General features: G+C 43.5%; 1 protein-coding gene across 2 annotated transcripts; it reads right to left on the bottom strand.

Annotated features, from left to right (window-relative positions):
- Positions 1–19,440: 19,440 nt before the first annotated feature.
- LOC147444684 (uncharacterized) lies at positions 19,441–57,413 on the bottom strand. Of its 2 annotated transcripts, XM_086527222.1 has the most exons (9): positions 57,181–57,413; positions 54,919–55,049; positions 54,763–54,840; positions 54,257–54,301; positions 54,129–54,173; positions 54,007–54,058; positions 53,832–53,928; positions 20,811–20,976; positions 19,568–19,823 (listed from the first exon to the last, which is right to left on the bottom strand). In XM_086527222.1, the coding sequence occupies exons 1-9, from the start codon at positions 57,290–57,292 to the stop codon at positions 19,812–19,814; spliced, it is 738 nt and encodes a 245-aa protein (XP_086383348.1). In that variant the 5' UTR covers positions 57,293–57,413; the 3' UTR covers positions 19,568–19,811. The 2 variants fall into 2 exon arrangements, with proteins under 2 accessions (XP_086383349.1, XP_086383348.1); XM_086527223.1 differs by lacking the exon at positions 20,811–20,976 and having other exon boundaries at positions 19,441–19,834; positions 57,181–57,408.
- Between the last annotated feature and the right edge of the window lie 14,676 nt (positions 57,414–72,089).

Genomic DNA, 72,089 nt, shown 5'->3' with positions numbered 1-72,089 from the left:
TCAAACTACCTTCTCCTGTGCCAGGGGAAGGCCCTTTCTTTCTTGCATGCATATGGTGTCAATGTGGGATGTGTCATGGACCTTGCTCTCCCATATTTCTTGCGATGTTGATCTCTCCTACGTTAACTGAATCTCCTTAGTGCATTTAGTCATGTGCACTTTCATTCGCGCATGTGTAGTTGGTTCCATGGTAGTCTCCTTGTGTGCACACTTGATAGTGTGAAAATGTTGTAATAGATAGCTCAATGGTCGATGGTGTGGCGGGCAGATAGATAGATAGATAGATAGAGAGAGAGAGAGAGAGAGAGAGATATTATGCTATGGTCGTGGAGAGTCATCCATTCAGGGATTTGTAGACAATGATTATGCAGGCTATGTTGACAGTCATAAATCAACAACATGTTGGATTTACACATTTGTTGGTTCTGCTATTTCTCCAAGCGTGGTTCTCTTCCATTCTTATGGTCTCTCACATTGGCCATCAAGTGGGAGAAATGTTAGGTTTAATGGCCATGTGGCCGACCGCCCATCACTAACTGTTACTAACCCTAAGTGTATAGCTATACACTTGTGTGAGCCACTAACACAAAGTAGAGTGTGTATTGTGCCTAAGTGCATAAGATAGAGAAGAAAGAAAGGGGGCACACAGTGTGTGTTGGCTCTACCCCTCCAACCTATGTGTGTGGCTATGGTGGTGGGTGTGTGTGAGTGTGTGTGCATATTCATCTTCCTCTTTCGTTGTGCTCCCCTCTCCTCTCCTTCAACTTACATGATCGGTTCAAGGACTAAGAGAATCAGCTACGAACACCAAATATTAGGGGTCGATGCCAGAGGCACAGGAAGCAAAGAGAAAGAGAAAGTCATAGGAGATACCGTACTGTGAAGTAGACACGACGTGAAGTAGCAAGAGGAATCCCCATGCTTGAAGATTATGCGTATTAAACCACCTATAGGAGGCTAAGGTGATAGAGTAGGGGAGAGGGAAAGAGGGGAAAGAGGGTTTCACTTACTGTAAGCATTAGTCCAGTGGGTCATCGCCCAGTGTGCCTCAGGAAGAGAGTATTAATAAAGTCTATGTACCACACCGTGGCAAGGTATTCAACCCTTTAAAAAATTTAAAATTTTGTTCGCACTTAGCTTAGAGGTGGGTTCCACTAAGGGTGATACCAGTCGAGGTTTTAACAAAGCCACCTGGAGAGTAATAGCTTTAGTAATTTATTAAAAAGTTTTGTTCCCACTTAGCTTAGAGGTGGGTTCCAAGAGCTTTTGTGCCAAAGCAAGGGTGGTAACAGTCAAGGGTTTAATTGATTTCAACCCAACAGTATAATCCAAGGTTTAGTCCCCATAGGAGATGTTTGACAACCTCATTACCATTTACAAGTTTAAATGGTGCAAAGAGGGAGGTCTCCTCAGAGGGGGTTACAGTGTCTCGGCCATCAGTCCCCACTATTAATGTTTAATGGCAGACCATCCACAACGAGGTGCAAAACAGGTTGTCACCTCAAAGGGGGTTAGTATTTTAGGTCATTATGATAGGTTTATTAATGCATAGGTTTAGGTTTAGATAAAATATAGCTAATCTCATTGAGATAGATATTTCAAAGTGTAAGATAGGTCAATAGTTTGTAACATACTGACAGCGATGTGTGTGTGTGTGTGTGTGTGTGTGTGTGTGTGTGTGTGTGTGTGTGTGTGTGTGTGTGTGTGTGTGTGTGCAACATTTGGGGAAAAAAAGGATGGTGTGCTTGTTTCTCTCAACAAAGACAATGTGGAAATGAACTATGAGAACCAAACTGCTCATCTCGTCTACTTGTCAGATAGCTCTTTCATATTTTGTGTGCAAGGTAGCTTACTAAGACAGAAGAGCAACCAAGATCATAGGCAACTAAATCAATGAACTTGCATACAAAAAAGTCCAATGTGTGTGTGTGTGTGTGTGTGTGTGTGTGTGTGTGTGTGTGTGTGTGTGTGTGTGTGTGTGTGTGTGTGTGTGTGTGTGTGTAGCTACTTTAGTTAAATACATAAGCACAAAAGAACCATAAAGTTCAAAATAAAGCTAGCTTTAGACAAGTGACCAAGGGCAGCACAAAAACAACTCAGTCTTAGAATTATTTTTGTACACTGCACTAAGAATGAGGTCTCTTTCTAGTAAAAGAGTAAAAAGGAATGGTTGTATTGTTTGCTTCAAAAAGTGGATTAGTTTGATATATGAAGGATGGACGACAGCAAAGCCAAAGAGATTCCAAGAAAGGATAGATTCCTCACCTACATCCATTCAAACAAGACAACAATTTTGTTAGCCTTGAATGCGTATTACACGTGTCAATGGACTACATTAGTTGTTATCCATGTCCAACTTACAACCTTTTTAACCTAGACCATCGTCCAAAGTACTCAATTTTGCTAAAAAGGTGTTTTTTTGTTCTTTTTAAGTTAATTTTATGGCAAGTCATCCAAAGGTCATCACTCCTTTAGGATAACATCGAATTAATGTAGTTTTAATAGATATAGTTTTTATATAACCCAATTTTATATAGCATATTAACATACATATCATTCTGATTGGAAGGCCACTACCTCTTTCAATCCAAGTGTTTTAATCCCAAAATCAGGCCCAAATTTTAGGTCCTTCCCTATTGCAAGATCTTTCAAACAAATAGCCCAAGAATGTATTAATCTCGTCAAATGATTGTGATTTCCTTATAACCTCCTTTCTTGAACAAAAAACTTTAATAAGACTCACTTATGCATGTATGAAAAAAATATACAATATCCATCACATTCCACACCAAAAAATAGCCAGAGGTGTTAAAAAGCAAACCTCACGGGCTTCAAAGCCCCTTCCTCTCTCTCTCTCTCTCTCTCTCTCTCTCTCTCTCTCTCTCTCTCTCTCTCTCTCTCTCTCTCTCTCTCTCTCTCTCTCTCTCTCTCTCTCTCTCTCTCTCTCTCTCTAAAAACGACAGCTCTTAGCGGTAACAAAAACAAAAATGTTAAATGTGTAGCCTAGTTAGGATAGCAACATCGTTAGTAAACAACACATCAAAAAACATTTCAATGCAACTAGAGCCCCTTTTGGGTAGAGCATACAATGTTCTTAATTGAAAAAAAACGTGCAAGTTTTCCATTGCCTTGCCTAACATCATACGGGACCCATAAACACGATCCATATCTTTTCGAGAAAAGACCAGTATCAAGATAACTATGACAAAGCCCAAAGTAATCCAAACACATATTGGTTATCAATATAAATTCACTAGCGGCCAGTAATCTGCAAGGCCAAGCACGAGCAATAGATGTCAAGACACAAGCCATTATTTGGAGTAAAACCAATGCAGTATACCATATGCGGGGCAAAATAAATAGTATGCGCAAACAAGGGCCACCTTTACCTTGTTATGAAGGGAAATCGGTAAAAAAGACCAAGGTGTGTTATCACAGGGCTTGTGAGCCATAAAAACAACATTGAATTATGCAAAGCCCATTTTACCCGTTAGACTCAGAGTAAAAACAGAGTATGATGCAGTAAACAAACACAAAAAACAAATAACTAGAGCAAAAAATACCATTTTTCATGCAGCAAAACAGTCAGCTCGGCCTCATGTTACACATCATGTGTAGAAGAAACTTTTATTTTATGCAGTAAAAAAACCAGAATTAAATCGTAACCAGAGCCCAACAGGCAAGTAAATGCTTTTGTAAAAAATTATTTTCATTGTAGAGTGTACAAAAAGACATAGGCAGATTATGCAAAGTATGGACCTGTGAAGCTCCTTTATGTTCCACTAACTCCATAGTCCTACAATGAGAGATCGACCAGAGAAAGCCCTCAAATAGGCTCACACACACAATCAAGGCTAAGTGAGGGGTATGAAGGATCCCTCCCCTTGTTTATATACTGATAAGTCATCATCTAATGCAATGAGTAGAGCCAGCAAGGCAAATCACGTTCAGATCCACTTATCACCAAGGCATACAGTTGCTAGTGGTGGCTGCCATGGAATCAATGTAGAGGAGAGGGTGATGGTAGAGAGTAGACAGTGTGAAGACTACTCAAAACTCCTAGTGCATAGAGGAAAAACATTCAAGCGTGATGAGTTAACGCTTGAATATGGGCCATAATATCGTGGGTTAGGGAGCCAAAATATCAAATCACGGTCAGAGTTATATTAACTTGATCCGAGAGGCTAAGAAAGTGTAATGTCACATGCAAGATGGGGGCCCTATGCTTGTTAACCCTCACAGCTCACGCACACCCTATCACTTACGACAGACGTTGTATTATTTACTTGGTAGAGTCAGGTACCAGGCTTGTCGGTCCAATAGGAAAAGGGTAAGAGTGATCGCCGATGAGAGGCGCACTCTAACTGGGACATTCAAGGGACTAGTTGGCTAAGCATGGGCGCCCAAGTGTGAATGGAGCAAGCTCATATAAAAGTCAACTAAACCTAAAATTCACTCATTCTCTCATTTGTGCAATTGAAGAGTGCTCTTGCTCCATCTCCATCTTCTTCTTCATCATCTCCTTGTGTGTGTGTGTGTGTGTGTGTGTGTGTGTGTGTGTATATGCGTAAGAGAGAGAGAGAGAGTGTGTGTGTGTGTGTGTGCGCGTGATCGAGCATTGCGGCGGCACGACGGCGGCAAGGCAGTTGAGCGCGACGTAGCGGCATCTCCCTCTTCTTCGCTGCGAGGAATCCTCCACGACAGAAAGCGTAGAGCGGGTGACACACCATCACCATCGTTGAGCTTACTAGTTTAGACGTGTTGTGTGCTTGGAGCCATTTGTGGCTTGCACACAGTGTATCGGCAAGTTCCTTGCATTGACACATGCGACAGACGCGCACATTTTTGGCGCCGTTGCCGGGGAATGCCATACACTAAGCTTGAATGGCACTCTGTGCTTCTTTTGTGGTGCAATTTCAATTGTAGGAAAGGTAGGGAAGGAAGGTGTGTGTGTTGAGAAGAAGGATTTTGTGTTGCTACTGTGTATTTCTTTGTTAATGAAGTTTTCAAAGGTACTGTGTTTTCTCTCTGTGATAAGGTCTTAGTATTAAGGTTTTTAGTTCTTTGTAATGCAAAGTACAGTAAGTAGGAAGTAGATCTATGAGAGCTAATGAAGTGTGTTAGTGTGTAACAGTAGGTGTATTAGTTGTAAGTAGGTAGGTAGGCTGTGTGTGTGTGTGTGTGTGTGTGTGCTCGCGCGCAGGCCGCGGCGATCTTATCCCAAAAATAAAAAAAATAAAAAAAATTAAAGGTATGACCGGGATCGAGAATATCTCCCATACCCAAGCCCAAGCTCACGCTCAGGCTCATGCCTCAGTCGCCCTTTAAAAGACATATTTTAGCTTCACATGTAGCTAAAAATCGACTTTTTTGAGGACCAACAGAGCTTCAGGTGACCGAACATTGTGCTGTAAAGCACACCACGATCCTCTGAGTGGTACACTCGTTTTGAGCTATCTCACACTTTAATAAAAAAAACCGATTATTAAGAAACATTAAAAAAACGTAAAAAGACGAGTGAAAACGGACGCCTAAAAAAGTAAGCAGTTAACCTTCGAGGTTATTCGCGACGCTTGTAGGGTGACAAAGGCACATGCATCTGTGCTTTGGTCGTGTGCTAGAGATGGAGAAACTAGAGAGAATTTTGACTTACGCGAGTTCTCATTATCCACCTACCTTAGGTTCCGGGCCCTCGGCGGGAACCCAAAGTAGTACAAACCAAGACCCGAACATAGCGGCTAGTGACTCTTCCTCTGACTATGACGTCATGGAGGGTTTCCCAATGCCTAATCCCGATAGCTTAAGCCAAGACAGGCATGCCATGGGCCCACGGTCCGGGCCGAGCGTGCTTAGCCGCTTGAAGGAAACCTTTAGTAGAGCCACTCGCTCCGAACATGGAGCTAATGATGTAAATGAGGGGAGTGGGGAAGTAAATTCTCCATTCATGACCAACGTAGACCCTATGTCCTTAGAGAATGTGCACGTGAATACTCCATTCACTGCACCTCCTGACTCTTTAGAGCTATTCCCCTCCGAGGTCATATTACCCGATGGTAGAAGCCTTGCCGAAGTGCAAGAGGTTGAGTGATATATCCTTGCAGCAAGGGAAAAGGAAATCGAGAGCTTACGCAAGGCGGAGCAACAAAGAGAGTTAAAAGCGAAAGCCCCTATGTCAATATCTTTGCTAGGAGAGTGATCGAGTGCTCTTGACCTAGCAATCGCTAAGGGCCAACCCCTAGAAAGCAACATTGCATCTAGCTCAAAGGACACCCCTAGAACCTCAATTCTAGATAAGCGTTCTTAAATAAGAACTGGGAGTACAAACTACAAACGAAAACTCGGACCGACCTATACACAGGTCACACCTATCACGTGGGTTGGTTAGATGTCCTACAATCCACAATGGGTGCTACTAGTGTGGAGGATCAACAACAAAGAGTTTGTGAGGTCATCCATAGGGTGATCAAGTTAGAGAGACAGAACAAGGGGATCAACATGCCTTCAACGGGTCTCATGAGATTCTTGGATACAAGAAAGGCTAAATAACCGACCTTATCGCAAATGGAGACTCCCTCGGTAAGTCCGATGGATCCCCCATATGTTGTTTCGCTAGGGGTCTCGGTGCAATATGAGCCCACAAGTGATAGCTTTACCTTTCCAAGTCTAGCTCATCTTTCTCTTGAGGACACCATGGCTACCATGCCTACCCCAATGATGGGCATGCCAAGAAACACGTCATGGACCTCATTTGTTAGTAAAGCACCACTACATGGTAGCTCAATGCCTGCAACAGTACCTACAAGTGTGTACCAATCGTATGCACTTATGGGTCATCGCACTCATGTAGTTCCTACCCCTCCCATTGTTTCAACTACCTATGCTCCACAACCACAACACCCAAGCTCTTACTTCCATGGGACTATACCGGCTAGCATTAGCATGTCACATACGACGTCTGCTATGCCTAGGGCCACACATATGAACTTTGGGCCACCACATGGCACAACATCGTACCCAATGTGGAATCCAAGGGCTTCCTATACGCCAAGCCCAATGCCAATACCTACTCCACATGTAGTCTCTGGAGCACCTTCACCCACGGTGCCTGCTCACTTAGGTGACTTGGCAACATTTGCTCAAGCTATTGGTCGATCTATTGCTGAGAATATGCGTAACACGCTTGATAGAGAGCCTTGAAGTAAGGCAGTACAAATAGCCAAGCTCACACAAAAATTTAGTGGAGACGGGGATGTGAGAAAGCATGTCGAAGTGTTTGAACAAATATGTGATTCTCTAGGAGAACACAATGACCTGCATAAGAGTAATGCTTTAAGCCTAACCTTAAGTGGGAAGGCAGGGGATTGGTATAGAACCCTAAGGGTGGAAGAAAACGATTTACCCTACTCTTAGGAGACTGTTCTTGAGAGGGAGTGCTTTGGGGTGTAGCCTCTCAACTCCAGAAAGCCCAACGAGAGGAAGGAGAGTCGGTGAGAGACATTATTAGTCGCTTAAAGCATTTGAATTCTCGTTGTAGTCCAAATGAGCGCTTCAACAATAACCAATTGCTTGATAGCTTCATTAGGGGATTACGACATGAAGATATCTACAATGGCCTAGTCATTAGAGGTATCACCACTTGGGACGCAGTCACCACCAATGCGATCCAATTGGAGGATAATTTAATGATTCAAGGAGAAAGAGTGTCTGTTGAGCCTAAATCTATTAGCTCGCAAGCATCAGGGCATCAGCCAATGACCCTAAAGCCTATTGCTAAGGAGCCAAATATATTTGAGATGACTTTAGCAGATCTCACCAAGGCTATTCAAGAGAGTCTTAGAGACAATCGTGCTCCGCAAAACAATCATATGTATCCAAGAAGGGAGCAACAATGGTGCTCACTATGCTATGGACCGCATAGTACCAATGAATGCCCTACTTTTAGAGTAAAATTCAATGGGAACTGCAATGCCTGTGGGAGGTATGGTCATCAAGCTAAGTATTGCACAGTATTTAAGCACACGATGGCCAATAGACCAACCTTAGCATGGACCGACACACCTCGAGTGCCTGCATTGATGCCGGCCCCACCCCTTGAACAAACAGCACAGCACATGGTCCCTAGGTCCCAAAATGTTGTTCAAACAACACTCTTTCCACCTCCAGTGCTAGGACCGCAACCACCACATCCGAGAATCACTTCTGTGAATCAAGTGGGTTGTGAGTCATCTATTGCTTGTTTGGAAGGATGTGAGGAAGATATAGACCCTAGTATTGCCTATGGGATGGATGTGCTTGAAGAAAGTCCACAATACTACATGGAGGACTATTGGGGACAAGTCAAACCTGTATATCAAGTAGCTACTCTTATGGCAAGAGGCCAAAATATCAATTGCACTGCTAAGAGACCACCTCTTCAATGCTATGAGTGTGGAGGTCCACATCGTGTAGCCGAGTGTCCTATTAGGCTACAAAATAACACCACACTAATGCAAACCAATCAAGCGAGCACGTCTACAATGCCGATACTCATGTGTAATCGATGTGGCATAGATCATTTGATTGCCCAATGTCCAAATAATCCAAATGCACCGAAGATCACGCCATTAAACTTGATTGAAGTTACCGAGGAGCCATCACAAAGTACACCTGTGGTACCTGTAAACGTACTCACACGATCGATGCTCCAAAACCAAATTATATTCTTGAGGAAAGAGACACGGCATCAATTGCCCAATCTCAGAAAAAGAAGAAAACACGAAGGAAGAGATCGCAAAAAGCAGCGAAGTCAGACCCCAGTTCGAAGACCAACATAGGGACTGTTGACGACCCCGTATATATGAACGATGCTGAAGAGGATTCTAATTCAGGTGAAACCATGGAGACCAAAACGACCACTAAGATAGAAACGAACAAGGAAGGTCTTCATGAGCCACAATGGCCAGGATCCAAGAAGAAGGTAGGAACTTATCCAAACCCTACAAAGGAGATTGAGCGAGTCAAGCAATTAAGGAGTTTGGTAGAAGATACCCAAAGGGATCTAGAACCAGCACCTAAGCAGATCTAGATTACAGACACCGTGTTCCCTACGCAACAACAACCTCACCAAGTCCATAGACCCTTAGCAATACCTAGTGTCATCCAAGAAGAAACTGACTTAAAGTCATGGGAAAGTGGGCGTACTCACTTCTTGATGGAAATAATGTTTACAGAGGGACTACCTGATCCTATCGAAGAAATGGAGATCCCATCTTCCCCACGTCAAGGGACTCAAGTCCAAAAGGTGTCGTTAAACATTGCCAAATTGATGGATTTCATGTCTTCAGAAGTTAGAACCACCATCATGTCCAAACTATATAAAGACCCTGAGCTAGTCTCAGATCTTCGAGCCTTCCTCAATGGAGAACTAAAGTTTGGGCTACCACAATTTGCATAGATCGATGGAGCTAGGGAGATGTCAATAGAGGAGGAACACTTAGATCCACAACCCAACCTAAATGAGAACCTTGTTATAGAAATACATGTTAACAAGTTGGGACAATACTTTGAGGGTGATGAATCCAATGCGACCATACCAATCACTATTAAGGGATTAACTGTGAAGGGAATCCTTGATGGTGGTGCTGGGGTAGCATTGTGACTAAAAATTGATGGGAAACTATGGAAAGACCTCACCTTGCAACCACAACCGTAGTAGTGAAGATGGCCAATGGGTCTATTGTTAAACCTATTGGGATGCTAGAAGATCTCAAGATCAAGGTCTTTCGACATAAAATAAGGATTACCTTTGTTGTTATGGATTTCTCCAAACACACTATGGCATCGGAGATGATCTTAGGACGTCCTTTCATGAGGGAAGCAAAAATGGTGCATGACTAGTCTAAAAACCATGTCTACTTGCAGTTCCAAGATTCTGTCATTCGAGTGGATCTTGTAACTGGTCGAGCACATCCTCTAGGAAACACGTTTATAATTGATCATAGACCTGACACCACATTTCACTCGGCCCCATTGCAGTATTGTTACACGTGTAAAGCGGACACTGATGTTGGGGAAGATCCTCATGATATGGATGTACTACCTGGGATGACTGAGTCGGACAATGTGGATTGGTTCCACCTAGCAGCAACCATAGACACTTGGGGAAATAGGGGACGACCTGGGTAACACCTGCGGGGGATGAAATGCTCGTACCCTTAAATATGCTACAAACAATGCACGTAGCTTCTGACAAGACTCATCCTCATATAACAAAGAAAACATACAAGTGGGTCTCTAAATCTTCTTTAGCGACCATGGATGATGCTAAAAAACAGAAGCCTTGTAAGAAACGTACCACTCGCTCCAAGAAAAGTAAGAAAACGTGCGTTGGATTCCTAAACAACTATTGGAAGCCCAAGGCTACTATCAAGGAAATGATCAAATCTGGGTGCCAAAACGTAAATTGTACTCTTACCTGTCACCTGGCCCATGTAAGCCCAATCCTGCTCCAAAACGAATTAAAAATCGCGGAAACAAAAAAATCACAGAATGCTACACACCCGCTACAGAGCTAGTTTGGGTACCAAAGAAAGAACAATTTGTTGCACCTAACTCAGGAAGGGGGGAGTCCCATGAAGCTTCTAGCTCCTCATGTAATGCATCCATAGAGGTAAAAGCTTCTCCACAACCTCCACCTACAATAGTGGACCTCCATAAAGCTACAAAGGAATCCACACCTCCCAGTGTTCAAGAATCACCTGATGAACCACTTCAAGTTCGATCCTGGGAGAGTACCTTACCACCCTTGCAACTCGATGAGGCACCTAAGGTAATAGAAAACTAGTGGCAAAAATCCTCACCTATTACCAACTGGAACAATTGGTTTCAAAGGGTGACGAGCACATTTCAAACGATATCATCTACCCAAGGAAGGGAGAGTGTTTGCTGACAGTCATCATTCACTCACTCCCCTCTCAACCTTCCTCCCTGACCTCTCAATCTTATGATCTTAGGGAATGTATATATTAAAGCCTTATACTCACAAAAAACAAAAATAATAAAGAGCAAGAGCAATTAGCAAACGAGTATGCACAATAAAAGTCAAAACATTGACCCAAACCTACACATTCACATCCGGTACACTAAAACAGAAACCTATGTCATCAAACACCTTTGATCCTCATCACTCGAGTGATGGAGGGTAGGTAGGATTAGTACGATAGGAGTGTTTTTGTTTTAGAGTTTAGTGATTAGCAAAGTTCTTTCTTCCCACTGATGTGCCTCCTAGAGGTATTCTTTGTGTTTCCTCGTGTGTACAGGAACGTGTTGCTGTGGTTAGGATTTGGACCTTCATGGAATCTTTATCTCATCCACTTTTCAAATCAAGCGTAACCATCAACACAGACAAGTGTTTCTTGTCCATTAGCATTGCCTCTTATCTTTTTGCATCCATGTTTGTCTGCTTTAATTGTGATTGATAGCCTAATATCCAACACATTTTCTTAGTATCAAACATTTAATTCAATGTAATTTTTTGTCATAATCACTTGTTTAGGTTTAAAAATCAAGCAGTCCGACTAAGCTAGTTTGACCAAGCTACGTGTTAGAGATCTTCTCTTAATACCATGGGGAATGCCTTCCTAATAATCAATGGTTACTTAGGTTCTTAATCCGATTTAGGCAGCATTGTGTGAAATGTACTAGGGCTTTCTAGTGGGCTTAGTCCCTATTGACCTTTAGCTTAAGTATTATAAAGGGAGTTTACTAGTGTGATGAGCCTGGGGAGGGTAACAATATTATATGACCCCCCAAAGTTACAAAATTAAAATGTTGAAAACGAAGAAACAAAAAATCAAAGTGCCACAATGTAAAATCTTAAGCTGGAAGAGAAACCTCAGCTTGATTCGGTACTCCACTCACATGTATAGCCTATGGTACTAGAGCCCTAGAGGTTCCCAGTGTGGGCACTTTTCCTTGAAAAGCAAAAAACCCAAGGCATACAAAATCAGCACGCACATCAAAATTGAATCACTGTGAAAAGACTTTGGGGGGTCAAAGAAAAGGTAATCAGTCAGGCGATGATTTCATGAGAAATTCCTTTTATTGTAGCTTAACTACAAGGTCTTCTAGGTATAGCCTCTAGTCAACCCTCGAACATGAAATACTTGGCTCTCGCGATTAATCAACTTAATTGACCAGAGAAAATTAAGAAGCTTACCCATGGTATTAATAGTCGATCTTTAGTGCCTTTCGACCGTTGAATTAGCGACCCCGAACTTGTTTAGTTTTTTACCTTCCCAACTGTTTATGCGTTTAATTATATTGCAATTTAATGTTTATTGCTGACAAATGGTATAGAATTATGCTACCAATCAATTTGTCTGTCTAAAACTGCATATGCTTTTTAATTGTATATGAGAATGCAATTACTATGCCAATGTTGTTTAATTTTGCAGTGACTGAAGAAGGCTAAGGACATTCATCTCAAATGCTCTTCCCCCTCGACGAACGAGCTTCAATTTAATAGCTTCCGAGGACGGAATCTACATCAAGAAGGGGGGCATGTTAACCCTCACGACTCACGGACACCCTATCACCTACGACAGACGTTGCATTATTTACTTGGTAGAGTCAGGTACCGGGCTTGTCGGTCCAATAGGAAAAGGGTAAGAGTGATCGCCGATGAGAGGCGCACTCTAACTAGAACATTCAAGGGATTAGTTGGCTAAGCATGGGTGCCCAAGTGTGAATGGGGCAAGCTCATATAAGTCAACTAAACCTAAAATTCACTCATTCTCTCATTTGTGCAATTGAAGAGTGCTCTTGCTCCATCTCCATCTTCTTCTTCTTCATCTCCTTGTGTGTGTGTATGCGTGAGAGAGAGAGAGAGAGAGAGAGAGAGAGTGTGTGTGTGTGTGTGTGCATGTGCGTGCGATCGAGCATTGCGGCGGCACGACGGCGGCGAGGCCGTTGAGCGCGGCGTAGCGGCGTCTCCCTCTTCTTCGCGGTGAGGAATCCTCCACGACAGCAAGCGTAGAGCGGTGAGTGACACACCATCGCCATCTTTGAGCTTACTAGTTTAGACTTGGTGTGTGCTTGGAGCCATTTGTGGCTCGCACACAGTGTATCGGCAAGTTCCTTGCATTGACACGTGCGACAGATGCGCACAATGCTAGTGTAGTGTTTATAACTGGAAAAACCTTTCGACTAGGTAGGTGTTTAATTTGTCACAAAGGTGCCCACCGTGGGTGAAAAAAAAAAGTAAAAACTTGTGTGTGTGTGTGTGTGTGTGTGTGTGTGTGTGTGTGTGTGTGTGTAGTTGTTTTTACTTAAATAATAAGACATAATTGAACTTTAACATTCAAAAGACAGCTTGGAGGCAATGATAAGTACAAAAACAGCTCAGTCTTAGAATTATCTTTGTACATGGCTTATGAGAATGAAGCCTCATTCCATTATAAACTGATAGTAGAAGTACTTCCCAAGCAGTAGGAGCAAGTGTAATCATGGACAGACGTTTGCTTTAAGCCAAAAAATTTCCAACAAAGGAGAGAGTCCTCACCTGCATCCATCCAAACAAGAAAACACATAAGTTAGCCTTGGATGTGTTTTATAGGTGTCAATGGACTATATCAGTTGTTATCCACGTCCAACTTACAACTTTTTAAACTTAAAACCAATGTCCAAAGTTATTCCAGATTGTTTGTAAAAAAGGTTTATTTAACCCAAAAATTATATTATAAGTATGGTCCCCATCTTTTATTTGTACCATAAATAGATAATAGCAATCATACTATTTTTTATCAGAAGGCTACCAACCCTTCCTAATCAAGTGTCTTAGTTTCTATAGCATCTTATTAGTCAATGCCCGATTTTGCCAGATTTGTCAGGCACTAATTCCTCTTTTTTTTTAAATGTACTATGAAGCTATAAAGTAACCAAAAAGAACCTTTAAATACCTCTTATCAACACAAACTTCTATTTGTCAGTAAAAGGTAAGCGACTCGGCCATGTTTATCAAACTCAACCAAAATATATAAGTCCACTTGGGCTAACTGAATCAGTCTACTTTATTTTGTATGTCCCAAGTCATTTTGTATATTTATACCAATCTTTCCACCAAGTATATTGCATCAAACTAGTGAACGAGGTGTGAAACCTTCCAAAAAACAAAAACCAGCGCAGTAACCCATCCTTCTATGTCAGAAAAGAGCAATAACTACGATGTTAATGCATCACAAAAATCCTTTTACAGCTTGTTTAACAAAATTCAACAAATAACCATACTTGTTTACAGTCTTGACAGCGTATATTTCAGATGTCATGCCACGTAATACAGTAAGCGAGATGTTTGGTAAGTGTAACTTTCCCAAAATGGCACCAAGGAAGCAAACCCATTAGATTACGCGATAACACGCAGATTTTTCTACCCGTCAAATACATAGTCCAGAGAATACATAGAAAGCACGACACTAGTGTTTTTTAGTCCCAAAAGGCAGGAGGTCCTACTAGTTACCAAGTACCATAGTTGTGTACAGTACTGCTAGAGTCCAAAGAAATATGAAGAGGTCTCATCTATAGTACGGATAGATCATGGCAGAATATACCAGTCAAGAGTAGTGAAACGCTCCCCCTCCATGTGTGGTTCCTTCATTAGGGTAAGAAGGGTGCCAATTATAACTTAGAATATGCATTGAATTTGATTTATGCAGGGCTCAATACCAAGCTATTGTGCAATACATACCAAAGTGCATAATAATGTCAAAAAGCGGGGTTGGAAAAGATAATCAACCACTCCAAGTGTTATCATACATATACAGAACCAAAGATAGCCATCACAAGACTGTGCCATACACATTCTTAGCTAATATGTGGGCCATACCAAGCCTACTTTACCAAACTGTCAAGCAATTACCACAAATGTTCCATCAATGTGTCTTATCGAGGTACGAGTAGAGGTGCTTACATCACCTTAGAACCACCATTTCATGGAGAGATTACCATATTATAGTATAAAAATGAATTTAAGTAAGGTACAAACCTGCGTGGGCTGCACTGTGAGCTCCATACCACCACAGCAAACAACGATGCCCACAGTCCTCTCTTTCAAACTCTCACCCTATCAAACACACTCAAGGCTAAGTGAGAGGCAAAATGCACCCTCACATGTTTAAATAGAAGCAGGTCGAGCTTGAATAATCATGGCATGTAGTGAGCAATATCCTCCATCATTCTAAGCTTGATTTGACAGGGTGCCACTCTCATCGAGGAACCAAATGTGGCCACCTCCAATGGGGGTAGGTCATGGTGTACAGAGCCGCCTACGCACCATTAACATGGTAGGGAGGAGAGATTGAGGCTAAGAGACGGGGAGTGAAGCTGGTCTCATTACACGAGAGAGTTTATGCCCACGTTTAGGCTTATTAAATTTCTTCCTTAGGGGTACCATCCCACGGTGGGAGTATCCAAGGGTAGCCAAGAGGGAAATAGGCAAAATAACCTCGCCTATCCTGATTAGCTAGTTGTCCACATGTAGGATGTTACTAACCCCAGTTTTAGCATGGGTAGGTGCCCATAGAGGGAAAAATAGGATTTATTTTTGGGGTGTTTTATAATGCCAAGCCATATGTGAGTAAGCCTAGGGTTTTTTTTTTTTGAAAACATAGTTGATAGGTATCAGAGAAAAATGTTAGCTAAATAAGTACCCATGTGTGTGTGCGCGCGTGCAAGTGTGCGTGTGCATGTGCGTGTGCGTGTGCGTGTGCGTGTGTGTGTGCGTGTGCGTGTGCGTGTGCGTGTGCGTGTGCGTGTGCGTGTGTGTGTATTAAACTCAAAAGACAACCGGCCTTAGATAATTGGACAGAGATTTGTACAAAAACGACTCACTCTTAGATTCAATTTTGTTTAACATAATAAGAATGAGGCATCATTCCAATGGTCCTATACAAAATAAATAGAGATGTGGAGGTCAATCACGTTGAATCAGCAGGGATCTTCAAAGCCGTATAGCACCTAAGTCAAAATATTTTTAAGTAAAGATAACATTCTCACCTGCATCCATATAAACAAGACAACAAATTTGTTAGCTTTGAATACGTATTACAAGTGTCAAAGAACCTATCAGTTGTTATCCTTGTCCTATTTTTTAAAAAATTAACTTTAACTACTATCCAAAATTCAAAGTTCCTAATAGTGTAAGGTATCAGAAGGCCACCCCTTCTGATATAAGTGATTCATTAATTGAACTCTATTATTTATTCCCGGTGAGGTATTTTTCAAAAGAAATCAGAAGGCCATGACCCCTTCTGATTCAAGTGTCCTTAGTAGCTTGTTTTTTTTATTATCAAAATTTTTGTTTTTTTATAATCCAATCAAATCATATAGTTAATTTAAAAGCTTTTGTTGTATGTATCAAGCTCTTGTCTAATTCATATGATTTGAAAGCCTATAGTGATTTTTGTATTATCGAAAGAGCAGTATGCCTTTTTTCCTCCATAACCATCCCATATCACGACATACCGCAAGAAGTTGGCATATCATTTTTTTTTAGGGCTAAGCAACCATCACAACTTTATCAAAATCTTGTGCAAGCTTAAGATTAGAATTCGCCAACTTACCAATGTACTATCAAATTAAAGTCATGTTTTGATGTAAACTTTTTAGCTCAAGAGCTAGGTAAATCATCTTAAGATATCAACCGATTATAATTTCAAATTTATCAACAAAATTATGAGCTGCTACAAATTTTCTGTTCAAGAGCCAGGTAATTCATAGAGAAATATCTACATGGCACACTTTTAAGTTTTAACTTTTTACAAGGTATAATTTTTGGTACAAGGCATAAAGTAGTTTTTCCATTATATCTTGACAGGTCACCAACAATTCTTTTAAAAATACATATCACAACGATGGAACCTGTCTGATCACGGCTACAATAGCCAACCAATGAGACAGTAATAAACAAGGAATATCAGCCATCATTTCCAGGGGGTAAAGCCATTATATGCAGATTATACCACCCAGAACTTATGGTTCAAAATACCAAAAAATATGATTGTAAATTCCACTATACCAGCATAAATATACTCACAATAGTAAATCAAGCAGTAGTAGAATGCTAATTAAACTTGCCCAGAAGCAAGAGGCCATTGGAGGGGTCCTATCCCCACGCACAAAGTAGAGCGACTATCTAGACGTTGCACATATTACTATTATACGGTGATATCCTTCAAGAAGAAATTGATACAGCGTGGGAGATCTTGTATGAGAGAAGGAAAGGGTTGGGTCCCAATGTTCTAGAGCTAATTATACTTCCAATTTATAGTGCCCTTCCTCATGAAATGCAGACAAGAAACTTTGATCCAGCACAACCAAGAACAAGGACATCAACACAAAAAACTTGAGCTATTCTATGTCTATTGAGGTAGCGCTTCACTTGTCATGGATCATGGTTGCTTTGTGTAGCTTGCACTCTTTCATAAGCAAAAGGAAGGGATGTGCAAGTGTCACAAATTAATACGAAAGATGTTGTGAAGAGAGATCAAGAGGTATGGGTTAAGGTTATGGCGCTGAGCTTCCCAAGTGCTTCGTCAAAAGTTTGCTCATCAGCATTCATATTGTGCTTCCCCCTAAAAGCAAGACTCTAGACAAGGAGAAATACAAGCTTTTTGTCCCTGATGATAGAGGATGAATCAAAGATCTGCAAAAGGATCTTGAGCATGAGCTAAGTTGAAAGAAAAGGAGTGGTGAGGGTAGACATGATAGCAGAAGTGAATGCCACAGTTGACATGAGGACAAAAGTGATAGAAGACATGATGATTGACATTACAAATTGCCACACATATGATTGCTAATACAAAAGATATTGTGAACAGAGATCAAGAGGTATGGGTTAAGGTTGTTTTCATAACTCGGAATAAAATAAGCCTTTCCAAAAGAGATGTGATCAGAAGGCAAGGCGAGATCTTCTACCGATGAAATTAAAATGATCACAAAATAAGGAATCTAATCTCTCTAGTATGAATCGACCTTCAACGAGTTGCAAAGGGCTTTCTAGGGTTATCATCACAAAGAAGGCTCTTCTTGTCGACCACTAAAATGAATGAGTTCACTTGAGAGATGGAAAGCTAAGTAGATAACAGCGTTAAGAGTCTTGGATATGAGGGATTAGCCCAATTACGATATTGACTTTTGTATCAAAACATGGTATATGAAGAGGAGCTTGAAATTAAGCTCAATGATGATGAACCAGGCAGTTTATTGAGACATTGCTTGTAAAATGTAAGATATCCAGATGGTTCATTTCACACAACTTCATTGACACAATTTGCTTTGGCCAAAGGGAGGAAAAAGGATGCATATGGTAAGGCACCCACATTTGGCCAATGGTCAAAGCTATAACAAAAAGAGCAAAGACAGAGTTCTTACTACACTTTTACACTTTCTAAAATGTAGTTTCTCAGAACATGTTGATTGTAGGATATGCCCACCATGGCTATGGCAAGGACTAGAATACAAAATTACAAGAGAGAAATTAATGTGGCCATGGTATGGACTTGATAATCAAACAATTGGAAAGAATTTAAGGTTTAATATATTGTACTTGGATACCATGACTATTTAGTAAGAAATGGACTACAAAGCAAAGCACGGCTTCCATTTCTTACAAATTTTGAAGAGACATTGTATCGACTCTCCACCATACTTATGTATGGCACTCAGTAGATCATGCTCTATCTATTTTTTTGATATTTTTAAAACATTTCTTAGTGCAAAAAGTTTAACTTGTGTTTTGCTTTTTCTTTTGTCGCCCCTCAAAGGCAAGTTGTGCATGTGTTAGGAGTTCTTAGTACAAAAAGTTTAACTTGTGTTTTGCTTTTTCTTTCGTCGATCCTTGAAGGCAAGTTTTGCTTGTGTTTCTTAGTACAAAAAGTTTGTGTTTTGCTTTTTCTTTCATCGCTCCTCAAAGGCAAGTTTGTTGCCTTGCAAACTTCAAGTGAAGACATTTCTCCATAAAGTTAGTGCCATGTCTTGATGAAGAGATTGCTTGCGTGCTTTACAAAAAGATAGAATTTTGATTACACTTTTACGAAATCTTCTATACTTTCTTTGATTTGTCTGTTTTGTTTAGAAAAAACTTTATTGAGCAGTTACCATGGAATCCCATTTACACCAATTCACACATTAACTACTATGACAAGGCCAACCAAGCAAGACTAGTTTTGGAGGGGCATCGGGGAGGGCTTTTGAGTCTCCCACGCTCACATATGGTGTAGGAACGCCTCATTGGACAACAAACTTGCAGGTGAAAGGAAAATTGAGGCAATAACAAAATCAGCAAAATAATCACTCTGAACATATCAAGAAATGCCCTACATGTTTCCTGCACATTCGGGCTATATTTAGCTTCGGCAGACAATCCATCAATTTTCAGCATTGAATTGCAGGTGTACAAGATGCATAAAATAGTAAAAAATAATCACTATGAACATATCAAGAAATGCCCTACATGTTTCCTGCACAACCGGGCTATATTTAGCTTCGGCAGACAATCCATCAATTTTCAGCATTCAATTGCAGTTGTACAGGATGCATAAAATATTATTCTATGTTTACTTGTAAAATTCACTTGTCAATTAACAACTGCTGGCCATTATAGGCAGTAATAAAAATCAACTATAAATGATGAAACAGTTAGCCTCCATAGCGCTCTTTGAGTAATGGTGATGGTTCCTCTTGCATTATCTGAGGGTGCATCTCCAAGTATTGCCGAATGGTTGTTATCCGGTCACCCAAGTAAGTGTGGTCCAGGAAGTTGTCAAGAACTTCAGTCCCTAGATTTTTGGCTGCTAGGACACTGCATATTTGATTAAAAAAAACACAAATACTCTCTCTCTCTCTCTCTCTCTCTCTCTCTCTCTGACAACAGAGTTCCGCGAACAGAGACTTCAAGAAGGAAACGAACCATGGTGGGCTTCCCTCACCATGGTGCACCACCGAGGACACTCTCGAAGAAGCGATTACAAAGCTCAACGACGTCCTTCAACCAATCAACATCAACCCAGAAACGGTTTCTTGGATCAATGACACACATAGGCAAATGCCGCTCGAGCATTGTCTTCTCACTTTCAAGGACAGAGAGGATAAGCTGCAGCTGCTACGACAATCTCGACTCCTCAAAGGGACAAAAGTTTGGATTAGCGAGGAGCTGACAACAAGTCAGTTGAAGATAAAAAAGAATGAGCTCAAAAAGGTACACGAAGCCAGGAAGCAAGGTAAATGGGCAGTATATCGGGGTGGTAAACCCATCATCCAAGAGTTCCGAGCCCCTAAAAAGGCTCTACCCAACCCTCCTTAGATTTTGTTCCTTATTTTTACCTTGACGATTGGACCCTCAGTCCTTAACTGATATGTATCTGATGGCTTCACTTAGAAGTAATGAGCCGATGTAATGCTTTTGTGATGGTCCCATAGGTCATATCTGACCTCCGTGGACGATAAAAATCTCTCTCTCTCTCTCTCTCTCTCTCTCTCTCTCTCTCTCCATCCACACACACCATCATGGTTGTATTCCCCTGCTCATATAGTTTCAAATCCATTAGAGGTAGAGCTCCATCTCCCTCATCCCTCATAGACATATAGACACCCCCACGTATATTTTATTTTGTAACATGCTTATTTTTAGCACTGTCCTTTTTTTGGATAGGTAGAATACAGGAAATAGGTAGCAACAGAGGGTTGCAGTTGAAAAAAACGTGTCAACTGAGGTAAAATACATCCGAAGAATCTCATAAGGATTCTAGAAATCTTCACTTGCCGCATAAGGTGCATACCGCTCCATAGGTAATAGCCGTCTGCAATTCTCGAACAGGATCCACCAAATATTCTCTCAAAGCCAGTAGGGTTCTCAAAAACAAGAGGGTTCTCTGAAGTCCCATAGTCGCCTCTACCAAAGTCAAAGTTGGACTCAGATTTGCCCTCATAAAAAAGGATTTATACCTATGAGAACAAGAACAAGGCTAAGCTGTGATACCATTGTAATCAGTCGTCAACCGTAAAACTAAAATGTAAAGACTCGAACAGAACTGAAAAGATCACACTTTAACTTTGTAGACACAACGAGAGTGCCAGAGAGTATTGGCCCTTGTTAGAGTTTTACATTCACCTTCCAGATGCTCACTCTTGCTTATAGATTTTCTCTCGTGCACTTAGGCCCTTGTTTGTGGGTTAACCGCCCTTTCACCCTCCTGGTAAGGATTCTAAACATATATAGGGTTAGCACCAAGCATTTTGCCCATTTTATATTTTTACCCGTGTTGGGTATTTTCAGAGGTTTAGCTCACCCAGAGTTGGCTCACTAAAGCAATGACGCCCTAGTCCACTCTTTGATCATCTTGTATCATTCTATTGCTGGAGTTATTGAATTGCTAGTTTCACCTCTCTCTCTCTCTCTCTCTCTCTCTCTCTCTCTCTCTCTCTCTCTCCCCGCTGCCCCGCGTCCCTACTCTACCTGCTCGCCCTGCTGCTCTACCAGCTCGCGCCCCGCTGCTCCACCCCCTCGCGTTGCTGCTCCCGCGTGCGTTCTCTCTGTCGCCCTGCTCTCGCTCTCTCCCGCTCTGTGCTGCGCCCTTCACCCGCTCCCGCTCTGCCTGCTCGCGCCCGGTGACCCCAGAAGACAGTAGATTCCCAACGTTAGCAGATTTCCACCGTAGGAAGCAGAATTTAGCCTAGCGTTTTTGGATTGCAGTTCAGCCCTTAGCGTTTTGCAGTTCCATCGCGACAAGATCAACAAGTAGACCAGCGTTTTCAGTTTTCAGCAGTCAAGCATCGCAGTAGAACCCTCAAACCTCGCAGATCTCACCTTCCCGCAGCAGATCCTCGCCGCACGGTCAGACCCAGCATAGTTTGCAGATTCAGCCCGGAAAACGCAGATTTCAGCATCTGCGTATATCCCCCACAAGAAGATTCGATAGATCCCGAAGAAGCGATCTTGGCTCTTGTTGCTAAATTGGCTTTATCTTACAGAAAAATAATTCTAAATGAATTATTGGATTTATAAGTGAGAGGGTTTTCTCGCTTGGAACACCAAGGAAAAATAATTCTAAATGAATTATTGGAATTTTAAGTGAGAGGGCTTTTCTCACTAGAGACATCGGAGTACAGAGTATTCCTAGTGCGTCATTTAAAGTAATGACGGGAACACTGAGAACAGGAATATCTGTAAGGCCACCAGGAACGGGTACTTCTGATGCGTCACATCGGATGGGTGACAGGGAGCATCGAAAAGAAGTATTGTAATAAAGATACTACTACGGGGGGGGACCAGCCCATCTTCTGGTCCCCAGTACTGTGTCGATCCTCTCACTCTCTATCTCTCTCTCTATTTATTTCTCTCTATATCCTCTGGCTTCAGTAATAAGTGATAAATCCTATTTATCCGATGTATTTTATATTGTTATGCGCTCCCGTGCTGTGACAATGATATCAGAGCATGGTCTCCTCTCTTTCTCTGTAAAGGAGGACGACTCTGGGAAGATACGGGAAGAAGCCATGACAAGCCAAGAGAGAAGTAAGCAGGCGGAACCCTTAGTCCTACAAGGAAAAGCTCGCAGAGTTGGAAATTTTTTTTCTCTCTGCAAGAAGTCGACACAAGGCTTGGGATTCTCAGAGAAGGCGACAAGAGCATGATGCTCAAGAACCTAGAGAATCCAAGGAGCGGAATGCTTGAGATTCTTCAGAATCCAGAAAATATCCATGAACGTCAATCCAGAACTATAGCCATGAAATCCCGTCATTTCGGGAAGGATATGAAGAAGGTCTCTAGACCTAGGAACACTCCAGTGACCAGTCAAGTTTGATACTTTTGACGGAAGGGAAGATGTCCTGAAAGCTACTGCTTTCATTCGACAGTTTGAAGTTGCCTTTGCAAACGGCAATTTCTGAGAAGCGTCGAAGGTGAGGCATGTGACCAAACACCTCAAGGGGATTGCAAGTACTTGGTGGTATACCAAAGCTCTGCAAGGAACTTACAACAAGACTTGGATTCAATTCAAGGCTGAATTTTCGGACAAAATTTTTTTCCTCTACACTTTGAGGAAGGCATCTAAGAAGATTGGGATCGGTTTGCCCAATAGGAACACGAGCGAGTCAAAGCAAGCAGTGGTTCACTCTTGCCAAGGTAGCTCCATTCTTGATCCTCTCTAAGGAAGGAAAGATGAACAAATTTAACGAGACTTTTGCCCAAATTTTGTAAACCCATCTGCAAAATACTTTGCAGTAGATGGTGGAGATAGCAATACAAGCTGAAAGTGTACACCTCAGTGTACATAGAATTTAATCCCCACAGTGGGACGGGAACCATTGAACACAGAAACAATGAATTTTTGTTACCTCTCCTCGAAGGATACGTTGCTATCCGGAGAAAGTTTGGAGTAAGGGAATTCAATCTAACTCGTGAGTTTTTTGAATAGAAGCCCCTCAAACTTCAAGTGAAAGGGCAAGTCTGATCAAAGTTACCTCTTTGAGGAAGTTACAAAGCGCGTTTTCTTTTTCGCACGAGGATTGCATAAGTCTAGCCAAGACTGATCACTCTTGAGTGCTTATGAGAGTAGGGTCGAGTCAGAACATTGTTTTATACGATGAACTACTTTGCTTAACCATCCGGAAGGTCCATAATTGATCTGGTATCCGATAATTCTCGAACAGATTACCTACTACTGCGGGTAGGAAATTATGAAGGAACCGTTCTGAGCTTTCAAGCAAAGAAAAGCTTTCATGAAGCTTGAGTACTCTTTAAGCCCACACCCCCTACACGGTAAGGGAAGATATGGTAGTGCTTTTTGCACAAGTGAATGAACACTCTCTTTAGGAGGGAAGGAACAAGCGACGACTGCGGCCTGTGCTTGAGGAATCCAAGGATTAAAATCCTAGATTATTTGATGAGCGGGTTTTGCTCTAAGATCGAGCCAAGTGATCATCAAGTTGAGCGTCTTCGCTCTAAAGATCTTACGAAGGGAAGGTAATTTCCCAAGTTCACCGAAACTTTAACACAGCTTAAGAATTATGTACACTTTTGAGTACATGGATAACACACGAAGATGCAGACCTATGCCAAGGAACTAGACGAGAGTTTGTTATACTCTCTTGAGCACCTTTTTGCGCACAAGAATATTCCGACACGAGAATCTCTATTTGAGATGCGTTTGGTAGAAGAAATTTGAGTTTCTCTACGGAGAAGAGGTTTTCCGATGGTCGTTGATCATTGAGTACGCTATGTGCCTTTACCATTACAGTAGCAACTTTTGGTTGCGGTATATGTTTCTCCATGAGCAGGTCAAGTAGCATTTACACGCTACTGGAATAAATTCGAACTATTATGTTCGTAAGAATATAGTTCGCCAGCCGTTTCAAAATGGTAAGAATTACATATAGGAGAACATCCCTGAGATTCAAAGAGGGTTCGCTCTATTGTGAACCGGGTTTGAACGTACATTCTGAAAATGCTATGGCTAGAATCCTATCTGCCTGAGATTTTGCAAATCGTCATTGCTCCTCGCAAGGTGAATCATTTTTTATGATTTTGTAAGGAAGAGACGCTAATGGGCGTCGGGAAATCACTGCTGGTGGTAATAACTCGCAGGAGGAAACGATTGGAAGGAAGTGCTGTCGTGCACAAGGAATCTTCGGACTGGAACCGTCCGCCTACGTTGAGCGACGGCCTGGAACAAGAACCTTCTTTAAGGTGATCGCAAATTGTGGAAGAAAGACATCGAACTTAATGCTCTATGACTTGCGCATTCCCTGTGTGGAAGGACACAAGAGGTTTAATACCCTCTGGACTAACAGCATAGGATTATGCGCAAGGACAAATACCTAGATTGATTTCTAGGAAGATTATTCTTCTCGAATTTGAGAAGACAGACAGAGTCTTAGATAAGGAAACTTTGGATCAAAACAATTGGCCTACCCAAAGCAAAGGCGCGGAATAAGAACTTGCCATAGGAAGATTCACATGAGCTTAATGCTCTCGACATGCCCTATACGGGAGGACACAAGAGGTTTAATATCCTCAGGACTAATAGCGCAAGGTTATGCGCAAGGACATAGACCTAGATTGATTTCTAGGAGGTTTATTCTTCTCGGAATTGAGAAGGTGGAATTGAGTTAGCAAATTCTCGGATGAGGAAACTTCCAATCTGTTGGAAAGACGCAAATGACGAGTTCTTACATGGCTCGTAACTTTAATGAAAGGTGAAGGATATCCTCGAGGTCCTAGAGGAAAGACATGAACCGGTAAGGTAAGTATTGAATTATTGAATTTTTGTTTAATTTAATTTTTAAGTTCTCTTTTAAGAAAGGACTAGCTCAACTCACCATTGAGCAAGATTTGGAATCTTTCCGGTTTCTCCCTAGCAATTCAGTTGGACCTCTACAGTTGAGGACGACTGTTTATAAGTGAGACGGATGTTGCTAAATTGGCTTTATCTTACAGAAAAATAATTCTAAATGAATTATTGGATTTATAAGTGAGAGGGTTTTCTCGCTTGGAACACCAAGGAAAAATAATTTTCTAAATGAATTATTGGAATTTTAAGTGAGAGGGCTTTTCTCACTGGAGACATCGGAGTACAGAGTATTCCTAGTGCGTCATTTAAAGTAATGACGGGAACACTGAGAACGGGAATATCTGTAAGGCCACCAAGAACGCGTACTTCTGATGCGTCACATCGGATGGGTGACAGGGAGCATCGAAAAGAGTATCCGACCATCCGGGAACGGGCATCTCTGATGCGTCATAGGATGGGTGACATAGAGCATCGTGAAGGAGAATGTACCGTAAGTTCGGTAGGAAAGGTCACCTGATGCATCACAAGGTGGGTGACGCGTGCATCGGAAAGGGAATATCCATAGTCGGGAGGAAATTCCGAACTGTGTTAGAATTGTGCACAAGGAAAAAGCAAGCACTTGAATGAAGATGGGTTCAAAGGAAACTTTGAGGAAAAACAGATGCTTTCTGAGAAAGCGGGATTGCTTTTCGGAAAAGCAGATGCTTTCCCGCGAGGAAGTCTATGTCTACATTGCAACTGTGCATGTGATTACATCCAGGGACGCCAGGGAAGTGCTGTGAAAGCATTGTTTTTAACTTATAAGGTTTTACTGAGTTTTTGGGCAGGTTCAGACTATTTTTAAAATATGCCGGCCGCCCACTTAATAAGTGGGCAGCCATCTGATAAATAAGGCAATAGATCAGCCAGCGTTTTCTCTCTCTCTATTTATTTCTCTCTATATCCTCTGGCTTCAGTAATAAGTGATAAATCCTATTTATCCCAATGTATTTTATATTGTTATGCGCTCCCGTTTGTGATAGCTCTTGAGCCTTGGTCCAAAGAACCATCACAGGAAGTATTATGTGTTCGCATGATTGATACGCCCGCATTGTTCGAGGGTTTCATTCGTGATGGTTTCCTGTATTTTAGTCAGCATCGGTATGTGATCCCTTTTATTAGGCATGACATATTGTATGCTGAGCACGTTTCTCTCATGGATGAGCACGGATGTATGTGGATTGTTCATGAAAAGTTGAAAAGTTTGTATGTCAGGAAGTCACATTCCATGTCCCTTCCTTGGCATGACACAGTGTTCGAACAAGCACATGATAGTATGAGCACCAAGCATGGGCATTTCCATTGTGATTTGCCATAGTTGATTGATTTAGATCAAACACAAAAGATTCGATCGCATTGTTTGCATGTGTTTGATGAACGGTTTGTCACTCCGTCTCTATGTTCATCTACATTGCATACACAGTCTTTAGAGAAGACAAGATTTTTTTCCTTCACTTTACATGGAATGGGTATGTTCATGGTTGTGTGTTGGAGATGGTTTCAGGAATTTTCAGCCATGGAGATTCTTGAAGACCAAAGAAGCAAGACTCTAGATGAAGTTGAAGCATCGAAGGAGATTCAGAAGACTTTGTGTCGCTTTCGGCGCAGCCCAAAGAAGCAAGCGTTGCAGACCTTTATGAAGTTCAAATACCGCACGACCCACACATCAGAGTGGGCCGGCGAAGAGTCCCTTCCAAGATTCCGGATGCTATTGGCGATCTCCCTCGACGCCATACAGTTCCGTATCAATACCTCACTTTGAAAAGGAGGGGATGTCACGTGACACATCCCAACCCTATGTGTCCGTGGACAAGCTACACCACAACAGGGTTCAGTCAGTCAAGTCAAGTCTAGATTAGCAGTGATCTGGCACTTTTGTGAGTCTATTCGTAGACCGTGCATGCCCAGTCACTTAGCATAGATGCATATCCTCCGGTTGCACACAGCATGATCATCGGAATTCCCATCAGAATCCATTAGCATCAGTTAGGGGAATTTTCCAATGCATTTAGCCTATTTTCCTATTTATGGGATTTTCACTTATTATTTTTAAGTGACTTTCAAACAAAAGTAGGTAGGGCAATTTTGCTAAGTTAATATATAAGCAAACCCAACTTCACACTTTCTGGCAGAAGAGGCAGCAGGAGCTTCCCGCTCAACAGGCAACTTCTCAGCAGTACCCCCCCTCAGCACCCCCAGCAAAAGCATCAACATCATTCCCCCATTCCTGGCGTTTTCTTCCCACAACATCAGCCCTCGCCTTGGAGTTCCTCCTTCTGGCGTTAGTACCCCAGCACATCAGCCCTGCTAGCGTTTTTGCCTCAACAGGCCTAGCGTTTTTGGCAAGGCAGATCCTCATCAACGATTTTAGCTTCAACATCAATTCAGCCCATCAGCGTTTTGCTAACGCTAGGACAAGTCAGCAGATCTCAGCTTTTTGCCAACGTTTTTGCAACAACACTAACGCTAGGGAAAACCAGTAGATCTCAGCGTTTTATTTTCAGCAATCAGCGTTTTTTATCAGCAAATTCAGCAGTGAGAAAACGCAGATTTTCAGCAGTTAGCAAAGTAGCAGATTCATCCCAAGTTGGTTGCAGATGATCCCCCATTTTCAGCCATAAAAACGCAGCCAAAACAGTCATTTTCAGCCACCGAAACAGTCCCGAAATTCAGCGATTAGAAGGTCACAGATTTCAGCCACCAAGTCGTCGTCGTCGTCACCGTCGTCGTCGTCGTCGTCATCGGCATAGTCCCATTGCATCAGTCCATTGCATTCGCATTGTACACCTTTGTGCAATCAAAGTAGACGACTCTCGCCGACGAGAGTGGGGCCTTCGGAGGAGGGTTTTACAACCTCTCGGTGTCGTATCTCTTCTCTCTCCTTCTCTCAGTCTCATTCACTTGCACGCACAATATCCACTCACTTTGTTCGTGATCATAGCACTCTCCATAAGACGGAAAGCTCTCTCTTTCCCTAAGAACTAAAAGGAACCTTGAGCAATAAAGATCACTAATCTTGAGAAAATACAACATTCATTCCACTGCACCTTACAGGGCCCCATCGGACAGGGTCCCCATAAGTTGGTAGGACTTCTTCGTTCTTCTTAGGGTTTCTACAATTAGGGTTTGCAGGTTTTAGGGTTAGGGTTTCCAAAATTAGGGTTTGCAGGTTTTAGGGTTAGGGTTTCTAAAATTAGGGTTTCAATAGTTAGGGTTTCTGGCAAAAATTAGGGTTAGGGTTTCTGCTCTCGGACAGCCATGTCATCTATAACTTGGCTCCATTCTTTAGGCTTTGACACGTCAGCAGTTTGTTACATCTCCCCTTCTTGAAAGAGAGTAATCGTCCGCGATTACAGCATATCTGCAAAACAACTCAAGTTAGCTCAAAAATTTCCAAGGGTCATTCGGAGGGACAATCAGTTTGCTCTTTTTATTAAGGAGTTAGCTTCTCCTTTCTACTCTTTTGATCAAGCAGTTAGCTGCTCCTATCGGCTGTTTTGATCAAGGAGTTAGCTTCTCCTTTCGTCCAGATCGGAACTCTTGATATTCCGGCGTAGTAAAATTAGCCATCACACCCAGACCGTATTGATCTTCCTCGGGTGTCTTGATGCACTAAAATTACATACCCAAGCAATCTCATCCAATTAGGAATATTCAGTGGTTGGCACATCACAATGCAACACAAATGCTCACATATGCATGTTACAAGACATAGAAACATAAAGCCGCCGATGAACACTCCTCCCGCAAAACCTAACAAAGTCCGGGCCGGGAGATATTCAACGACTCCCTCATCACTCCTCCCGCATAACCTAAAAAGGTCCGGGCCGGGAGATATAGAGACCTTTTACAACCAAACGCCCCCCAGACCGCAGCCTGCGTCGTTTGGAGGTGCTGAGAGTAACCACTGCTCAGACTTCTTAATACTCTTCCCGCATAACCATCCAAGTCCAAGCCGGGAGTCACAACAACAATTATTTTACAAGCATACAACCAAACGCTCCCCAAGCATCGGCCTGCGTCGTTCTGAGGTTCAAACAATACCAAAACAGTATTTCTCACTTCTCCACCCAGGAGTAAAATCACCAATCATTGAAACTAGTATCAAACTAGAGTCAAACAATTCAAATCGGCACCAAAACAGGTTCAAAATAGATACCATCCATTTCAAACAAATTCCAAACAAGATCACCAAACGAGATCAAACAAAACTCAAACTTAAAAAGCAATCTCGACATTAGTCGAGCTCGAAAAGTCGACTGACTTTCCATCTTGAAACCTGCATCAAAAATTAGGGTTAGGTTCCTTCCATGCGGTCGTAGCCGAGCACGGCATGGTCCATCAGCTCTTGGACAGACAATGTTTCTTTGGCGGCGATGGTAGTCCCAAGAGATAACAATCACACCGAACCTCCAAGGTCATCTGCTCGTGAAGAGACATCTAGTGAGAGATGTCGAGAAATTTCAAGTTATAATCTGCTAGGGTTCCATGGCAAGCATTTCAGGATACCCCACACTACCAGAAGTTGCATTCCGAATGAAGATGTCAAAAACCATATAACTTCGGGAAAAATTTTCTTGAAAGCTTGCCAAGTCCTTGGAAGTGTGCGGCTTGGTAGCTATAGACATCAACATCTGCATGGCACTACTTCTGAGAAAAACAGTGACTCGAAACAAATCTGGGATGCTTCTTTTGCAAGTGATCTTAATGGCTTATGCCCTGTAAGACATGAGCGGTGAAGACGGGAGCGCGCCCTATGCGCGATGGAGTAAGGGTGGGAGTGGCTAATAAGTCCAGGTTGAAGGGCTAATAATACCTCAAATAAAATTCCAATAGCTCTGTCTGCTCTTTTGTAGGACCGGTATGCTTTCAAAAAAGCACACGCCTGATGCTTTGATACCACTGTCACAAGACGGGCACCACGTGCCGATAGAAAAGAACAGACTGAACAAACTTTCAGCACTTCAATAACAACTGAACTGAAAGAGAGAGAGACGACAAGCGACACGGAGTGGCGAAATTCCACCCTAGAGAGTATTGGCCCCAAACCTTGGCGCCCCTTTCGGTATTTCTTTATATTACTGCCGATTCACAAAGTACAACAGCCGAGGAGCACCTGCTCTGCAATCTGCACGCTAAAAAGTGCCAGAGAGGGCCCCCAAGGCTCATATTTGAAGGCCCAAAGCCTAAAGCATCAAATATGAAAAGCTGACCCCAAAAAATCACTTTCCTAAAATTTTGAAATTTCCCTAAAAATCCGCAGCGAATTCTGGGACGTCCGTATAGGTGCCACATCATCATATATTGATGTGCAAAGTCTTTTGAGTGTGTTCTGCTTTATTTTTAATGCCTTTATGTCACTTGGGGCCCCATCGAACGGGGTCCCCATAAGTTGGTAGGACTTCTTCGTTCTTCTTAGGGTTTCTACAATTAGAGTTTGTAGGTTTTAGGGTTAGGGTTTCCAGAATTAGGGTTTCAATAGTTAGGGTTTTTGGCAGAAATTAGGCTTAGGGTTTCTGCTCTCGGGCAGCCATGTCATCTGTAAGTTGGCTCCATTCTTTAGGCTTTGACACGTCAACAGTTTGTTACAATAGCTGCAAAGAAAAGAAGCATTGTTGATGCTCTTAAAGAGCAGCTGAAATCTGCATTTTCAATGAAAGACCTTGGGGCAGCTGAACATATACTTGGAGTGAGGGTTACAAGGCAAAGGGACCATCGCATATTGTATTTGTCGCAAGAAAAGTACATTGAAAAGGTGTTGAACAGATTTAACATGGCTGAAGCAAAGCCTCTTGGCGTGCCATTACAGCCATATGTCAAAATCTCCGAGGATGATTGCCCCAAGTCAAAGGAAGAAGCCAATGACATGCAAAGTGTGCCTTACGCTTCAGCTTGTGGTTCACTTATGTATGCTATGGTTGCTACTAGGCCTGACATAGCCCATGCAGTGGGAGTTGTGAGCCAGTTTATGGCTAATCCAGGCAGGTTGCATTGGGATGCAGTGAAATCCATCATGAGGTACTTGAAAGGGACTAAAAACAAATGCCTCTGCTATGGTAAAGGACCATTGGAGTTGAAGGGATTTTGTGACTCAGATATGGCTGGTGATGTGGATACACGGAAATCCACAAGTGGTTATGTGTTTACTCTTGCAGGAGGTGTTGTTTCATGGTGTTCTAGATTGCAAAAGATCCTTGCATTGTCTACTACAGAGGCTGAATATATTTCAGCCACTGAGGCTTCCAAAGAAGCCATTTGGTTAGCACATCCATGCAGTGAGTTTGGTTTGCCTAACAAGGCACCTATGCTTGGTTGTGATAGCCAGAGTGCCATATGTCTGGCAAAGAATGCCATGTTTCATGCACGCACAAAGCATATTGATGTGCGGTATCACTTCATTCGAGAAGTGCTTGAGGATGGCCTTATCTCATTGGTTAAGGTCCATACATCACAAAATCAAGTAGATGCTCTCACTAAGTGCTTACCCAAAGCACAACATCAGCTATGTATACAGATGGTGGAAGTAACGTAGCTTAAAGGCGTCATTTATGCCTTTAAGTGGGAGGTTGTTGGGTTAAAGGCCCAAATGACCCCTTTTATGTACATTTTTAAAGGTTACTAACCTTTGGCCAAGTTCACATTGAACTTGGCCACTAACTTAAAAATGGTCCTATACTTTAATAAAGGGATTGTGAGCCCAATTTGCTCACTCACTTATTCAAATTCACAAAACGTGTAGCGCTCTCTCCCTCCCCCCTTCTTCGATTCCTAGCGCTCCATCTCTGTTGAAGAGTGCCTTCTCTCCAAGCCTCAAGCCTTGCACTTCTCCGCATGCTCTATCACTTGCACCCATTGCTCCGCGCTCATCACACGGTTGCTCCATTCCAGTGACATTGTCTTCGGCTTTCACACTCTTTGAAGTTTGTTGTTTCCTGCCGAGTATCCTCTTCCTTGCTCCATCCCCAACTGGATTGGATTGCTCTACTACCCGGTTTTTGTCACCAGCGTGTGACTACTATCTATCCTTTTTGTTGATTTCTTTCTTATTATCTATTTACTTTCACTTTTTGGAAACACCCCTCGGGAAATCTAACTGCCCTGCATTGCATAGCTAGTGTGGAACTGTCCAGAGGGAGTCCAGGCCTGAGGGCAAGAGAGCACTAAGGTTGGACAAGGACTATGCTTAGCCAAGTGGGGTCATTGACTAGCCAAAGTGGAATCCTTTGCTACAGAGGCTACATTTCAGTTCTGGATGTGGCCGCAGTGTACAAAGAGGGTCGGATGACCTAGAAAGATACAATGGCAGCATCTCCTAAAATTTAGGGAACTGCTATTTTGGGACCTGAAAATGTGTTGACGTCATTATCTCCGGAATGACAAGGGGAACATTTTCTTACTCTGCCGTGAAGTCAACTGGGCAACCGGTTGGGAGATTTTTAGGCGGCAACCCCGAAACGGGAAAATGCTTGTAAATGTGCCAAGTGGCACATTCTGGTGCACTTGCCTCATGCAACAAGAAGTGGCGCTGAATTTTAAGCTGGGAGAGCCTCATTTTCAGATTTTGTCACAGGTTAAGAGCTATGGAGTGCTTGCTTTCCCTCTTATGCACAGTGCGGTGCCAGGAGTGATGCCCTGCACGCTACGCACTGCCCTCTCTCTCCCCTTTGGCAGTATGTTATGCCCCACTAGTGGGCTTTTCATTTGACCAATGTACAGTTGTGTGGGTTCATGCGCGATTGCCGAGGCCAGAGCCTCTTGCACAGGTACTGGATTAGCTAGCGGCTAATCCCCCCGCAGGTACAGGTGAATTCGGAGAGGTTTCACGCCAGAAATCTCGTTCGATTCAAAGGGCAAGTAGCCCTACGGGTGCGGGAGCTCGAGGACTTGCTAAGGATGTGACCGGCACGCTAAACGAAGCCCGAAACAGTGAATTACAGCCTGCTGTGTATTTTTGCAGGTTTAGGGTTTTGGCCCTAAACGGACCCTAATACCCCCAGGAGGTTCGGGGACGCAAGGGGACCACTGTATAGGTGATCTGGCACAATTTCAGGGCTGAAAACAGAGAATTCAGCGTGCTGCAGATTCTCGCCAGGTTTTGCAAAGTGCCCGTATGCGTCGGGAAAGTCGGTCAATGCGTGGGAATACTGACTGTGAAGGGTTCTAGTACAGTTATGCTGCCGAAATCGCGCTGGAACAGTGGAAATTCAGCCGAGTTTGTGCGGGGCAGCTTGTAGGAACCACAGCGTTTATTCCCTCTTTTGAACAATAAAGAAATACCGAAAGGGGCGCCTAAGTTAGGGGCCAATCTGGTGTCCGTCTACTCATACAGGTGCAATCTCGCAGCCTGTATCCCTCTCCCCTTTGTTGTGTCTTGAAAGTACAGGTAAAATAGACGACTAATAATGGGTGAAAGCTAAATCAAGGTTTAAAGTAAAGTCTACCGCCCTTTTCAGATTGAACAGGCCGGTTTCATGGTTCCATTGCCAGGATTAAATCACTTTTTCCCATAGAAGTGAGCCTTGGTCAGATTGGGCTTGAAGACACAGGGGATCATAGACCAGACACAGGGAATTGCAATTATGGCTGACAGACCAGATGATGTGACTGAAGAGGTTTCCTCTTCACAGGGTCAACAGACACATGAAGTGGGTGAGTCCTCAAGACCACCACAGACAGATGACGATATATTCAGGACCCAGTTGGCTACTGCTGTGGCTATGTTCACACAAGTAATGCAGAACCCGAGGTTTTTAGCCTTTCTGCAACCTCCTGTTCCGTCTCAGCAAGTTGGGTCACTGGATCATATTCAAAAGCCTGTTAAGGCTCGAGCACAGGTGATTCATACCGCACAGTCAATGGAAACACCTGTACACTTGACGGAGAACATGCAGTCTCCACAACCTATGCCTAAGGTGCAAGAACAGGTGGCTGAGATGCCAGTCTTTCAGGCTGTACCAGTTCAGCCCGCCACCTTTCAGCAGCCTATAGCTGGTTCTAATGGACAGGGAAGCAACCTACAGGCTATGCAACAAGTCTTCCCACCACCTTCAGTACATCCTGGCTATTTTGGAGGTGGATCGGTATTCCAGAGCATGGCTGGTCATGCACCTGGAAATCAGTTTTACACGCCAGGAACAGTGTTTGGGGGTGCTCAAACGATGATGCCTAACCCCATGTACAGTGTCATGGGTATGCAACCAGGGTATCAGAGCACTCAGGGCCAATTTGGGATGCCACAGGCAAATTTTGGTATGGCTGGAATTACAAATCAGCAGCCAAATATGGCGTTTCCAAGTCAAGTTAATAGCGGCCAAGGAACACAGATGAACCCTAATAGTGTTCCCATGTTTCAGTCACTTCCATATGACAATTTAACGCCGCTAGAGAGGCCAACTCCATACAAAGAAGGTGGCAAAGGTGTGACATTCACGACCTTTACAGGGTTCGATGACAGGAAGAAGGCTCTCTCATTTCTCCAGCAGTTTGACAAGGCCTATGCAGGGGGAAACTTTACAGAGGCTTCAAAGGTCCGCAAGGCAGCCACTTTCTTGACAGGGAATGCGGGACAATGGTGGACAACTTTATTGCTTCAAGGGCAAGCTCCGTCCACATGGATTTACTTTAAGCAGATTTTTGCAGCAGCATGGTTATCTGATGACTTTGAAGCAGATGTCATGACAGAATGGCACCAGCTAAATGCTGCCACTTGCAGAAATCTGGATGATTACAATCGGAAGTTTTGGAAAGCTCTACTTTCAGTAACTTCCTATAGGTTTGTGCCATTGACAGAACAGATTGAAAAATACTGTTGTGGCCTACCCAAAGGATTGAGAAAATACTGCACGAAGACAAAAGTCACTACTTTGACGCAGCTCATCGAGGTAGCAAACACTGGTAATGGTTTGCTCAAGGGAGAAGATTGTGAATTTAACACTGGCGTCAAGGCAGGATCAGGCAAGAAAAATTCAGCCAAGAAGCACGTTCCCAATGAGGCTCCTAAAGGGACTCAGGAGTCAGCCAACGCAGGGAAAGATAAAGCTACGGCTGAATCAGAAAAAGGACCAGCAAAGAAATGGAAAAGACGTTTTCCTCGCAAGTCAGAAGAGCAAAAGAAGGTCCTGAGGACAGAGAACAAATGCTTTATATGTGAGCAGCCTGGCCACATTGCTTACAACTGTCCTACAAAGAAAAGGCCAGCTGATTCTGATGACAAGGAAGACAAGAAAGGAAAGAAGCCCATGGCTGGTCTAGTGTCAGATGTGGTGGGCGACAAGCCAAATTCAGATGCAAGTGAGCTTTGCAGAGCATGGGGAAAGGTCAGGGATCAAACAGTGCTTATCTTCTTTGATCCATGTGCCAAAGCCAACTTTATTTCCCCAGAATTGGCTTCAAAGTTGGGAATCAGGCCTGAAGAGATGGGGTATACAGCAGAGGCAGGTTTGGCATGTCCTCGCCATACAGAGGCTGTGACGCCCATCATTGGAAAGTTGCGTCTGCATATCCAGTCCTATGTAGATGCTGAAGAATTTTACATCATGCCACTGGACGGATGTGATGTGTTGTTAGGTATTCCTTGGTTGTTTCGTGTACAGGGAATCATGGATGCCTACAACAAAAAGATCATTGTACAGAGCAGGGGAAAGACTCACATTCTGGATGTAAAGCTTAAAGGGGAGTCTATTCCTACTGTATCAGCTTCTGCTATTACTTCTGTAATGAAAAAGTATCTTTCTGCGTACTTGGTTTTTGCACGTGAAGTGTCAGATTGTGATGAATCAAATTTATATGTGCTAGATAAAGAAAGTTCAATGTTTTTACAACAGTATAGTGACTGCTTTTCCGATTCATTACCGTCTCAATTACCGTCAGAGAGACCCGAGGACCATGCGATAGATTTGGTGCCAAGCTGTAGCCCACCAAATAAGCCTCTGTACAGGGTTAGTGCGGCTGAGCAGAAAGAGATAATGGGCCAAGTACAGGAGTTGTTAGAAAAGGGGCTGATTCAGCCCAGTTCATCTCCATTCTGTTCTCCAGTGCTGTTGGTGCAGAAAAAGGATGGCTCATGGCGTATGTGCATCGACTACCGTGCACTGAACAAGAATACCATCAAGAATAGGTTCCCTATACCTAGAATTGATGATATTATGGACAAATTAGAAGGAGAAGCTATGTTTAGCAGGATAGATCTAAAGAGTGGGTACCATCAGATCCGCATTAGATCAGAGGATGTGCACAAGACTGCTTTTAGAACGACGTTTGGCCTTTACGAATTTTTAGTGATGCCCTTTGGTCTCACAAATGCTCCTGCTACGTTCAATAGGATGATGGACAGAATTTTCCGTCCACACCAGCAGTTTGTTGGTACATTCTTTGATGACATGATAGTCTACTCAAAGAATGAAGAGGAGCATAGGCATCACTTGGCCATTGTGTTCAAAGAGCTACGCAGTCATAGGTTGCTCATCAATGCAAAGAAAAGTGAGTTTTTTCTGGAAGAGATTCACTTTCTGGGACACATTGTCTCAAAGGATGGTGTTAGAATGGATCCTGCAAAAGTTGAAGCGATCAAGTCATGGCCAAATTTGAAGACGGTGCATGATGTCCGAAGCTTTTTGGGACTATGCTCCTATTACAGAAGGTTTATCCGAAATTTCGCTGAGATTGCTTCACCTTTACATGCTCTTCAAAAGAAGGCAGTCACCTTTAGATGGACACAGAAAGAGATTTCAGCTTTTAATCTCTTAAAGGAAAAGATGACTTTGGATCCAGTCATTGTGTTGCCAGATCTTAGGAAGTCATTTGTGGTCCAGTGTGATGCCTGCGGTAGTAGCATTGGTGCAGTGCTAATGCAAGATGGCAGGGTAGTAGCCTATGAGAGCAGAATTTTGAAAGGGCCAGAGATGACCATGCAGGTCTATGAGAAAGAGTTACTGGCTGTGATTCATGCGCTCTTAAGTTGGAAACACTACCTGCTAGGTGCAGACTTTGTGATGGACACAGAAAGAGATTTCAGCTTTTAATCTCTTAAAGGAAAAGATGACTTTGGATCCAGTCATTGTGTTGCCAGATCTTAGGAAGTCATTTGTGGTCCAGTGTGATGCCTGCGGTAGTAGCATTGGTGCAGTGCTAATGCAAGATGGCAGGGTAGTAGCCTATGAGAGCAGAATTTTGAAAGGGCCAGAGATGACCATGCAGGTCTATGAGAAAGAGTTACTGGCTGTGATTCATGCGCTCTTAAGTTGGAAACACTACCTGCTAGGTGCAGACTTTGTTGTCCAAACGGACCACCAGACCTTGCGATACTTCTTAACACAGACAAAGTTATCTGAGAAGCATATGCGATGGGCAAATATCTTGTCCATGTTCCATTTTCAGATTGTGCATGTGGAAGGCAAGAAGAACAAAGTGGCTGATGCCTTGTCAAGGAAGCCACAAATTTCAGCTGTGTCAATTCCTTATCATCATGAACTTGATGATATGAGAGAACAGTATGCAAATGATGAAGATTTTGCAAGGGTCTTCGAGCAACTAATGAATGGACAACGTCATGAACACTATCTTCTTAAAGACCGGTTCATGATGATGCATGGCAAATTGTGTGTCACAAAGCCATTACGACACAAAGTTATGGAAGAGAGTCATGTCCCACCATATGCAGGGCATCGTGGTATCGATGCTACAGTTAAAGCGGTTGAGACATTCTTCTATTGGCCTACATTGAGAAGGGATGTGGATGCCTTTGTGCGAGAATGCCTAATATGCCAAAAGGTCAAGTTTGATTGGCAAAAGGCACCAGGGTTATTGCAACCACTACCTATTCCAGATAAACCATGGGAAAGTATTGCTATGGATTTTATCTTTGATCTTCCGAGAACGCAGACAGGAAACGATGGTATTTGGACCATTATTTGCAGATTCAGCAAACAGGCTCATTTTATTCCTGTCAGGAAGAAGATAAAGCCAGATCAGATGGCACGCTTGTTTATGAGCAATATTTTCAAGTATCATGGCATGCCACAGTCGATTGTTAGCGACCGTGATCCACGCATCACAAGTTTGTTCTGGAGAGGCTTGTTTGAGAATATGGGCACCACGCTCAAATTCTCTTCATCATTTCATCCTCAAACCGATGGGCAGTCAGAAGAGGGAAATTCTATTGTCCTAGATCTGCTGAAGTGTTATGTGTCAGAGCATAAAGGAAAGTGGGAGCAATATTTGCCATTGGTGGAGTATGCATACAATAATACAGTGCATTCATCAACTGGCAAGGCACCTTTTGAGATAGTTGAAGGTGGCAAGAAAGTTCCTCCCATACTGCATACAAAGGACAAGATATTTGAAGCAGATAAGTATGTTCAGGACATGGATGAAATGTACAAGAAGGTCAAAGTGGCCTTAGAAAGGACTAAGGCAAAGCAAAAGAAAGCAGTTGATCGTCACCGTCGTGAAGTGGTATATTCACTTGGTGATTGGGTGCTTTCACGCTTTGAAAAGGCAAGGTTAAAGAAGATGAAGGGCAAGGAAAGACTATTTCCAAAGCTCAGCATGCGTTACTATGGGCCTTTTCGAGTATGCGACATAATCAGTGATGTTGCATATAGGCTGAAATTGCCTGAAAGTTGGAAGATTCACAATGCGTTTCATGTGAGTCTTCTCAGACCCTATGTGGGTGATGTGCAAGAAGATATGCCAGCTGAAGATCAGCCGGAAGTCGAGGAACTTGACGAGATCTTGGTCCCTGAACAGATTTTGGCACACAAAGAAAGGAAAGTGAAAGGCAAGGTTGCTAGGCGTTACTTGGTAAAGTTCAAAAACTATCCACCAATGGATGCTAAGTGGATGGAAGAAGGTGAACTTGCAGAGTCACCAACTGTGTTATCACTTTACCTGGAAGCCTTCGATTTGCAACCTACCTTGACCCCTTGAGTTTCAAAGCTACATGGATTGTCAGTGTGACAATGGCTTCTGAAACAAATGATGTACATGGTATTTAAAGTGAGCTCAAATCAAATACCTGTTACATGAATGTTAGAGCTGTACACATTGTCAATTTGGCAATTGCTCTTATGGAATGTCCAAAAGTTTGGTTAGTGCTATAGAAGTGAGTATTTCTTGTCAGTTTGTCAAGGATACAGTGATTGCTTCTATTGAAGAGTACATGTGTAACTGCATTCTTAAACTGTCGGTTTGGGTATGCTCGAAAGTGTTACGGGATCCAGCGTGTACTATAAGACAGTGGCAAAATGTGCAGCTACCATTTTGTCATTGGAAAGTTAGTGACTCAAAGCAATGGCAGAGTGCGAAGCTACCACTATGTCATTGGGACAGGGTTCACACGCAGGCAATACATGAGTCGATGAGGTGTTGAATACACCAGGGTTGACAATGAGCATGTATGTGTCGTATATGTGTCGACAGGTGTTGAATACATCAGTGTTGACAGTAAGCATGTACGACATAGATGCAAACGAGGACGTTTGAGATTTCAAGAGGGGGGTATGTCACCAGCGTGTGACTACTATCTATCCTTTTTGTTGATTTCTTTCTTATTATCTATTTACTTTCACTTTTTGGAAACACCCCTCGGGAAATCTAACTGCCCTGCATTGCATAGCTAGTGTGGAACTGTCCAGAGGGAGTCCAGGCCTGAGGGCAAGAGAGCACTAAGGTTGGACAAGGACTATGCTTAGCCAAGTGGGGTCATTGACTAGCCAAAGTGGAATCCTTTGCTACAGAGGCTACATTTCAGTTCTGGATGTGGCCGCAGTGTACAAAGAGGGTCGGATGACCTAGAAAGATACAATGGCAGCATCTCCTAAAATTTAGGGAACTGCTATTTTGGGACCTGAAAATGTGTTGACGTCATTATCTCCGGAATGACAAGGGGAACATTTTCTTACTCTGCCGTGAAGTCAACTGGGCAACCGGTTGGGAGATTTTTAGGCGGCAACCCCGAAACGGGAAAATGCTTGTAAATGTGCCAAGTGGCACATTCTGGTGCACTTGCCTCATGCAACAAGAAGTGGCGCTGAATTTTAAGCTGGGAGAGCCTCATTTTCAGATTTTGTCACAGGTTAAGAGCTATGGAGTGCTTGCTTTCCCTCTTATGCACAGTGCGGTGCCAGGAGTGATGCCCTGCACGCTACGCACTGCCCTCTCTCTCCCCTTTGGCAGTATGTTATGCCCCACTAGTGGGCTTTTCATTTGACCAATGTACAGTTGTGTGGGTTCATGCGCGATTGCCGAGGCCAGAGCCTCTTGCACAGGTACTGGATTAGCTAGCGGCTAATCCCCCCGCAGGTACAGGTGAATTCGGAGAGGTTTCACGCCAGAAATCTCGTTCGATTCAAAGGGCAAGTAGCCCTACGGGTGCGGGAGCTCGAGGACTTGCTAAGGATGCGACCGGCACGCTAAACGAAGCCCGAAACAGTGAATTACAGCCTGCTGTGTATTTTTGCAGGTTTAGGGTTTTGGCCCTAAACGGACCCTAATACCCCCAGGAGGTTCGGGGACGCAAGGGGACCACTGTATAGGTGATCTGGCACAATTTCAGGGCTGAAAACAGAGAATTCAGCGTGCTGCAGATTCTCGCCAGGTTTTGCAAAGTGCCCGTATGCGTCGGGAAAGTCGGTCAATGCGTGGGAATACTGACTGTGAAGGGTTCTAGTACAGTTATGCTGCCGAAATCGCGCTGGAACAGTGGAAATTCAGCCGAGTTTGTGCGGGGCAGCTTGTAGGAACCACAGCGTTTATTCCCTCTTTTGAACAATAAAGAAATACCGAAAGGGGCGCCTAAGTTAGGGGCCAATCTGGTGTCCGTCTACTCATACAGGTGCAATCTCGCAGCCTGTATCCCTCTCCCCTTTGTTGTGTCTTGAAAGTACAGGTAAAATAGACGACTAATAATGGGTGAAAGCTAAATCAAGGTTTAAAGTAAAGTCTACCGCCCTTTTCAGATTGAACAGGCCGGTTTCAGTTTTCCCTATGCTACCAGCCCCTTTCTGAGTTTGGGTGTGGACAGCCGGATACTTGTTGTTTTTCGGCAACTTTCTGAGTTCCCTGACTTATTCAGATCACTTCGACCTTCTTCACATCGGCTTCATTGGGCATGCCTTCCAGATCTCCTTCATTACTGTGCTTTCGCGAGACGTCGAGATTTTTTGGTGTACTTGCAACATTTTCTTGCAGTTGTGTCAACTTTCGGCAACGGGATGCCGATCCTTCACCAATTGGAGAAGTTGAGTCAAGCACGCTCAGTGACCAGTATTTCTTTATTAATTGATCAAGAGATTACAAGTGTGTACGACTACGCATTAAATGTCAGAGTTACAACTGGGCCTGGCCTCTTATTTACAGGCACTTTGGCCTAAACAAAACCAGCTTAAAAGCACTTGGCTAGAAGCCTAAAATTGTCTGCTTTTAATAACTTGTCCTCAAAAGCTCCGAAGTCGGTTGTTGAATAACTGGCACCCAAAAAGTAGCATAAAAGCTGCCACGTAACCATGTTCCGTACGAATGCCACGTTCAATATCTCGCAATTTGCGGCACATTCAGTGGCAAAACTTCCAGGTGTTCTATGATGACACACACACACACACACACAGAGACAGAGAGAGACAGAGAGAGACTTTGTTGCAATTTTGTGTGTGTGTGTGTGTGTGTGTGTGTGTGTGTGTGTGTGTCGGTCAGCTGCCACATCACAAAGTTGTCATAGTTGGACTGCCTTCCACCATTCCAAAATGACAGAGACTCGCCACAAATCCACCTCACATTGCGACACGACAGTGTCTTGACGCATGACCTAGGGCAGCTATAGATACGAGATATGCAGTTATCACCTAGGCAGCCCCTACCTCCGAAGATTCTATACTACAGGGAGCAAAGCAGTTCATGAGCCTTTCCAAGGATGGATTCATAAAAAGACCCGAATACATGGAGGGTTTCCTACCACAGGGTTCAATGAATTGGAAAGTGTGACGCATAGCAATTGAGCATGATTTTGCTTGTGGCGTGCTAACAGTATCTGTTAATATTTGGTGCTCTGTTAGTGTATGCAGGTGTAATCGTGGACACAAGCTGATGACATGGCACTAACCGGACTGGCCACCAATACACATGCAACTGAATGTTCTTCTAGTACGGAATCCCGTGAAATAAGCCGCAATTCACATCAGAATTCACGGGTGGCTATAGCAAATTGCCGATGTGGCAGCTTTGTGCTGGAAAAGCTTTTTGGCAAAAGCACTCATAAAACTACTCTTGATTTTTAAGTTGTCTTTTATTGAAGGCCTAAAAATTAAAGGGGAGGGGTTCAGTTGAACAGATTCAATGAGTGGTCTCACAAAGAACAATTGTAACTTTGAAATTTGTTAAAAAATAAAGAAATACCGCTAGATGCACTCGACTTCAGTGCAACTACTCTCTAAAATAAGACTACCCCCTTTCTATGTCGTCTCAGAATTTAGGTGTGAAGTAAATTTTCTATCTTTCCTAATTGTTTAAAAGCATGCATCAATGATTATCCTCTTGTAGCGGGGCGGGCACCCCGTGCCAACGGAAGAACAGATGAGACAACTTTAAACAATTCAAAACAACTGAACTGAGAGAGAGAGTGCACGTCACACGACGGGGAGTGGCGGAGTTCCACCCCAAGAGAGCACTGACCCCAAACTATGGCGCCCCTTTCATTATTTATTCATATTGCTTGAACTCAGTACAACGCCGGTACTCTGTCCTCTGCACCTTCACGCGGAAGCATGCAAGAGAATGAGCCCATGGCACATATTTAAAGGTCTTGGGCCTATCCAAAAGTAGCACATGAAACAAGTTTTAAAAGCATCTGGTCCCCAAAGCCTTGTGCAAAAGGGTTATTCGTATAGTCTACCACGTCATCAGCAGGCAATGCGATTCGCAAAAATCTGTAGTCTACGACGTCATCCGTACAGTTTGTCATGTCATCAAGTTTTTATGCAAGAATTTTGTTTGTGCGGAGGTTTTCCAACGTACAAAGAAACGCTCCCCAGATATCCTGTCTGCGTCATTCAAAGGTATTCGAGCATACAACGAAACGCTCCCAGACATCCCATCTATGTCGTTCCGAGGTTCAAACAATACCAAAACATCATTTTTCACTACTCCACTCGGGTATAAATCACCATGTATTGAAATCATTATTAAAACCACATAACAATTCAAATCAGCACTGAGACAAGTCTAAATCAAATACCAATCCATTTTAAAACAAATTTCAAACATTACTTTCTCAAATAGAGTTCAGAAGTATTTAAAACAACTAGACAATTCATTCAAGTTTTTGTTCGGACACCAACTTTGAGGACGGCTTGTCCTTCTGCATCAGTGTAATGGTACGGTTCCGCATGTAGAGGGTCGCGTCATTCTTGTCGTGCCAAGGCATGCCCAAGAGAACGTCGCATTGCCTAACTTCATGATGTGGAAATTGGCTTTTCCAAGGTATCCTTCTATGGTCATTGGAAGCACACCGATGAGGGGTACCACCTTCCAGGTTTGACGAGTGGATAACTCAGCTTCAATTTCCTGTCCCTCTGCATCATAATCAAAGTCCATCTGCTTCAAGAATTCTGGATGGATGAAGTTCTTTGTAGCTCCGGGGTCAAAAAGATTAGTGCTTTTAAGCCGTTGACTTTGCCATAAGCTCTGTGTAACCAGCTTGGACACTCCAAGCGAGAAATCAATAGCAACACACAAACAAAAACTTCATAATCACTGAACTTTGATAGAGAGAGAGAGAGAGAGAGAGAGAGAGAGAGTCGACAGGGCCTGGCGGAGTTCCATGCCCAGAGGTATTGGCCCCCAAGTCTCGCGCCCCTTTCGGTATTTCTTTTTCATTAATAATTGCAAAGTACAACTCTCGAGGGACGTCTGCTCTCAAACTCTGCGTCCAGATGCTCTCCAAAGTGAGGCCCCAAGGGCTCCTTATAAACATTACAAGGGATGCCAAAAGCAGAGCCCCAAAAGCTTCAAACTCAAAAGCAATAATCCTCAAAAGCAACTGGCTCAAAATCTGCGAGTAAAATCAGCCAACACAAAAAGCAGAATTCCGTACAGGCTGCCACGTCAGCACTGTCAACGCAAAAGGCGGACGTCTGTACTGCTGCCACGTCAGTTATCCATACAGTTTCTACCACGTCAACGATGTCCATACAATTTCTGCCATGTCAGCAGTCCGTATGTGTGTCTTCGGGTGACATTGCCACGTCATCAGTTTGTGACATACCCCCCCTCTTGAAAGAATTGTAGTCGCCCTTCATTACGCCTGCAAGACAGACAAAGGCCATAAACCATTTCAGCAACGACTCTTAAGTACCGACGCACTAGACACGACACATCCAGCACTTGTACAAAGACGACAGTCAAATCACTGCAATGACATCAGAGGACAAATCAATCACAGAAAAATTCATTCCAAATCTTAAACCATGGCTGCCACAGCAACGTATTTAGTAACCGCATCTAGATACATCCCAGACCTCACTGATGCCGGATTAACTAGTCCTTATTGCGATCATGTCTATAGAGATTTATGAGACTGAAATGTTGTAGTCGATTCGTCTTTTAGTTCCTGCACTCAAACAAGTCAGATAAGAGAGTACAAATCATTCATGTTCAATTTCGGAAATTCCGTTTCATAAAGTCATTCAGCAGAATACTGTCAGCCCAGCAGTATCCCTGAAACCTAAAGGGAACGTCAGTGACCTTATTCAATCGAGGCAATCTGTTGACAAAAGGAGTGGAGTGACTCCCCTCTTGTAAAATCCCTCTGCACCAGATTCAACCTTGCCGATATCGGGGATCTATCGGAGTAGACGATGCTAAACTGAATGCTTCAAGGTAAAGTTCCAAAATCTAAGGAGTATCTGTTAGGTCCTCCTCCATCCACTTCACATCTAATGTCGGATAGTTCTTGAATTTAACCAAGAACCACCAAATCACTTTACCTTTCATCTTTCTTTCCTTGTGTGCCAAAATCTGTTTAGGAACGAGTATCTCCTTGCTCTCTTCCACTTCGGGTTCCTCATCAAGCTCCTCATCAACTGGCACCGCACCTTTAAAAGGTTTCAAGCATAGTCACAGGGGACGCCCATTTTTGGGCTTCCCGTCCCCACTTACCGTCCCGCCCTCTTTTTCACACTAAAAATCCATTTGAGCCCCGTCCCCCACTCCCCGTCCCCTGACGCATCCCTTGTGACTATGGCTTCAAGAGACTCACATGGAATGCATTGTGGATCTTCCAAGCATCGGCCAGCTAGAGTCGAAAGGAGACCTCATTTATCGTTTCTTTAATCTGGAAAGGGCCATAATACCTCATGCTAAGCTTTGGAAAAAGCCCACTCCTTTCCCTTTTGTTTCCTTAGGCGTGCCTTCTCAAAGCGTAAGAGCACCCAATCGTCTTCCTTTAATTTCAAATCTCGTCGATGTCAATCTGCTGCCTTCTTATCGTTCCTGAGATTTCTCTAAAGCCTCGCGGACCTTGGCAAAAGCAGTGTCCCTTGTGTACTGGTCGGCTTCAAAAACCTTATCCTGGATCTAGGGAATGTTCTGATCTACCAAGTGATTCCCTTTTCCTTTCTTTATTTGTGCCTTGGGACCTTCGGGTAGCGTCGTTCGCTTCCCTTGTCCATTGGCACGTCAGAGTCAATCATCATAACCTTAAGACGCACTATCCTCTTATTCCTCTTTCTCTGGAATCCTTTGATGAACTTACATCTGGTTCCCTTAGTTCGTCGGAACCCTCTGATTCTCCAGAATCTGGTGATGAATTGTCATCTGGTTCCCTTGATCATTCTCCTCATTGGTAGACTCTTGCCTTGAGGTGGATACTATCCTGCCCGTCACATAAGTCAATGAGCCGGCATGCATTCCAAATCGTTGCTTAGTCATGTCCCGCGGCTCGCTTTATGCTCGACGAGAGAGAGAGATTATATGAGAGAAAGAGAGAGAGAGAGAGAGAGAGAGAGAGTCCAACTCTTCTCCCTCCTCCCTTCCTTCCCTTTGTTCCTTCCTTCTACTTATCCTCGTTACCCTCTTGCAATACTCCTTGCTCCTTCCTTGGTCATTCGAGCCCCTCACTCGAGAGCCTTGCTTGGAGTTCCTTGCTCCTCCTCTTGGTCAAGAGCCAGAGAGAACCTCCTTGAGGTCCCGAGCCAAAGAGAGAACGAGTCCTCGTTTCTCTCATGCAATTCCCCCGTTTTATTATGCTTTTCCTCCCTATCCATATGTGCGTTCAGGTGGCACTGCCACGTCATCAGCTTGTGACACTCTGCACAATTCATGTGTACTCTCAAAGTTTATGCCAAAAATATCAATAGCGGATCTAGCTCTCTTAGCCGGAGGTGGTCCAGGGGATCTTTCTACCCTCGAAGCGGAAGGCTACTCTAGAGACGTCGAGGCTCGTTGAGGACATGTATTGAACATATGCCCTATTTGAAAACATTCGAAGCATCGGCCTTCTTGTAACACAGTTTCTTGTTGACGTTGTGTTAGACGAGGCCTTTGAGGTTGGGTTTCACGAGGTTGCCGAAGATTTGTTCGTTGTTGCCGGGAGTTCTAGTTAATGGTCGGAGTTGCTTCTTGTTGGGTGTAAAGGCCCTGACCTCATGTATAAACTCCACAACTCACACAAGGTATGAACACACCCTTATGTACCCTAAAAGCATATAAATACATTCTTTAAGTCTTTTAGTGTACTATCGAGGTACACGCTATCTTTGCAACGTACTCTCTCTCTCTCTCTCCTATCCCAACTGGCCTGGGCCCCACTGTGAAATCCTGAATGTGAGAGATAAAGCTCGGATGTGTCAGAACATAGTCTACAGTGCTGGACCCATGTCTATGTGGAAAACAAGTAAAACCTGTAGACAATGGGAAAGTCGTTAAGCCATTCAGTATGGCTAAACTGTGAGTAGTCGTCATCTCTCTAAGGTATCTCCCATACTCTGTATGCTCTTTGTCGTGTGAGCATCTCTCAAGTCCCAATTCCTCTGGCTCTAGCTCTCTAAGCATCTCCTCTGATGTGTCATAGAAGACTGTCTGTGAGCTGCCTGTACGGGCATTGAAATCCCCCAGGAGTATGATGTCTCCATCTCTGGAGAACTCCCAGATATCATCATCAAGTACAGAGTAAGGAGACTGTCCTCTGGGTGAAGCATATACTGAAGTGCTGGGAGGAAAATAGCATATGGCGATGTACAAGAAACGTCCAGTCTCTGCCCTCAGCCTCACCCACAAGTATCTGGCCTAATCATCTCTCCGAACTATGTGCAATAGTGGTTGGAGCTCCTCTCTGAAAAGAACTGCTACACCACCTGATCCTCTATTCCCATGTGCAGTTCTGGTGCATGTCCTACAAGCTGTCTCCCATCTGTATCCTAATATGTGCGGCATCAACTGTCCTGGAGCCTGATGAGTCTCTGAGTAGAAAACAATGTCTTTGTCTCTGAAGCTATCCTCAAAGGCCCCCGCATCAAGTCTATACGAACCATTACAGTTCCAAACTGCCATCCTGAGAGTGGTCCCATAGTTCTCGCACCGTCATGTAGAGCGGTGCTCTGTAATCACACTCGTCCATTTCTGTAGAAAGCTAACTTCCCCTTCTCCCTTGCTGCTATAATCTCTGGCATGACCTCTCTCATATGTGCAAGCTGTGAGAGCGTAAGATCATCTCCTAAAAAGATACCTGTTTTCTTGAGGGTTGGCCTCTTCTTTAAAAAGTCTTTCTTTTCTTCAATGGAGGGAAAGCGCAAAATGAGAGCCCGTCCTTTTGAACTCTCCCCATTACCTTCACTCTTCTTGCCCACTCTCCAAGCTTGTGTGTGCGAGGGCTTCTCCACCCCCATCATGGACATGAGGCTCTTCACCTCTTGGTCCACCTTATCTGAATCTTTTAGGCCGGTCACTCTCACGTGTAGAGCGCGTACCCTTCTTCGTTGTTCCTCTTCTAGTGTTTTGTTGATGATGTCGGGTGTAGTCGGAATTTCCTTGCCCTTTCCCTTCTTGACAACTTCAATCCATTTTTCAGCCTCGTCCATTTTCTTTTGTGTTTTGGAGAGAACCTCCACCCATGAGGTCTTCATTTCTCCTTCCTCCTTTATTTCTTTGACTTGTGCTCGTATACTATTCAGCTCGTCAATCATTGATGGCTGAATTTCCCCATCTTCAAGGCGTCTTCCCTCTTTGGTTACGTCGAGTTCCTCCCGAAGGGCTGAGATGCTACTTTTTAAAGCTTGAATTTCATCCCGGAACTCCTTGCGTTCTAGTTCCCTCGCCTGTTCCTCCCTCTTTTTCCATTCGAGAATTAAATTCTTCTCTTTCTTCCACTCATCCATGTGGGCTTTGCATTCTTTCAACTCCTTTTCAATGGCTGTCATCCTCTTGCTTGTGACCATGTAGTGCGCCACCATTTGTCTTGCCTTATTTGTTTCACTTTCTGAGAGAGAGGAGAGAGCAGCCTATACGCACCGCATTATGCATACATATGTTTCCCCATTCAGCCTACATGGCATATGTTTTCTTTCTGTATGTGTCAATTTGCAATTTCTGTGAGCTCTGCAGTTTCCAAATTCCTTGCAAATAAATCCCTGCAGGTAAGATACTCGCTGAAAGCTATACTCGGCTCAATACGCGCTAAATGAATGCTGATGCTGATGGCAGATGCTACTGAACTGGTGTTGAAGCTACTGGATGGCTGAGTACTGAATGGGTACTGCAGGATGCTGACTCCAGGAGATGGCGATGAGGGAAGGGAGACCTCTGTGATGTCTGGTCTGTTGACACGTCGAAGCCCTTGCTGAAAACGCTAACTCTGGAGCAGCAAACGCTGGTACAAGTTGAGCCTAACGCAGGCTGCCAGGTGCGCTTTTAACATTATCAGTCTCCTTTGAGTATAATACATCTCAGGCCTCACGGGGTGGTGGACATATACGCTATACTTTTACACCAGAGACTGACTCAGTCTATGTAGAGGAGATACGTAGGCTTTTATGCACATCAGAGCCAGTTTACACAGTGGAGGAGATCACATCTATGCTGACAGTGACATTACATGGGGCAGCGACAGAGGCATATCCACACACTCAGCCTGGGCAGAGACGTCGTTCTGGGCACATGCCTCAGAACAACTGGTATGATGAGGAGTGTCGACAGTGGAGAGCTCAGCTACAGCGGGACCTTACATTGGGAGTGATCACCTATAGACAGTCTCGCATTGCTACACGACGACTAGTGCGGCGGAAGAAGCGAGCTTTCTTGGTCCAGATGGAGCAAGATTTATATCAGCTCTTCCTTAGTAGAGATTCAGGAGAGGCTTGGCGTCTATTCCATGAGAAGTCTCCCCCACCAGTGATTACTTCTACAGAGATATGGGGACAGTATGCAACATCTTTATACACTGTACCTGGACAACCACCATTACCAGACCCACCACAACCATGTCCGGCTACGAGCACCTTCTTTACCACTGAGATGGTAAAGGAGGCCATTGACAGGATGAAGACCAGACGGGCACAGGATCATGAGGGTTTGGTAGCAGAGCACATTATACATGCTGGGGATTTGTTGGCAGAGATGCTTGCACGGCTATTCAACCGTGTCATGTGTGAGGGTCTCCCTGAGTCTTGGAGATTATCTACTATTGTACCTATCTTCAAGACAGGTGACCCCACAGTGCCGGGGAATTACCGTACTATCATGGTAGGACACACATTGGCAAGGTTATATGCATCCATCCTTGAGCATAGGCTGAGCAGTTGGGCAGAGATTATGGGCATACGAACACCTAGGCAGGCTGGTTTCAAAAGGGGTTTCTCCACACTAGATCATGTCTTTACACTTAGAGCTATCATTGAGGAGGGTCGAGCACATGGTAGACGGATATATTGCAGCTTTGTGGATTTTCGCAAAGCCTTTGACACAGTGCCGAGGGCCAGATTGATGCACCGGCTTATGGAATTGGGGGTACCCACAGAGCTGATGTGGGGGATCATGGCATTGTACAGTTCAGTGATGGGTCATGTACGCACATCAGAGGGGATATCCGACATAGTTCATTCCACCATCGGAGTGAAACAGGGATGCCCACTGTCCTCTACTTTATTTGGTATGTATGTTGATGGGGTCTCTGATTATATTGACAGAGGAGGTGATAGAGGTGCTAAGCTTGCAGGGACATGGATCCCTCTTTTATTGTATGCTGACGATATCGTGTTGATATCAGAATCGCCAGAGGGTATGCAGAGACATTTGGACGCATTGCATAGTTTTGCAGAGGATAGTGGATTGTCTGTCAACCTTGGTAAAACCAAGGTCATGGTATTTAATATCACGCCACAGTGGGTAAGGAGATCAGCACCTACTTTCACATATGGACAGGACAGTATGGAGTACACTGATGCATACACATATCTTGGGGTGGTCTTTAGTGGACCGAGGTTCACACTGAAAGTGGCAGCAGACACTAGATTGACTCGTGCCTATGCAGCCCTAGGTGGTTTAGAGAGGATTTGCTCGCAAGTTCAGTTCCAGGAACCTCGAACAAAGCTCTGGCTTTTCGATACTTTGGTCGCTTCAGTTATGCACTACGCGGTTCAGGTTTGGGGACCGTCTATTGACAGTGCTGGATGGACTAATATGGAGAGACCCCTGATATCTATGATTTCTAGGCTGATTAGAGCCAAGGCTCAGTCCCACATGACATCATACGAGCGGAGCTGGCTGCCCCACCTATGGAGGTTAAGGCACTCACCAGATCAGTATCATTTGTACACAGCTTATGGGACACCACCAGGGACAGGTATGTCAGGCTTGCTCTCGAGTCATCCAGACAACTGGCATTACAGGGAGATACATCATGTTGGTATGCACAGATGAACTCATGGTTTCAGAGGCATGGTTTCAGCATGGACAGGCTGCCCCCTTTCCAGTATTCTCTTGATGCACCATCCTTGGCTCTTACACGGATGGAGACTACTAGACTCATTCGGCCGGATCTTATCCAGCTTGATAGCAAGAGGACATGGATAGAACCATCACGGGAGTTGGGTACGAAGAGGGTTTTCTATAGAGAACATCTTCTTCAACTCACGACAGACGGATTTGTCACACGGCCCAGTTACATGGACACACATCTATCTCATAGGTTACGATGTGCTATTGGCCAGATTCGCACATCTTCACACCAGCTTGGGATTGAGACAGGTAGATTCAGAGGCATACCAGCAGACAGTAGGATATGTCAGTTATGCCATGCAGAGCCAGAGACAGAGTTTCACTACATATGTCGCTGCACAGTCTACTATGAGATACGGGGACGCTTTCATTGTCTATTCAGAGATGGTTTTGACTCATTAGACAGAGTCATGAGATATCAGGATCAAAGATGTCTTGGATTATTCCTACTTGAGATTCAGAGACATAGAGACGCTCTATTGAATGGGCAAAGACAGAGACAGTCCCAGAGACGCATCTCAGATTTCTTCAGTCTGAGTACCACAGAGTCAGAGGGGACGCCACCACCAGAGAGCTCGGTCCCCACCCATACACACATCAGCGGTACTCTCATTGATCGAGCTATAGAGTTAGGGAGATCGAGACGACCGCGACTGAGGAGGGGAGCCACGCAGCACCGGCGGAGATTGCGGCAGAGGATCCACAGGATTCTAGCACGACACCCAGAATGTCGATCGGGATAGGCTTCATGCTACTGCTATATTGTATCATGGTGACACTTATCCCCACTTTGTACCTTTATGGCATGATATCATTGCTCAACCTACCAGCCACCCATAGGAGTCGGTAGCACTCCTATCAGTTCTTTGTTTGTAGTTTTCTTGTTTGTACCCAGACTTGGTACTAGACTCATCATTGTAATCAGTTGGTCTCATAGGTCATTTTGGCCTCTTGTAGACGTTAATATATCATTTCATTTCTCTCTCTCTCTCTCTCTCTCTCTCTCTCTCTCTCTCTCTCTCTCTCTCTCTCTCTCTCTCTCTTGCCATTTCCCTCTTGAACAACAGGTCTTGAGTTAAACTCTCCTCGTTGGATAGATCTTTCAGGTCTCTTGGGATAGTTTCCTACGACGTTAAAATTCTCTTCTTCTCGGGTGTGTGTGGGTGTGTGTGCGCGCTAATAAGAAGAGGAAATTCGTATAACCTTTCTATCACCCAAGTGCGGTAGATTGATTATGCCATTTCCCTCTTGAATAACAGGTCTTGAGTTCAACTCTCCTCGTCGGAATTTAAGGTCTCTTGGGATAGTTTCCTACGACGTTAAAATTCTCTTCTTCTCGGGTGTGTGTGCGCGCTAATAAGAAGAGGAGATTGGTATAACCTTTCTATCACCCAAGTGTGGTAGATTGGTTATGCCATTTCCCTCTTGAATAACAGGTCTTGAGTTCAACTCTCCTCGTCGGATAGATCTTTAAGGTCTCTTGGGATAGTTTCCTACGACGTTAAAACTCTCTTCTTCTTCTTCTCTTCTCTCTCTCTCTCTCTCTCTCTCTCTCTCTCTCTCTCTCTCTCTCTCTGCAACGCTCAACACCTGCAATGCTCCACCTGCTCTCTTCCTCTGCGTTACTTCAAACTGGTATGGTTTCACGCACATAGCAGGCAGCAAATCCAAGAAGGTGTGCAGGTAGCTTGCAGAGCTGAGGCAGACCGAGTCTTCTCACGCAAGTCAAGCCAGACCTGCTCTTCCACAACAGCAACACCTACATCAAAAATTGCAAATTTTGTGCACAAAAACTTCAAAAATTTTGGGGCCTTTTATGTATAAGTGAAATTTCACTTAGCTGAGTCAATTTAGTTGACATTTGTGCACGTTCGAACACAGAAAATTTGGGACTTTTGCAAAATTTGTCAAAATTTTGCAGTATTTGCCCATATTTGCTCTTGGGATCGTGTATTAATGCAGTTGGGGCAGATTCGCCAAAGAAATTTTGAGGCTTTTTCTGCAATTGTGGATTTCGGTAAAATTGACGTGAGAAATTTTGGGGCTTTTGCTTTGGAAAAATTGATGCGTGTAGTACACTTTAGGGACGTTACTGAAGTAAAATTTTGTGCTGTAAACTTTGGATTTACCTCCACTTGTGAGAATTTGGTGAAATTGCAGAGATTGAGTGGTGTTTTGTGTATCAGAAATTGATACAAACCTTTATGTATGCAGTACATGTAAAGGCTGTTTGATCCGAAAAATCGAATTTACAATTTAAAACACCGGATATGTCATGCCAAGAGATGTTGGTATGTCCTACAAAATCTATCAGCCTGCTTGTGAGTAAACATACACAATATTGACTCTCAAACTGTTAGTGTATCACTCACAACAATCTTCATTGTCACCTACAACATATGTACAGCCCCTACTGCCCAATATCGTTCCTAACATACCCAAACAAACCCAAGAAATTACACAAGTAGTCGACTTTGTTTGAGTGCTTACCAATGTCGAAGATAAAGACGGCAAGGAAAAATGTCGTCTCGCCAGACTCTATCGATTCCATGGCGGCCAAAGCGCTTGAAAAATTCATCCTTGCTTCCTAATTGTTAAAAAGGAAGATGAGACCAGGTTCTGAAGGCTAAATAAATCAAGAAATATTACACAAAAAAGGACGAACCCTTTAAGCGATGATCAAAGTATTCTTCATCACTAGAGTGTGCACACACAACCTGAAGCATTCAATGAGAATTCAAACTCTGCGCTGTTAAATCAAGGATGGGGAATTGATAGAGCATCTACCGCTGGCTGAGAAGCAAGAGTCTTATCTAGGTATTCCGGGGAGACCTGTACACCCATTATGTGGCATAAATGGCAAGAACCATGAACCTTTTTAACGAGCCTAAATTGCCATTGTCTACAAGATATACCATAAGATAGCGAAACTCATGCTCTCTCTCCATAAAATCTGGTATCTGCAAAGCAGAAAACATATCAAGTAAAAATCTGCCGCTCTCAGGTAATCCCCACAAAAACAACAAACGTGAAGTTCCTGCTTGCATTGTTGTTGGTTGTTGATACAAGGTCATTAGCAAGAGCCCTTTCTTACGAACACTTGTTGCATCATCAAAAGCTAACACAAAAACCCGGAAAAGTCGCCAGCAGAGCACGAGGATGTGGCTAGTTGACAAGATTACTGATGTACTTGAATTTTAAAACAGAAGGAAATATGTCGCCACCAGAGCACGAGATCAAAACATGTGGCTAGTTCACAAGGTTACTGTTGTACTTGAATTTTAAAATGGAGCTTAAAAGGAATTAACAAGACACAGTCAAAAGATTATTAAGTGAAGCAAAATATATAAGAGGCTCAGGCTGAACAAAAAAGAACAGTTAAAATAACAATGAAATAGAGATAAATTCAGTAACTTATTACCTCAGTTAAACGAATCTCAAAAACTGTTATCAGTATAGACTCTCCAAAACAAGGCTCCACACTAAGGCTAGAAATTTCCTGCAGACATCAAAGTCTTCACATCAAGTTGCCTTTTGAAAACATCTCATATATTATCATGCCAAACAAATCACTGACCTTTGTTTCAAGGTTAGCTATGCCTCGTTCGAAGAAAATGGGGGCTGTGTGCCCAAAAATACGTCGAAATCCATTTAATCTTGCTACTCTGAAGTCTTTCAAATCTGGGAATGTATACCGCGCACTTCTCTCTGCAGCTAGATAGTATTGGCTCAGTATATTGCATACAATATGCCAAAATAGCTATAAAATCTGCTGAGCAAAAGGAGAAAGTCGATGGAACATCTTCAGCTTATGAATCACTCTCACAGCTGAAGCTTATTTCGCTCAGCATGGAGCCGGATTATTGACTTGCTTTGTAACAAAAACCACATATGTTGTTGACGCTTTCCTAGTAAACATGAAGTTTCAAGTGAGGTGTCCCAAAGTCACATCAGTTTTGCAAAAATCATGAGTAGGAATAAATCCATTTTCAAATGGGCCAAACCAATTGAAGGGACAAACACCTTCAGCATCTACGTGTCCAAAATGATTTCAAGTGAGCTGCCCCACAATAATGACAGTGTTGCACAAATCTACTTGCAATGGGCAATCAGGGCCTCACATATGTGACCGGAATAGGAAAGGAACAAATAAGATAGTCCCACATGTAACCGTGTATGTGGGCTGAGCTAGCTGCTTTAATGGACCAAAAATGTGTGCCATTTTATTGCATACTTAAAAAAGAAGACTCTGGAACCCGCAAGCGTTAAGGAAGGCTGAATCACTAACAAGCAAAGAAAGCCAGTAGAGTGGCTTGGCCTCCTAAATCGACAATTCCCATTGTCTGATCTGACTACACATAACCTGAGGATGTACACAGCCCCAGCTTCAAGTCCTTACCACAACAGGAATGCGAGACCATGTAGCAGAAAGAAAATGTATGCTGAGATGATCAACGGACAATTTAAAATCCTGATACTCCAAAATTCAGATCCCAATGACATGGCACCAACATAGCTGGCTCAAAACATCCCGCCCAGAAAGACTCACCCTCAGAGAGCGCTACATATGGTAGGCAAGGGTACAGGGGTGAAACCAGCAATCAACCAACACAGAAGTGCATGGAGGAGCATGTGCAAGCCTCCCTCAAGAATCCTCTCCAAATGGTCTATGGCTTTATAATCTCCTTTTTTCTTTGAAAATCCTAAAAGAAGTTTTTTGACACTTCTCTAAGTTTCAAAGAGCTCTAAAAATCTCCACAATATTTGAGAAATTGGAGATACAACAGTCAAAGTTCCTCCTCTTGACGAGCAGTACACATTGGAAGATCAATTTGATTCCGAATACCTCAAAAGATTAGGGTTTTAGCAGCAAATTAAAGCATTTGCAAAAAAAATCAGCATGTCTAATTGATGTTTCTTGATTGTGTAGCAGGATTGTCTTGAACCCAGGAAAATGGATTTACAAGCATTAGGAAGCATGGGAGACAAGTATCCACTTCTTTGGATACAAGGACAAGTATCTGTTTGCTAAATGGATGGACCACTCGTTCAATCTCAGATCGATCCACTTGTTTATTCTCAAACACTATTTGACAATTTTCTGAACTTGTCTGACCTTGTTTGGACTTGTTTGAACCTTGTTTAAGTACCGTCTAAACTTGTTTGATATTGATTGAACTTGTTTGGATCTGGTTGGTATTTTTCTGAGCTTGTTTGACTTCTTTGTACTTGTTTATATTTTATTTTATACATATTTCCAGCAAAGGAAACAATCCCACCTTGAGCAGATAAACAAGGTTATTTTTTCCTGCTTTGAGCAAATGGTTTGAATAGCTGGATGTCTGTATCATGAGTCACAATGGACCCGCTCTAAAGCGGATGGACTTTATGTATTCGTATCTACATGCTTTTGGTTGTGGATCTATGACATAAGCGTGACAATGTATTGCATATGTGGAGCATACTTTCCTCAAATTTGACTCTAGTTCATCATGAGTTCCAGCTTGGATAAGATAAACTAGAAGGATGGTAAACTTAGTCCATTAACAGAGCAAGTAGCTTAGCCAAAGTCCGAGCAGCAGGGAAGAACATAAAATGGGCAGTTTATAGAAGAGGAAAGGCAATCATCAAAGACTACAAGAATTTTCCAAAAGCATAGAGGACACCAATCTTTCTCACTATACACATCCCATACACATATTGTAATAATAGCTTCTAAGTAATAAGAGTTAAGAAGAGTCCTTCCTTTCTTTATATGACTTCATGGCATGATAAGCCCAAGTAGCAATATTCTCTCTCTCTCTCTCCCTCTCTCTCTCTCTCTCTCTCTCTCACACACCTGATAGCAAAGAGCCAAACCCTCCAATAGAGATGAGTCCATCAGCATTAGCAATTCTCTCGAAATCTGCAAGCTCTCGCAGCTCCTGCACTTCCAACGCCTCGTGGCCCATGAGAGTGAGTCTGTGTAATCTGAGAAGCTTTGCCAACTTGTTAAGCGGGCTAGTCACTTTTCCTTCTGCCTGGCGCAAACCTTTTAGATCGTTAGGTATTGTGGTGCACACTAAAAAATCTAACGTCTGCCTTCGGTTTCTCGGGGCATAGTCCTGGTCGTTCTTCTTGTCCACTTTTACGGTGGATAAGGGGAGCGGCCGGGCTTGGCCCGCCCGACTCCGAAAACAAAACAAAAACTAAAAAATCTAAAATTGACGGGAATTTATTTATTTTTTTAGCCATTTAGTTTTACGACTAACCCACACCCTCATGTCTCACCTTAGAGGGTGCGCTTAAAGCCCCATTGGGCCAACTTCTTTTCGACTAACTGATGCTCTCTCTCGTTTTTGGCCCTCGGCCCTAGCCGATGGAAGCTCAAGTTGCAAAGAGGGCTCTCTCTCTCTCTCTCTCTCTCTCTCTCTCTCTCTCTCTCTCTCTGTCTCTCTGCGCGTGTGCCCGTGTTCTCTTAGTAGAGGGCGTCCCTAGGGTAAAGGGGCCAACTTAAGGCCACTTAAGAGACGCAACGAATTGCGGCCGATGTGGTGCATTGTTTTCAGCTTGGGAGGGCTCATTCGAGAGCTTACCACAAGGACTATCAGAGATAGAAGGCACATCGCGAACGATGAGACGCGTAGAATGCACAACGCCAAACAAAATTTCATGTGTAACAAAAATGACCATGAATAAGAAGCCAACAAGGGGTTTAATTTGAGCCAGTGCGCCAACGAGGCTCGAACTCAGGAACAAACGACGAGGATGAAGTGTTGCCCTATGCTAACCAATCCAACACTAGCTTCAATGCGTCACACTTCTAGAGAAAAATAGTTATAATCATAGGGGCCAATAGGTTCTAGGACAGGAACCTAGTTTTTTATTGGCCCCTTAACCCTACCTCTTTACGGCCTTTGGCAAGTGGAAGGGACTGGGTGAAAGTGAGACTGTGCGAGAGCAAAATGACAAGGTGGAGACGGCGTGGTGCAAAGAGGAGGCACGAAGAGAGAGAGAGAGAGAGAGAGAGAGAGAGAGGATGGAGAGATTCCCAACTTTTAGGGGGTTGTATTTAATGTAGAGCGAGTATGTAAATATTCCCAACTTGACTCTCGATGCTTCTTGGCTTACGACATCGATTCGATTTTTTGACAATCAATCTCCTTGCATCCCATTGATCTTCAGCATCCCTCGTGTCCTCACCATTGACTATGTACGTCTAACAATAATAATATGACATTGATATCACACGTGTAGGTATTCTTCGTATCGACACCCCTATGCTTTGTCTCAAACACACGCTCTTTGACATCAACGAGAGAGTGCCAAGGTGTGCTTGAGGGCTACATTGCTCAGAGCCAGAGTTCTCTGCATTGGCATCATAGGTGGTTTTAGCGTTGGAGTTTTGATTGAGGTCTCCATTTGAGCCGAGGTGTAGATTTTGGCAATGACTTTACAGGTGGAGTTTACTTGTCAAGGACAGCTACTTTTTCGCATACATAGGTGTACAATGCTCTCCATGCGTTGAGAGAGCAGTTTTGGATTGCCATATGCGTTTTTGGCCATGATGTATATATACACTTGTGGATTATTCTTAGGATAGTTATCTCTATATCTACAAGTTGCAGCTCTCTTACACTCACATGGGTTGTAGCAATTGGATATAGGCTTTTGCATCATTTAGTTCTAGTGGGAGTTCTATGTGTTTTGATTATGTGTATGGTAGCATGAGCACTATGCTATGAGCTCTTTTGATCTGTTTTGCTTGCATACTTGTTGGTGCTTGTGTAAGCGCATACACTACATTTTGTAGTGCTTTGACGACCTATGTACATTCTGTTGTGGATACTACCACAATACGCCGTTGTGGAGACAATTGGGGATTGGTTTGGAGCAAGCTTTGGAGTGAGCTTTTTCCACATATTGCTCAACTGACCAAATCTTGAAAAAAAACTTGCTCCAACAAAAGTTTTTGTGGAGCGATCTTTTTTCTCTTCCCCCCCCCTTCTCTCTCTCTCTCTCTCTCTCTCTCTCTCTCTCTCTCTCTCTATCACACAACCTAGTGCAAAACATATTTGAGGAGAAAAACACTAAGATAAAGGTTGTCCTCATGCTACATAATGGTTATGCTAAGGAGAATGTTGGATTGCAATATATAAGATGCATTGCCAAACAAGGGCGTACGTAGATTCACATCACAACCACCTAGGAATAAAGTAAACATGTGCAGAGTGCATTGAGTATTGTAATACATAACTTGAACTACCGAATTCTGAGAAAAGAAGTGCGTGTCTATTTGGTATATAGATTCAATGATCAAGATTGAGCATGCATTAGTGAGGAAACATGTGGCTAAACTAAACTTAAGGAAGCATTGACAAACTCAAAAATAAAGCAAGCATCAACGAACTAAAAATTGAAATGCACTAGCGACCTGATAATCGTGTGCATGCGTCGTCCAATTGTGCAAGCAGGAGGACAATGTTTTAATCAAGCTACATAAAAGCAATGTGAATGGTTAAACATTTTGTTTTGCAATTAGGTAGAAAGTGAAAATACCAAACATAAAGTACATGTCATGCAAAAGTGCCATAGAAAAGTATGGTGGAGAGTTGGCACTGTGGTCTCTCCAAAAATTATAAGAAACGAAAGTCGTGCCTTGCCCCGTAGCATTTATGTGTTGCGCCAAGCAAATGTATAGACATAGGAAATCGGATACAAATAACGGACCTTGCAATGTTGTCGAGCTAGAGTCGTGCTTGTGGAGTTGAAACATCCATTGTTGTGAATATATGTAAGACACAAAACAGGAGTCAACACATATACAAAAGATACAGGATATTGATTTACCTTCAAGAGGAGTAACTTTATATTGTACGTCATAGACAATGTGGTGTTTATTGTAGCGATGAGTTCTCAGTCCAAAAGCCCTAGTGAAACCTAGTGAAGCATGTTCCTGCCCCATGAGCCATTGTATAAACTACAAAGTTCTCAATCAGTAGCAACTATCTTCTTTTGAAAATGTAGCTGATGTCTCAAAGAGGTGACAAGTGTTGGACCTGTCCAAATTAGACGGGCAAGTGTAGTGGTTTTGAGCACTTTGGCAGCACCTTCACCACGCTCATGGTTAGCATAGGGCATGTTGTGCAGATAAGTAGATGGTGGAGGAAACTCTAAAGCCAATGAACATAGTGCTAAAGAGGAGAGTGCAATTTCCAAACGCAATCGGCTGTCTTCAAAGGAGCTCTCTCTCTCTCTCTCTCTCTCTCTCTCTCTCTCTCTCTCTCTCTCTCTCTCTCTCTCGCTCTCTCTCTCTCTCTCTCTCTCTCTGTGTGTGTGTGTGTGTGTGTGTGTGTGTGTGTGCGCACGTTGGAGACTCCAACGAAGACCGCTGGAAGTTGCCGCCAATGTTGGGCACACCCTTGGAGGCAATATATCAAGCCTCATAATGCCCTCATATTCTCCATCTTTCTGCTTGTCTTCATGTTCCTACCACTGAAAATTGAAGTAGGTGCCCATAATGTGGACGAGGTTTATGGTGAAGCTCTTTTGTTCGGCTAGCTTCTTACAGAATCGCACAAGGGGGCTCACTTGGCCTTGGCCCGGCATGGGCATCCAGTGCAAGTTATCTACTCTCTTCTTCTTTAGAGATTGAGTATCGTGTTGTCTACCCAGTTGCCAAATTTGGCAAAGTTATCAAGTCCTTGCGAGAGGCTAGTCAGGCCAAGATCAAGGTGGAAGATGTGATTTATGGTGCTAATGAGTATATCATCTACATCACCTCTTTGTTAAGTAAGGATCTCAAGAGCAGAGATTCACATCATGACCAAGATGATAGGTTTGACATGCTTTGTCCTACTCCAGAAGCCCTTTTCTAGATCTTCACTTGCATGACTAAGCGTGACAATTCAAAGAAAAGGGTGGCCACATCATTGAATAAATGCGCAAGGATATCAATGCCCGCATGCGTTGCTTTGGTGATCTTCACCTGCATGACTGAGTGTGACGATTGTCATAAAAGCTAATATCTAACCAACCCAAATGATTCTTTCATATTAAACTGATCATTTAATGTGGGAGAATAAACAAAAAAAAAAGGGTGAGAATATAGACATGTGCTTATGGATCTATCTTAACACGGGGCCAAGGTTAAAAGGGTCAAATGAGAGAGGGTCTGTCAAAAGAGCAAGGCTGCTTAAGGGAGCTTAAATACCTTAGGGTTAGCTTCATTAAAGACCTCTAAAGGTTAATGTTAAAATTCCTTTGACCTTAGGCAAAAGCTAGGGTTGTACTTAAGGTGGGAACCCGGCCCAAGATTGAGGTGCTTGTCGTGCTTGCTGATTAAGGTGCTTGAGGTGCTAGGGCTGAGCTTGAGGTGAGAACCTTCCCCAAGCTTGAAGGATTCAAGGTGTTCCAACATGATCCCTACTCAAGGGTCCAATGTGAAGCCCTTTTCTAGATCTTCACTTGCATGACTAAGCATGACGATTCAAAGAAAAGGGTGGCCACATCATTGAATAAATGTGCAAGGATATCAATGCCCGCATGCGTTGCTTTGGTGATCTTCACCTGCATGACTGAGTGTGACAATTGTCATAAAAGCTAATATCTAACCAACCCAAATGATTCTTTCATATTAAACTGATCATTTAATGTGGGAGAATAAACGGAAAAAAAGGGTGAGAATATAGACATGTGCTTATGGATCTATCTCAACACGGGGCCAAGGTTAAAAAGGGTCCAAACGAGAGAGGGTCTGTCAAAAGAGCAAGGCTACCTAAGGGAGCTTAAAGACCTTAGGGTTAGCTTCATTAAAGACCTCTAAAGGTTAATGTTAAAAGTCCGTTGACCTTAGGCAAGCTAGGGTTGTACTTGAGGTGGGAACCCGGCCCAAGATTGAGGTGCTTGTCATGCTTGCTGACTAAGGTGCTTGAGGTGCTAAGGCTGAGCTTGAGGTGAGAACCTTCCCCAAGCTTGAAGGATTCAAGGTGTTCCAATATGATCCCTACTCAAGGGGAGGTGAGCCCTCATTGTAGGAGCTAGAGAGAGAACACACACACACCCTCACACAAGTCAAGCATTGTCTAAATAAGTAACAAGGACACTTGTCAACTTCCTCTTTATGTTAACCTCAAGCGTGCCTAAAGCCTATTGGTTGGCCTCTCAAGGGTCCAATGATAATTTAGCTAATTTAATTAATTGTGTATGCATTTATCAAGTCCTCTCTCTCAAAGGGGAAATGGGGACACTTGTCCCAAGGCTAGCATGCTTGCTTGATATGCACTATGCATGTGATTGTCCAGGCTTGAAGGGGTCCAATGAGCTTCCACCATGAGCTAGAAGAGGGGGTCGACCAAAGCAAGGAGGGGGCTAGCTTGGGGGTTGTACTCTCTCTCTCTCTCTCTCTCTCTCTCTCTCTCTCTCTCTCTCTCTCTCTCTCTCTCATTGTGTGAGTTGGAAAGTGCAAGAGCTCCATCTCCTTCTCCAAGCTTGGTGAGAAGTTGAGAACCTACACGAGCACTCTTGGCTATGAAATGCAAATTCGACCAAGAGCCATGCTTCAATGCTTAAGCTTGCCATCTTCTTCATCTTCATTACTATGCTATTATGTTATGCTAAGCAAGAAGAGTGATGATAAGTGAGGAAATATTTCTTTCTCCTATACATGCTTCTTCTTGCTCTTTCCTACCCTCGTTGAAGGTGTTTGAGGCCTTGGGACTGAGGCTGGGGATGGTTAGTGCTTTTACAAAGGATTATGTTATGCTTGTGATGCATGAATTTTAACTGACAAGCCATAGAGTGGAGTCAATACTGGGCGAATAGGAAGCTTGGGGACTACCCAACGCTCCCTATCGCTTGGTGTTGGCCTTGGTGTTAAAGCCATTACAAGCAGCAATAATAAAGACCTGGTAAATAGTGGAGTCAATAATGAGCGAATAGGAAGCTTGGGGACTGACCAACGCTCCTTATCGCTTGGTTTTGACCTTGGTGTCACCGACGATGGAGACTCTTTTGGTGATGTGATTACAATTCATGTAGAGGAGTCAATACTAGGCAAATAGGAAGCTTGGGGACTGCCCAAAGCTCCCTATCGCTTGGTGTTGACCATGGTGTTAAAGACATTACATGCGACAGTGGAGTCCGCACCGAGTGAATAGGAGGCTTGGTGACTAACGTCCCCTATTGCTTGGTGTTGATCTTGGCAAATGGGCGTCGGCCCAGTAAACATCCACGGATATCACATTTTTTTGAGTCGGGATCGGGCTTGTCGGTCCTATAAGTGTGTAGGTGATCGTCGATGAGAGGTGCACCACATATTTCATTTGATACTATTTTTACTTGATCGCCAGTGTGGACGCCCATGTGTAAAAGGGCCAAACTCTTATAAAAGGTCTATTTTGACCTAAAATCTGGATTCTGTAAGGTGTAAGCTAAGAAGTGCTCTTGCTCCATCTCTGTCTCCTTCTCCCTCGTATGCTCACGTATGTGTGTGTGTGTGTGTGTGTGTGTGTGTGTGTGTGTGAGAGAGAGAGAGAGAGAGAGAGAGAGAGAGAGTGATCGAGCATTGCGGCGGCATCGGCGATGGTGAGGCAGTTGAGCACGGCATTAGCAGCAGCTCCTTCTTCTTCGTAGCACAGGATCCTTCACAACAAAAGTATTGAGCGGTGAGTGACACACCATTGTTTCTTTGAGCTTCTAGGACTCTCTAGTTGTGTGTTTGCAGCCTTTCGAGGCTTGACACGGTGCACAGGCAAGTCCCTAGCCTTCGACACGTATATCAAAGCATACATTTTTGCCGCCGCTTCCAGGGAAAGCTTTGCATTAAGCTCAAGGAGCACTCAGTGCTACCTCGAGAAGACATTCTTCCATCTTTTTTCTGTGTTTTGTTGTGTTGTATTAACTGTCTATGAGCATGCAGAGTACCGTGTTTGACAGAGTGTTACCAGAGGTAGTTAGTGTTTGACAGAGTGTTACCAGAGGTAGTTAACGTTAATTAGTTGTATTTCGCTGTGTTAGTTGAAAAGAGGGTAGACAGAGTTCATAGGAGGTGATGTGTGTGTGTGGGAGGTCGGCGCCCATGCGGCCACATTATCCTCACAAAAGTTTTTTTTTGGGAAAAAAAAAGCGAAAAAAAACACTCGGGTATATTTGGAACTAAAAAGAAATTTGAAAATAAAAAATTAAAAAATTTGTTCTAAAAGGAAGGGACCGGAATCGGGATCTAAGCCCAGGCCCAGGCCTCAATCCTCAGTCTTATGATATACTACTCACACTACCTTATATATAAAGACTAGGATCTCAAGTGAAGAGAAGGTATGTGGGACAAGCTCCTCAAGTCCTCCACCATCCCCTTCACACTCACCCTTTGGACTTACTAATTATAGCCCTCTCCCCACCTAGGAAAAGATTAGTTTTAGGATTTCGAGGGCTGTACGTAATCGAATCGGAGGCTGTAAAGCACGGCACGTACCTCTAGCCAAGATGCTAGTTTTGAGCTATCACACGCCATATTCCGTGGCTCGGTTAAAAAAAAGGGACCAAAAATACCAAAAAAAAAGGGTTGTAAACACCTAAAAAACTAGGTGAGCGGCCTTCATGGGGACTCACCGACACCTCTAGAGTGTCAAGGTCACATGCACCTACGCTCTGGTCGTGTGCTAGAGGACGAGTACATCGAGAGTCTCCGTTTACGTGGGCACTCATTATCCCTCTACCTTAGGCTCTAGGCCCTTAGCGGGAACCCAAGGTAGTACCACTCAGGACCCACATATTGCATCTAGTGACTCTTCCTCTGACTACGACGTCATGGAGGATTACCCGATGCCTAATCCTGATAGCTCACGCCCAGGCATGCATGCCATGGGCCCACGGTCTGGGCCGAGCATGCTTGCCGCTTGAAGGAAACCTTTAGTAGAGCCACTCGCTCCGAACATGGGGCTAATGATGTAAATGAGTGGGGTGGGTAATTTACATCGCCATTCATGACCAACGTAGACCCCATGCTCCTAGAGAGTGTGCATGTGAATACTCTATTCATTGCACCCCCTAATTCTTCAGAGCTATTCCCCTTCGAGGTTATACTACCTGATGGGAGAAGCCTTGCCGAAGTGCAAGAGGTTGAGCGGTATCATTGCGGCTAGGGAAAAGGAAATCGAGAGCTTACATAGGGCAAAGCAAAGGAGAGAGTTAAAAGCGAAAGCCCCTATGTCAACATCCATGCTAGGCGAGCAATCAAGTGCTCTTGAATTAGTGACCACTCAAGGTCAACCTATAGAGAGCCACATTGCATCTAGTTCAAAGGACACCCCTAGCACCTCATTCCTAGATGGAGCGCTCCTAAACAAAAACTAGGAGTATGAACTACAAACGGATACTTTAACTGACCTATACACAGGTCACACCTATCATGTGGGTTGGTTAGATGTCCTACAATCCACAACGGATGCTACTAGTGTAGAGGATCAACAACAAAGAGTTTGTGAAGTCATCCATAGGGTTATTGAGCTAGAGAGACAAAACAAGGGGATCCACATGCCTTCAGCGGGTCTCATGAGATTCTTGGATACATGGAAGGCTAAACAACCAACCCTATCGCAAATGGAGACTCCCTTGGTAAGTCCGATGGATCCTCCATGTGTTGTTTCGCCAGGGGTCTTGTGCAATCTGAGCCCACAAGTGATAGCTTTACCTTTCTAAGTCTAGCTCATCTTTCCCTTGATGATACCATGGCTACCATGCCTACCCCAGTGATGGGCATGCCAAGAAACACACGATGGACCTCTTTTGTTAGTAAAGCACCACTATATGGTAGCTCAATGCCTGCAACAGTACCTACAAGTGTGTACCAGTCATATGCACCTATAGGTCCTCGTACTCATATAGTTCCTACCCCTCCCATTGTTTCAGCAACCTATGCTCCACAACCACAACATCCAAGCTCTTATTGTTGGGGTATAAAGCCCAATGTGGTTGCCCAGGTAAGTGGGCGGGCCGCCAGGTATGTACACATATTCTTTTGTAAAAACCTAATAAGAACTCACTATGCTCTACACATTACAGTAGAGCGAGTTCACCATATCGTCGTGCTCTTCTTCTCGCACTCTCTCTCTCGCGTCGCACTTCCGCTCGTACTCCTTCAACTGGTATTAGAGCTTAGATCGAGGCTCGGGGCAGCACTGCAGGAGGCTAGAGTCACCAGCTCAGATTGGAGTGAAATTCGACAGGCGAAGGCACGGCCACAAATCCTGTGGGAAGGCCCAAAGCGTTCGGTGTTCTCAGAATTTCATTCTGAGGTCATCTCGGCCACCGTTCGGCTTCGACAAAGGTCTGCGCAGGCCATTTTCGACTACGTGGTCTCAGCGGGTGCAGATCCGACTCTGCAAATTTGGGGCTTTCGGCCTACGACTGCAGGTGCTGAGGATATCGACACTCCCAGAGTGTTGATTTGTGGTTGTCTACACATCGAAGGACGGCTCACAGTTCTTGGAGGCGTGTCACATACGACACGAGCGCATCTACACACAGACTGTAGGCGACATCCACTAGTTCATCAGGTAGCTTGTGTTTGCTGCTTGATATTCCAGATTTCATCCTGACATTGCAGGTACTTCCACATGGGATGTATTGTCAGAGATGATGTATGTCTGTTGAGGGTTTGATGGCTGTGAGTCACGCAGCAAACAACCGCCGCAGCGGTTACAACATACAGTGGGAAATTTGTGGATGTATGACTTTGTGGGAAGTTTATGTACTGTCAGATTTACTGCAGCCTTTGTTAAGGGTCGAGTGAGGTTTTATTGAGCTGGGGGATTCTCGAATGTTGAGATCCTTTCGGTGGTACAGGTCTTGGAGCGATCCCTCGAGCACCCTTAGATAGGCAGCTAGGATGTATTGACTGTGAGTAAGACAGTTGGGATTGCATCTTTGCTTTACTGCCGTTGAGGCATTGTCACAATCTATGCTTACAGGACAGTGACAGGACAGTCAGAGACAGTACAGGTGCAGGACAGGTTTACCCACAGCTTACAGTGTCAGAGAGACATTGGTTTTTTGAGCTGTTTTTTGGTCTGTTTTTTAGTACACCAGAGCCATTTTACAAAGGAGACTCTGCCAAAATTTCTGAAGAATCTGAAGCTTTCTTGGTTCATTTGACAGGTTGATATTGGTTCAGAGGTCAGTTTACAGGGGAAACTCTGCCGAATTTTTCCCAGGAAAGTAAACTACTGTGAAGCGTAGCTATGGCTGGATCACAGGACACTGCTCTTTACAATATCAAGAAGCTGGATGGAACCAATTTCCCATTGTGGAAGAAGCAGATTTGGCATGTGTTGGTACAAAAGAAGCAGATAAAACCTATAAAGCTCAAAGGGATAAAACCAGAAGATATGGACGAAGATGAATGGAGCGAAATGGATGAATTGGCACTTTCTACCATTATGTTGACTTTGGCAGAAAGCGTTTACTTCAATGTAGCAGATGAGATGTCGGCTTATCAAGCATGGTTAAAGCTGAGTGATCTTTATGAGAAGCAGAGTGCAGCTTCACAAGTATACTGGCTTAAGAAGCTTGTTGACTTGAAGATGAAAGAAGGGACACCTATGTCCAATCATCTGAATGAATTCAACACAATCTACAGTCAGTTGTCAGCTCAAGGTGTCAAGTTTGATGAACCTGTTAGAGCTATGTTCCTGTTGATCACATTGCCAAAAAGTTGGGACACTTTTCGCACAGCTTTGAGTAATTCTGCACCTCCAGATGGTTTGAACATAGCAGGTGTAGAAGGAAGTCTGCTTACTGAAGAAACCAATAGAAAGACAATGGACAAAGGCAAAGGAACAGCCTTAATTGTCAGGGGAAGGACCAAAGAAAAGTACAAAGGTGGAAAGAGGAATCAGTCTCGTAGCAAGTCCCGCAGTGCTAAAGGCAAGAGTGACATAGAATGCTACCATTGTGGCAAGAAGGGTCACATGAAAAGAGACTGCAGAGAATGGAAAGCAGAAAAAGGCAAAAAGAAAGCTGAAGACCATGGTGAGAAGAACAATTCCTCAGTGAAGATTCAAGAAATAAATGTGACAAACACTGTTGCAGAGGATGACAGTCTAGTGTCAAGAGACATCTACTTCTTGAAGAATACAATGGACTCAGCTCTTCTTACAACATCTGATGGAAATGCACTGAGTGACTGGATTATAGACTCAGGGGCATCACTTCATGTATCTCCAAACAAGGAGTGGTTTACCTCTTATGTGACCACTAAAGATCATGTTCGGCTAGGCAATGGGCAGACATGTGAGATCTTAGGTGTTGGAGATGTTCAATTGAAGTTTCAGAATGGCTCTTCTTTCATGCTGAAGAATGTGAGACATGTTCTCGCAATTACAAAGAGCTTGATCAACACAGGTTTACTTGATGATGCTGGCTACGTCACCACTTTTGGACAGAACATGTGGAAGATATCCAAGGGTTCTATGATAGTAGCACATGGAGTAAAGTTTGGAGGACTTTACATGATTTATGTATCAAATGTCTCTAAAAATGTAATCAATGTAACCGAGCAGCCGAACGTTTCTTTGTGGCATAGCCGGTTAGGACATATGTCCAAGAAGGGAATGGAAATCTTGTCTCGTTCTGGTTATTTGCTTGGCTTTTCATTTAATGATTTTGAATTCTGTGAACATTGGTTGTATGGTAAGCAAACACAGCAGCCACATAAGCATAGAAGCAGTAGAAGAGATACACAGTTGGCACTTGTTCATAGTGATTTGTGTGGACCTATGCCTAACCTATCTCTAGGGGGAGCTTCTTACTTTATGACATTTATAGATGATTACTCGAGGAAAGTATGGGCTTACTTTCTCAAGCACAAGGATGAAGCGTTTAGTGTTTTGAAAATGTTTGTGACACTTGTGGAGAATCAGAGTGGCAAGAAGCTTAAATGCTTACGCACTGACAATGGTGGAGAGTATGTTTCAAAGGCCTTTCAGGACTTTTGTGAGTCAAAAGGTATAAAACGTGAACTTATTGCTCCTTACAATCCTCCTCAAAATGGTGTTGCTGAGAGGATGAATAGGACCATACACGAGAAGGTCAAAAGTATGTTGTCTAATGCACAGCTGCCAAATGGGTTTTGGACTGAAGCTGTATCAACAGCTGTTCATCTTGTAAATAGATATCCTAGCAAGGTTTTGCAGAAGGATTCAGTGCCAGAGATGGTATTGTCAGGCAAAATGCCCTCATACAAGCATCTCAGAGTCTTTGGCTGTGAGGCATATACTCACGTTCCAAAGGAATTTAGGAACAAACTTGAGCCAAAGAGTAGAAAGTGCATCTTTCTAGGCTATGGTAATTCTGGTGAGATGGGGTACAGACTTTGGGATCCCGAATCCAGAAAGGTTGTCCGCAACAATGATGTTCACTTTAATGAATCCAAATATCATTCTAAACCAGACAGGGTTGAGGAGATTAGAAGAGTTGTCTTCCAAGAAGATGGACCTCCACGTGCAAGACAAAATGTCAGGGCTCAAGAGGAGCAAGGACAGGATAGATTGGAACCACAGGTTGTGGCTGAGCCTGAGCCACCTATAGTGCGTAGATCTGGACGTGTCACGCGACCTCCTGATAGGTTTGTTCCATCTATGAACTATGTCATGTTGACTGATTGCAATGAGCCTTCATGTTACAAGGAAGCAGTGCAAATGAAGGACTCCGGGAATTGGCAATTGGCCATGCAGTCAGAGATGACAGCTCTGCATAAAAACAAGACATGGAAGCTAGTTAAATTACCACAGGGCAAAAAGGCTCTACCTTGTAAATGGGTTTACAGGTATAAGATCACCGCTCATGATAGTCAGCCAAAGTACAAAGCAAGGCTTGTTGCCAAGGGCTTTAAGCAAGAACAAGGCATTGACTTCGATGAAGTCTTCTCTCCGGTGGTCAAGATGACTACATTGAGATGCTTTCTTGCATTGGTTGCCATATTAGATTTGGTGTTGCACCAAATGGATGTCAAGACAACGTTCTTGCATGGTGATTTAGATGTGGAAATTTACATGCAGCAGCCAGAAGGGTTTGTTGAGAAAGGCAAGGAAGATTGGGTATGCCAGTTGTTAAAGAGTCTTTATGTCTTAAAACAATCACCGAGGGCATGGTACCATAAATTCCACAAGTTTATGCTTTCTCAAGGCTACAAACGTAGTGAGTTCGATCACTGTCTATATGCAAAGAAGGCTAAGGATGGCAGTTGGCTGATCCTTATTTTGTATGTGGATGACATGTTGATTGTTGGCAAGCACTTGGAAGAAATTTCAGCTTTGAAGTCAAAGATGGCAAAATCGTTTGACATGAAAGACATGGGTGAGGCAAGTCATATACTTGGTATGCGCATTGAGAGAGACAGATCAAAGAAGTTGATTTGGTTATCTCAAACAGAGTATATTGACATGGTTTTGCAACGTTTCAATATGGAGAAGGGAAAGGCACTGAGTGTTCCATTGCCACCATATGTGAAACTTAGCAAACAAGATTGTCCTGTGTCTGAGGAAGAACAGGCTGAAATGGATAAGATTCCATATGCGTCTGCAGTGGGTAGTTTGATGTATGCAATGATTGCTACTCGCCCAGACATTGCATTTGCAGTGGGAGTAGTAAGTCGATACATGTCAAACCCAGGCAAGAAACATTGGGAGGCAGTGAAAGGAATATTGAGATACCTGAAAGCTACAAAGAGTATGCGTATATGCTATGGGAGTCAGGAGCTAAGTGTAAAGGGTTTTACAGACTCAGATTATGTAGGTGACTTAGACAACCGAAGGTCTACGTCAGGGTATGTCTTTACATTGGCTGGTGGAGCAGTATCATGGCGTTCTAGATTACAAGATTGTGTTACTCAGTCTACTACAGAGGCTGAATATGTTGCAGCATCAGAGGCATGCAAAGAATCAATTTGGCTTAATCGACTAGTAACAGACTTGGGAATCAAAGAAGAGATGCATGTGTTATATTGTGATAGTCAAAGTGCTATACAATTGGCTCGCAATCCAGTTTATCACTCAAAGACAAAGCATGTGGATGTGAAGTATCATTTCATCTGGGAAATGCTCGAGGATAAGCAACTTCAGCTTGTCAAAGTTCACACCACAGAAAATCCTGCTGATCTACTTACAAAAGGACTTCCCTCAGAGAGCTTTGCGCATTTTCGCAAGCAGTTAGGTGTAGGGTAGTACATCACTTCTCTACATCTCTTGTATATTAGCTTGTATAGTAGCTTATCTCACACTTAAAGTGCCACATTGGACTTTAAGTGGGAGGTTGTTGGGGTATAAAGCCCAATGTGGTCGCCCAGGTAAGTGGGCGGGCCGCCAGGTATGTACACATATTCTTTTGTAAAAACCTAATAAGAACTCACTATGCTCTACACATTACAGTAGAGCGAGTTCACCATATCGTCGTGCTCTTCTTCTCGTATTCTCTCTCTCGCGTCGCACTTCCGCTCGTACTCCACTTATTTCCATGGGACCATACCGACTAGCATTAGCATGTCACATCCAACGTCTGCTATGCCTAGGGCCACACATATGAACTTTGGGCCACCACATGGCACAACACCGTAGACAAACTTGGAACCCAAGGGCTTCCTATGCGCCAAGCACAATGCCAATACCTACTCCACATGTAGTCTCTGGAGCGCCTTCACCCACGGTGCCTGCTCACTTAGGTGACTTGGTAAAAGGCAGTACAAATAGCCAAGCTCACACAAAAATTTAGTGGAGA

This window comes from Adiantum capillus-veneris, chromosome 13, assembly GCF_014529385.1.
Source record: "Adiantum capillus-veneris isolate H3 chromosome 13, ASM1452938v2, whole genome shotgun sequence".
NCBI classification, from domain to species: Eukaryota; Viridiplantae; Streptophyta; class Polypodiopsida; order Polypodiales; family Pteridaceae; genus Adiantum; species Adiantum capillus-veneris.
Note: the sequence above shows the minus strand (reverse complement) of the source record. Positions and strands in the feature narration are given on the sequence as shown.

Bases quoted from the DNA above. Each gene is read 5' to 3' on its own strand.
- LOC147444684 (XM_086527222.1), bottom strand. From the start codon at position 57,292: ATGGGCCACGAGGCGTTGGAAGTGCAGGAGCTGCGAGAGCTTGCAGAT. The intron at 54,302-54,762 runs GTAATAAGTTAC...TCTGCTTTGCAG, and splicing joins TTGAGATTCGTTTAACTGAG to ATACCAGATTTTATGGAGAG. The intron at 53,929-54,006 runs GTTCGTCCTTTT...TTTAACAATTAG, and splicing joins CTTTGATCATCGCTTAAAGG to GAAGCAAGGATGAATTTTTC.